At 43.8% G+C, this 72,089-nt stretch overlaps 1 long non-coding RNA gene across 1 annotated transcript; it reads right to left on the reverse strand.

The window, feature by feature from the left end:
- Window positions 1-10,228: 10,228 nt before the first annotated feature.
- LOC122481694 lies at window positions 10,229-52,753 on the reverse strand. Its single transcript, XR_006296911.1, has 4 exons — window positions 49,969-52,753; window positions 13,563-13,647; window positions 12,905-13,014; window positions 10,229-11,080 (listed from the first exon to the last, which is right to left on the reverse strand). It is a non-coding gene; the product is annotated as an uncharacterized LOC122481694 (long non-coding RNA).
- Between the last annotated feature and the right edge of the window lie 19,336 nt (window positions 52,754-72,089).

A 72,089-nucleotide genomic window follows, 5' to 3' on the forward strand; every position in this document is an offset into this window, starting at 1 on the left:
TGCTCGTGAGATGCATTGGAAAAGAAAAACTTTTGAGGTGGAGATACCTACAAGGTGACTCTTCCCTGTAATTTGCCAAGAGCGATTGCAGAGAAAACTTTGGGAGAAATTGACAACAAAAAAGATGCAAGGCATAAAGGACAAAGAGAGTTTGAAATCACCTCAAGTTAAGCAGGAGGATTGGAACAAGGGAAAATACAGTGGGGGGGGGGTGGGGGGGTGGGCGGGGTGCTTTTAACTGACCAACTTATTTCATTAGCCAATGGTGTTACTCCCTCGGTAAAATGTGCTGAGTGATGGCCCAGCACTCTGCGTGCTAGCACTAGATGGACGCTCCAGAAGGGCAAATATTTTTGCCAGTTTTGTTCATTCCTATATTCCCAGGTGCCTGACGTAATAGTCAGTGTCTGGCCTAGAGATGTCACTAAACAAATATTGAATGAATGAGTGAATGAATGAATGAAATTGTTAGTAGATTCCTCTCTAAGACACTCTACTATAAATTAAACTCCTTTTTTTTTTTTAATTTTAGAGAGAGAAAGAGATTGCAAGTTGGGGAAAGGGACAGAGAGAGAGAGAGAGAGAGGAAGAGAGAGAGAATCTTAAGCAGACTGATGCGGGGCTCAATCCCATGACCTTGGGATCATGACCCGAGCCAAAACCAAGAGTCAGATCCTCAACTGACTGAGCCACCCAAGCACCCCTCAACTGAACTCCTTTATCCCAAAACTGTTAATGCCATTTGTATTTGTTGTTGCAATCGTGTGATTTAATCAATTATGGAAAGCAATGAAGTGTGTGTGTGAAGAGAGTTGTGTTTACAAAAACAAAGTTTTCGAATCATTAGAAAGGCTTGGTGAAGGCTGGCTATCGGAGGAAATTGTATCAATTAGTTGCGGGAAACACAGCCACGCAAGAACAGGGGGAAATAAATAAAATTCTAGAATTCTGGACTCAGGTTGCTTTGCAAGTGGCTCTACATTCTCACTCCACTTTAAACAGATAAAAACTGGAAACTATGGCCTATTAGAGATGCGTTTAATGCAAGAAAGACCATGCAGATGTCATGCAGCAGACTCGTGCTCAAAGAAGAGGCCTCAGCCCTACATCAGAATAGAGGTGAGACTGTGCTGTGTATGCCATGTGTTCATATGATGCATTTATCATTTTTTTTGTAATTTCTAGTTTAACTGAGTTTCTTTGTTTGTTAGTTACTGTTACCATTTATTGAGTGCATACTATGTGCTGGGCAGAGTAATACCTGCTCTGCTCACATTATCATTGATTTGGAGGCCGACCCTGCCAGGTGGTATCTATCCTTGATCCCATTTTCTAGACAATGAATCTTACGCTCAGTGGCTTAGTTAAGTTTTTACTTGCCTCAAGGCTACACAGAAAGTGACAGAGCTGGAGATAAACCCAGGATCCTCTGGCTCCAGATCCCGGCATCTTTCTCCCATATCACAATTAAGTGATTTGCTCAGAATAACTGAGGTCTTCCTACTATAAACCGAATTTACTTTCCATTACATCAAGTTAACTGAATATTTTGATGAGCTGACCAACCACTGGGTCTGATTGCATCAGATAAGAATAAACAAAAGTAAAATTGAATAAATAAATGAATACGTAAGCAAACTGACTTAAGGGAAATAAACCAAAATGTCAGCATAGTATGCCAATGGCCTAATTATAGATTATAATTATGTGTTATATAATTATCATTATAGATAATAGATTTATATTTATAATTTAATTTCTTTATTATTTTACATTTCTATTTAACATATATTTTAATTTCTACTGACCCAATTATTTGCATTCCCTATCCTGGGAAGTCTCTTCTTGACATCAAGTTACCTAGGAGGTGAATTTTCAGCAGAATGCTGATTGGTAAGCACAGAGTAAAAATTGCTTTGGGAGGATATTTTATGCAAACTCTAGAAAACCCTGATGAAATATCCTTACTCCATAACCAAATACACTGCTCTGATGACCAGATAATGACAATCCCAAATTCAGTACACTTTTACATCAAGAGTATGAGTTCCTTTGGCCGGGAAAAAGTGATAAGGAACCAAATTGATAAGCTAGATGTGGCCCCCAAAGGGAGAATGGCCCCCAGCGATGTCCCAGCACTGCTCTCTGGAGCCTGTCGAGGGTGTTTCCTAACATGGCAAAAGGGACTTCACAGAGGTAATTAAGGTCATGGACAGGGACTATACAGGTGAGCCCAATCTAATCGTATAAACCCTTAGAAGCAGGGAATTGTATTTTTCTGTCACTCCTGGTTTTATTTTCTACATCTTCATTGCACACTTATTTCTCATATAATTAGGTAAAATGTGAATCCAGATGAGAAGAGAAAAGGGGAGATAGAAAACATCTCACCAAACTAAAGGACCTGAGGATGAGCAGGCTGATTGGAGGGAGGCACAGGAGATATCAGAACTTTCACTTGCCAGCACTGTGTAAGGCTGCAAGTGACAGAAATCAGCTTGGGTCACGTGCCCATCCCTGGACCCAGGACAGTTTCTAGAGAGTGGTGCGCCAATTTCGGGTAGAGGAGCCACCAAATTCATTTGGAGTGTGGGAGAAACAAATACCCAAAGAAGAGAAGGGCCGTTCACAGAAGAAAGAATCAAGAAGCGCTTACTATCCAACCATGTCCCCAACCCTAACAGAAAAAGAGGTAAGGTCAGGTGCATGGGGGGAGGATCACAATGAATGGTAGGAAGAAGAGTAAAGGTCATGATTAGTTCAGGGGCACCTGGGTGGCTCAGTTAGTTAAGCGTCCGACTGCAGCTCGGGTCATGATCTCACGGTTCATGAGTTCAAGCCCCACCTCGGGCTCTGTGCTGACAGCTCAGAGCCTGGAGCCTGCTTCAGATTCTGTGTCCCCGTCTCTCTCTGCCCCTCCCCTGCTCACGCTCTGTCTCTCTCTATCTCTCTCAAAAATAAATAAACATTTTTTTTTTAAAAAAAGGGTCATGTTCAGTTCAAACACATTCAAGTCTGCGTGTCAGAAATTGTCTCCAGCGTGGATGCTCTAAAGGCAAATCAAGAAGTAATGAGATTTGCAAGGCGTCTGCTCTGACACGGTAAAACGAGACAGTTTTGTTACGACCCTTTCTATACCGAGGGACAAAAATCCACCTCCGATTACTTTAAGCCAAGTGACTGAGAAAGTTGGCACAGTGCAGAGATTGCACTGGACCTAGTGGTGTGTGCCTTGTTCCATCATCTCTGTCCTACTCGGTCTGCGCTGACTTCACTCCCAGATACTCCTTCCTCACATGGGGGACCAGAGGAAACCAGCAATCTGAGAATCCATCCCACCAGGTTAGCGACACCAGCACAGAGCAGCGCCTTCCCCTCAGTCCCAGAGAAGGTCCTGGTGCTCTCTGGGCTACCTTTTGGTCACATCTGGAGCCACTCTCTATGGCAAGATAGGAAGCAATCCGTGGATGGGTCAGCCCTGTTTCAGATGTCCAAGCCTGGAGCCAACAGGAAGGGCCAGCAGAAGTCTGTCAACTGAAAGTGACAGATGCGCACGAAAAGTGTGCCCCCAGAAAAGTCCTCTCTCCCCTCTTTCTTTTGACTTCACCCTGGTTTCCACCCAGTATGTGGACTGAGGTGACCTATACCTTCTTTTTTCTTAAATTTATTTATTTATTTTGAGGGGGAGGGGCAGAGAGAGAGAGAGAGAGGGAATCCCAAGCAGACTCCATACTCAGTGCAGAGCCTAATACAGGGCTCGACCTCACAACCGTGAGATCATGACCTGATCCGAAGTCAAGAGTCAGACACTCAACTGACTGAGCCACCCAGACTCCCTGAGGTGGCCTGTATCTTCTGCTGGGCACTCCGTGACTGCTCACTTACTTGCCCAAATTAGATTTGTACATTCACCTCCTTGTCATTATCACACAGGGAGAGGTTCCTCATCCTGGATCCCAGGTTGACATTAGTTCTTCCCTGATGAAAATCTTAATGCAGCTGGTTTTCCTCCAAACGTGTGCAAAACATATTATGTTCCTTTGATCAAAATTATGCAAAGAACCAGATGTTTGCTTTTCATTATCTTACAAATAACAGTTGGTATTTGAATGACCTTACCTGGTCTTTTACTGTCCTTGTCCTTCCAATTCCGTCGGGGGGGGGGGGGGGGGGGGGGGATTCACACACACAACTGTGTTGTTTTTCTCAGATTATTTTCTTAGACTGAACTTGAACATACTAACACAGTGTTTTGGTTTTCTCTTGCTACAGTAACAAATTGCCACACATCTCCAGGCTTAAAATAACATTCATTTATTATTTTGTAACTTCTCGTGGGTCAGAAGTGCGGGCACGGCAGGGCTCAAGGGTTTTCTCTGCTCCAGGTCTCACAAGGCAGAATCAAGAGCTGCCTTCTTTTCTGGAGGCTCTGGGGAAGAATCTACTTCCAAGCTTTTTCAGTTGTCAGAATTTCATTCCTTGCGGTTGTAGGATTGAAGTCCCTGTTTGCTCGCCTGCTGTCAGCCAGGAGCTGCCGTCAACTCCTAGAGACCTCTCTTCGCCCCGGCAGGTGGCTCCTTATGCTCAGGGCCGGTAACAGCACTTTGATGCCCTTCTCACACTTGGAGCCTCTCTCTTGGATTCCCTCTCCTGCCTCCTATTTCACTGTATATCTTTGACTCCAACCAGAGACCGTTCTCTGCTTCGAAGGGGCCACCTGGATTATCCACATCCATAACCATAATTGCAGATGCAAAGCCCCTTTTATCATGCAAGGAAACACATTCCAGGGAGCAGGGCTTGGACACCTTTGGAGGCCATTCTGCCCATCACATATAGCTCATCAGATTCATTCCTCATCACTTTCTCTACTCCAAAGGAACTCATACTTTTGATGGAAAAGGTACTGAATTTGGGGATTCCATTTTGTGGTGTCACAGCGATGTATTCAGTTTGAAGTAGAGATATTTCATCTGGCTTTTCAGAGTTTACGTAAAATACCTTCCCAAGGCAAATTTTACTCTGTGCTCACCAATCAGCATTCCGAATAAAATTCAACCTCCCAGGCAACTAGATATCATGAAGGAACTCCTTAGGATAGGGAATGCAAAAAATTAAGTCAATAGAAGTTAAAGTAAATAAAAATACATAAAAAAAATAATGTATAAATGTCAATTTGAAATACATATTAAAATAGAATGATGGCATTCTGACATCAACTGTAATTGGTAATATCAGTCAATAACCAAAAGAATAATCATGTGTAAAAAAAAAAAAAGAATGATCATATCTAGGAGGACTTAAAACTTCTAGTCTCCTCACTCTGATCGAGTGACTTAACTGAGGCGATCCCGTGAGAGATTGTGTCACCAGGGCCAGATAACAGCCTCATCATCTCTCTCTTCACAAAATCACACCTCTGAAGAGAGATATAGGAAGATAATTTTTACACAGATGCTGACTGATAGAAGCATAGAAGCTTCTTCAAGAGTGTCTATCAAGACAGAAAATTCAGGGGCGCCTGGGTGGCGCAGTCGGTTAAGCGTCCGACTTCAGCCAGGTCACGATCTCGCGGTCGGTGAGTTCGAGCCCCGCGTCGGGCTCTGGGCTGATGGCTCAGAGCCTGGAGCCTGTTTCCGATTCTGTGTCTCCCTCTCTCTCTGCCCTTCCCCCGTTCATGCTCTGTCTCTCTCTGTCCCAAAAATAAATGTTGAAAAAAAAAATTTAAAAAAAAAAAAAAAGACAGAAAATTCAGTAGCCCAGGACCTTGTGAGAAGACACTGGCTATTACTAGGTAGGGGTGGAGAGAGGGGTAATGGAAGTCCCAACCTGGGAGGAATGAGCCATTCTGGAAGAGGTGCTACTTTTCTAGCCTTCCTCTCTCAGTATCTTGACTGTAATCGTTAAGGAGGCCCACTTGGCATCTCAAGCAATTCCTGGGGATGTTCTTTATCAATGGGTTTTCACATATAACCAAAGAATTCCACCCTGCAGAATGGAAACCAAGCCCACATGTATCGTACACGCATATACATTATATGCATACACATACTTATGTGCGTGTGTATATAGATGCATATATATTTAAATAGGATATAGGATTCTATGTGGGATTGTTGTTCATTTACAATCCTTCAGATCTCTGTTGCATCTCTGTGGGGCCAATGGGTCTGCATCAGAGTCTTAAACCCCGCCCCTTTTGTGTCCATATTATTTTGGTTTTCAAGCAGCCATACCTTTATATTATCATTTGACAGTATAGTCTAGGTTCCTTGGCTGGTCTAAATAATTAAGTCAACATAAGACAAGTTAACAACAACAACAACAACCAAAAAAACTAAATGTAATTCTGTAGAAACAAAACCTTCCAAAGATATGAGACTCAGTGGCAGTCAGAGAATTGAGGCTTATGTGCCATCCTGAGCTAAGGAATGTGATAGGGGTCTGGGGCTTCCAAGTGTGTATGTAGGGGGGCAACTCACAGGAAGATAACAAGAGCCCATGTTCAGTAATCAGATGTTTTCCCTGCCATGCAGGTAGGTCTTTCAAGAAAAAATGCTATCTCTGGTAATAGCTCTCTTTCTGAGCCCGGACACCTATCTAAATTCTTTAAGGCCAAGTAGTATTCCATCGTGTATATATATATATACACCGTATCTTCTTTATACTCAACAATGAAAAAGAATGAAATCTTGCCACTTGCCACAACACGGATGAAACTAGAGGGTACTATGCGAAGCAAAAGGAGTCAGAGAAAGACAGATATCACATGATCTCACTCATAAGCGGAATTTGGGAAACACAGCAGACGAACATAGGGGAAAGGAAGGCAAAATAAGATAAAACCAGAGAGGGAGGCAAACCATAAGAGGCTCTTGAATACAGAGAACAAACTGAGGGTTGGTGGGGCTGGGGGGGGTGGGGGGGTGGGGGGGGAGATGGGTTCAATGAATGATGGGCATCGAGGAGGGCACTTTTCAGAATGAGCACTAGGTGTGATATGTAAGCGATGAATCACTGGGTTCTACTCCTGAAGCCAAGACCATACTGTATGTTAACGAACTTGAATAAAAATAAACATAAACATTAATTAATTAATTAAGGCTGGTAAGGAATAGGTAGAAGTTTTTCCTGAGTCTACTGTCTCTTGACTGCCTTCAGTTCAAAGTAATCCACATGCTAAAGGGGTCCATTCTGGGGCGCCTGGGTGGCTCGGTCGGTTAAGCATCTGACTTTGGCTCAGGTCATAATCTCACAGTTTGTGAGTTCAAGCCCTGCACTGGGCTCTCTGCTGACAGCTCAGAGCCTGGAGCCTGCTTCGGATTCTGTGTCTCCCTCTCTCTCTGCCCTGCCCCTGCTCATGCTCTGTCTCTCCCTGTCTCAAAAAATAAACGTTAAAAGAAAAAACTTAAAGGGGTCCATTCTGAGGTGGTATACTCCACTCCCCTTCAATACCAAATAGTACTTTTCCTTATTAATCACAACTAAACCTACAGAACGAGGGTTCCCCGTCCACTGCTTTTCACCTCATATCAGAATTCTTGCAACAGTACTGCTTTTTTTTTTCAAGTTTATTTATTTTCAGAGAGAGAGAGAGCCAGAGAGCACGCGTGAGCAGGGGAGGGGCAGAGAGAGAGGGAGAGAGAGAGTCCCAAGCAGGCTCCGTGCTCCGCATGGACTCAGACACAGGGCTCGATCTCACTACCCCTGAGACCATGACCCGAGCCAAAATCTAGAGTCCAATACTCAACCGACTGAGCCTCCCCGGCGCCCCACAGGAGTGCTACTTTTATTCCTATAGTGCTCTCTTCCGTATTTTTTTTTTTTTTTTTTTTACTTTCTCGGTGCATGTTTGTTTCTTGTTATTTAGTATTGCATTACTTTCACCACTCGGCAAGAATTTGTGTACTCTCTGTAGACCCTTAAATCACCAGTTTAGGAAGAGGACCAGCAGGTCAAAGAGGAAAGAAGAGACACTCGCCAAACTCCAAATGCAGTCAGACACCATGAATATATCACAAAACAGGTCGACTTTCACAAAGCTTGGTTTTCATTAGATTCCCCTCCAACTTTTTCATAATCTAGGCTTCCTGCCCTGTGTTAATTATATTTCTGACCCAAAACCAACAAACTAAGAGGCTGCATGTTGTGATGGAGAGTGTGCTGGACCAGGAGCCAAAAACTGTGAGGTTTTGGGCCAATTCTGGAGCTAACCAGCTGTGTGACCTTGAACAAGTCACTTCATCTCTCCGAACTGTTGTCCCCTCACTTCTTCAATGAACAGTCAATAAAACTATGTCTATGATTTCTTCCCAACGTTATGTCATTCTTTGATTCTGGTTCCCTTTATTCTTACTATTAATATACCGTGTAGAACAACATAGTTTACAATTCTTATACCCCATCCTAGGTCCTTATTACTATTTTTTTTACCAAACATAAATTATTACTCATGAGCTATACAACACTAAAAATGAGCACTACCGTTTTTGCAATTGCAAAAACAATTTTGTTGAATTTATTCGAGGTATGATTCAGCAAATGAGGTATTTAACGTGCCACAGTGAAAGTAAACCTTGCTTTTAAACCCCAGCAAATAAAAATGGGATCTGAAAGGCTGGAGCTAAGACTGGCTGGGGTCCATCATCTTTATGAGAATAGAGGGACTGAGAACATAGCATTTGCCTAAGAACTGGGCAGATAATCTGGAGCAAGAGGGCAGGGGGTGGTAAATTGGTGGGAAAATTAAAGATGCATTTTTCCCCAGCTGTTTGATTTTTCACGCTGTTGAGTTCTGAGGTTACGGTATGTAACTCGAATATGAAACATCACTGGGAGGAAGGGAACTCATTTAATATTATGTTAGTTGTAGAATTATAACTAGGTGTAAAGCAAAGAAAGTAGTTATCTATTATTCATTCCTTCTGAATAGACATTTCCTGTCTGTGAATACAAAGCATGACTAGAATTCACTTGCCGAAACTCAGGGATGCTGCGAGAGAACATTTCATTTTCATTTGATCTGACCTTGTGTATGATAATGGAGCTTCTTTAAAACACTGGCGCTTGTCTGTTCTCCTTCTATTGCACCCCTGAGAATTATTCCTACCCCTGGCCTCACAGGACAGAAAATTAACCTTAGAAGTTTTCGGTGACTTGCTCAAGTCATGGCAGTGCTGTCTCTTTAGGCAATCCTGAAGAGATCTGGCCACAAAAACCAGTCAAGTTACTTATCTGTGTAGCTATATGGGACAGCTTATATGACATGAAACATTTCTCTCACTGACATCTGAACCCACTAACTGGCATGTGAGATTGACCAGAAATTAACATACCTCATTGCCTAATCCAAGCATCTCTAAACCCGAGAAAGTGGCTTCTCTTTAGAGTGGTGGTAGGGAAGAGTCCCAGTGAGAGACATCATACAGGACATAGGTGCATGGGACAGAAACATATCGGACATAGGTGGGCTGGCCACAGATGGATCAGACCCACAGTGTCTCAGGCTCAACTGCTCAATCGACTGCTCTGTCTCCGCACCAAGGCCGCCTTGATCTGAATCAAAGCATAAAACCCCAAGCTGCAAAGAACTTCAGTGAACAGAGATAAGACTCCTGTAGGTTTCCTTCTTTTGTTTTTGTTTTCTCCAATTAAGTTATGCAATAAATCAACTTAAAAATTCAGTTTTGACCTAGAATCTAATCTACTCATTTGCTAAAAATTATTAAATCAGAACATAATCTCATTGAATTGATGTGTCATCCAGTTCAAGCCCTCCATAAGTTGATGGCTAGTTGGATGGCTACGTGGGTGGATAGATGGGTGGGTGGTGGAAAGATAGATGGATGGATGGATGGATGGATGGATGATAGATGGGTATGAAATGGATGAATTCCCTTTCCTGGACTATAGTTACGGGCTCCAACTTCTAAAAATACATAATGTATATCTTCGTGTAGATACCCCCTTGCTAAAATCTTGCACTGATTAAAAAGTGAATCTAAATTTTCTCTGATGAGCTTTTTATCATGTTCACAAGAAGGAGAAGTCTGATATAAAGTAGTAAAACAAAAATAAACAAACCTATAATTTGGAGTAGCAGCTCTGGGGACAATAACAAGGTTTTCCAATCTCCCAGATCATAATTAACAGTGTAAAGAATTAAAGGGAAGTTCAGGAAGGAGTGCTTAAACCTTTTTGTAAATTTAAAAACAAGTAATGATCTCCATTGCTGTTCTCCAGGTTTATTCAAATTTGGACAATTAGGACAATTAAACATAAAACAGAGACAGTTCTAAAGAGGGAGCTGCAACAAAGCAGAATAATTGCTGGTACGGGCTATCAAATTTACATAAAAAAAGATTAAAAAGCTGATTTACATTTAAAAAACAAGATCAGGCAACATCTAAAATAGATAACACAACCCGCTGAGAAGAGTTCTTTTCATCAATAAAGGAGAAGCAAAGGTGATTATACATAACAAAACTAATCTTCTATATTGCTTTAATCACCTAAAACCACTTTAACTGTTTATTTGGGAACTGTTATGTGAAAAAAAAATATTGCATGTAAAAGTGTCTAATTTCCAGGTTGCATTAAAACATAGACACCATCAGGATTCTGTTTATCACCTGCTCTCTTCTCTAGATCCTGTCTTCTCTTGGTTATCAAAGTTTTCACCAATTGCAAACCTACCCATTCTAGAACTTGAAAATTTGCCATGTAATTGGCTTAACAGATGCTTCCAGAAGAGCAATTCTGTTTATTGTCACAGCATCCCATGAACAATGTAAATTGTAAAGCCTTTTCCTTCCTGGACTGAGCATCTATGCGGCATTTTGAACTTTTTTTCAAAATAAAGAACATAATTACCTGAAGTTCAATGTGTGCCATAACCAGATCCTTTGTTAATATTTACTCTGATGTGGGGTTTTCTTCCAAGAACAGTTATTTATTTGTTAGTTCAGTACCTTCATTATGTGAGCTTAAAGAATCAAAAACACTTAAACAGATCTCAATACTGGGAGCCCATTTGCCATTAATATATATTGTTGTTCTTAAAGCTTCTTGTTAAATCACCCTAGAAGTTAAGAAGAAAATTACAATTATCCCAGGCATGATTTTAGGCTGATTAAAAAAAACAGACAGAAGCTAGAAATTGGGATAAATTCCCATTTCAGTCCATTTGTCAACAAGTAATGAAATACTGATGATATCAAGAGATTTTTAATGCACCAAATGATGGGGTTCAGGACATACTGCCCCCAAATACGGCACCTCAGCATGTTGAATATCTTAAGCTAAAGGAATCTGAGAAACACCGAGTGTAGGAAGGATTCACTAACTTCCCCCTTCTCCCCTAAAGCAGGTGATAAGACCCTAGGTTGGGGTACCTGCATGGCTCAGTCGGTTGAGCATCCAACTCTTGATTTCGGCTCAGGTTATGAACCCAGAGTCGTGGGACTGAGCCCCACATCAGGCTCCATGCTGAGCATGGAGCTTGCCTAAGATTCCACCGGCCCCCTCTCTCTCTCTCTTAAATACAGAGAACAAACTAAGGGTGGCTGGAGGGGTGGGGGAAGGGAGGGACTAAATGGGTGATGGGCACTAAGGAGACCATTTTTGGGGACGAGCACTGGGTAGATATGTAAGTGATAAATCACTAAAGTCTACTCCTGAAATCATTATTACATCTTATGTTAACTAACTTGGATTTAAATAAAATTTTAAAATAAAAAAAAAAGATGCTCTTGCCCTCTGCCCCTCCCCCATCTGAAAAAAATGAACAAAAATTTAAAAAATGACGATTCTCAGTTGAGAGGCACCCTCCCTATCCCCGGAAGAAATGAACAACCTTGTCTTCCAAGACCAGGAATCTTAACAAACAGGCCTTGCTAAGTTTCCCTCCGTTTACTACCTTTAGCTCGTACCCCTTTGTCCTATCACATTTCCCCATAACTTTCAATTCTTTACCAAACCTATAGCATAAAAACACTGAGGGCCAGCCCTTTCTTTAGGTCTTCATCTCCTTACGAAGGCTCCCGTGTCACATGAAACTTACAGTAAAATATTAAACAAATATTCGTCTCTCCGTTGTTACGGGGGCCCCAGCTGAAAACCCAGAAAGGTAGAAGGAAAAAGTGTTTTTCCTCCCTCCACAACAGACCACAGATCAAACGACATGAATGAAAATGAAATTGAAATTTAAGACAAAAAAGGGGAAGATAGATTTGACTTTAGTCTTACAAGTTCTCTGAAAACTCTCAAATTTCCGTAGCTCCCGTAGCTGGCCAGTGCCCACTGGATGTTATCTACTATTGCGTGTGTTTGTGGATCAAATAGCAATAAAGGACTTCAAATATCTAGCCAAGAGGGGCATCACTCTTCTTCTTATCGAATGAATCCTATTCCCCACTCATTTCTATTATAAAGAGGACATGCGATCCACAGGAAACAAAGAAAGATTGTGGCCAAAAAAGATGTGGCAAGAAGCTGGTCAGCACTCTGGCCTCTCTTGAACTGTGGTCCCCAGTGTACTGAATTCCCCAGAAACAGAAAACATCAGGTACCTTTACCATGGAGAGGCATCAGTTAACCCCTCCCCTTATCAGGTCGGTAAATCTGTAACTTCCTACATCTGATTTATTTTAAAGTAACGCCTTTAAAGAGTATCACAAAAGCTAGAGGACAAAATAAGTTTAAAGACAAGCCGGTAACCCCCCCGCCCCACACACACACACATAGAATGAAGCAGTGACATAACTCCTATAATGACAGGATTCCAAAACGTTAAACCTCTACTAATATTTGTGGTTGTACTAATGCATCTCTTTCCTTGGGAACAGGGATGAGAGAAACATGGGATTGAATCCAAGAGAGAGAATGAGCTAAAACTAGGTTAGACCTTCAGTTTTGCCACTAAGGTTCGCCAGGACTCGGGGTCGGGGCTTCACCTCAGCACATCTTAGCCTCCCCGCTTCAGCAGAATGACCTCGGTGGCTTTCCTGCCAAGCTCTATGAGAAAATGAAAAGATGAACTTAGAAACTGCAAGTCACTATAGACGCCTTGGATACAGGTCCTATAAATATTTATTACTGTTGTTACTTCCCAGTAAAACATGCTGCAGCCCCAGACATAACCATTTCAACTACACATACAACAGGAAGAGAAGACACAACTACTTCAACTACACATACAACAGGAAGAGAAGACAAAAGCTTGCTTTCACTAAGTACCCTATGAACAGGAATCAGTCAGCATTCACCCAGGGAATATTTGTAAACGTCCACGATATGCTCATATAGGAAATACATAAAAGATACAGCCTATACTTCAAGCAGTATGCAAGATAAAAGGGGAAACAGGGCAAAAACATACAGAATATTAAAACATGCAACAAGAAAAGCTGTAAACAAAAGAACAAACAGTAGGTGGCTCTCATAGGCATAACAATGAGTGAAGGAGGCCAGACACAAAGGAATACATACTGCATGATTCCATTCTATATGAAGTCCAAGAATGCCGCACCTAGTCTGTAATTAGAAGTCAGAAGAGTGCTTACCTCTTATGGGCGGGTGGATGATAATAGACTGAGAAGGAGCATGGCGCGCTGGAAACGTTCTAGACCTTGATCCAGGTGGCAGTTTCTGGGGAAAATACACATGTAAAAATTCAGCCACCTGCATGCTTGAGACGTGTGTCTTTTATGTACGTTATACCACACAATTTTTTTAATTTTTTTTTAAAAGAAGGGTACAGGTGCCTTCAATTTGAGTACAGCTCTGTGGAATTCGGCTTCATGAACGTCAGCGGGATACAGTAGTGCCCAGCGTGGCCAGAGAGACAGGGTCCCTCAGAGATTGATTTAGGCTTCTGTGTGATGAGGGGCTCGATTTGGCAAAAAGGAAGGGCGAGGGCACTTTCCAAAAAGGAAGAGCAAGGAGTTCCCAGATAGTCTAAGGCCATGTTGGCAAATCATCAAAAATACCAGGGACCTAGGACCACAACCAAAGGCTCATGGACAAAAGATCTGGCCAAATGCTCTCAGCAGAGCAAGTGGCAACCAGTGTCTCTGACTCAAGAATTTTGGTGACATAAGCTATCCAGAGACAGTTGAGGGTCAGGATGTTTAAAGTCTTCTCACTCCCGGTGAAAGTCAGAGCTCAAACAACTGTTTGGTCCACTGACATGTCATATGCGGTCATCAAAATGGCGTCTATTTATCCCAAGAGCATCTGAGAAGCAGCGGCTGCCAAATCCACTGCGTGCACCACAGAGGAAGAGCACCTTTCTCTCTCCACCTCTCACACTTACCATTTCTCCAGCCATAAGATCAGGAGAAGGGCCAGGCTTCCTGAAGCAGAGCCTGAGATGGGAATTCAAGGGGGTGCATGATTTACTGAGGATGTACTCAAAAGAGAAAACTGTCAGAAGGTGAAAGGGACAGAGTGGGGAAGAGCGAAGGAAGGGAGGCCTCGGCCGAGGTGCAGCCCTTTAGGCAAGGAGTTTTGCCTTCTGTGCCATCATGTCAATCATTTGCCACAGGATGGCTGGAGAGGACAGTAGCCTCCTGTCCGGCGGCTCCTGTTGGCCCCGGGCAATTCCTTGGAGAAAGGGAAGCTGGAGATAATGTGCCAGCCTTGTAGAAGGATGCAGGCTGGGCAGTGGCCACTACAGAAGCTACCAGAGCCCTCCGCTCATCCTTAAATTAGTTCACGTTGGTTGGGGCGCCTGGGTGGCTCAGTCAGTTGAGCATCCGACTTCAGCTCAGGTCACGATCTCACTGGTTCATGGGTGCGGGCCCCGCGTCGGGCTCTGTGCGGACAGCTCAGACTCTGTGTCTCCCTCTCTCTCTGCCCATCCCTTGTTTGCACTGTGTGTGTGTGTGTGTGTGTGTGTGTCTCAAAATAAACATTTAAAAAAATAAAAATCTTTAAAAAAAAATTAGTTCATGTCGGCAACCAGACCAGCCATTACACTGTCCTCATGATTTGCACAGTCAACTTCTCAAAAAACTTGTTTGTTTGCCCTACAAAAGAAATTTCATCTCCATAGCAGAGACGCAGATTGGTTTTGGTGACACTTCACATCTCCTGTGTTAACAGCAATAGTAAACCAAAATGACAATCATTAGCAGTAGGCTGTGGTAATAGGCTCGTTTGCCTTCAGAAATGAATTCCCTTCAGATCCCGGGAAATTTGGGAATAAGAAACAGAATGAAAGTTCGGGAGGGGGACAGAGAGTGTCTTCTCCCAAGCTATAAATCATAGAAATTGAATTAGATCATCTCAAATTGAGGGACAAAAAGCCAGTTATAGATCCATTTCACGACACTGGCTGACACGGATTCCATTTGTGACTCACTGAGGAGCATTACTTATTCTGAGTGCTCCTTATTGTCAGAATAAGACAATGCAAGCACTTAACATGAAGACATGTGTAACGTTACTGGAGGACAGAGGGAAGAGGGAGATCCCACGGTTTGCCTAGAAAGCAAACAGCGTCAGGCGTATGCATTTCTGAAGACTGCTCTCAGCATCTCTGTGAAATTCTGCTTTTTGCATAGCTCAAAATTTATAAGATCCTATTCTCTTTCCAGACACAGTCAGCACAATCAAATCACTTTAATCGCAACCTTAGGGCTTGACTAGACCAAAACCAGAAACTAACTATGTGTATCAGTCAGCGATCCAGCTAGGGTAACTTAAGGAAGAGTTAGTTAATGAAGAGTTTATTTGTGAGTGTGGGTAGGGTTAAGAGAAACCCACAAGGACGGTGAAGCACCTTGGGGCTAGCATTTCAGAACTGTCACCTGCCCTAGGTGAGAGGGGGAGGGAGCCGCCCAACGGGGCTGGGACCTGAGAGTTGTGGCCTCGGGGAGAAGGCTGCACCTTCTGGGAAAGCGAGCTGGGCAGATGAACACCCCACTCTCTTCTCCTGCCTGCCTGTCAATGCCACCCTCGTCTGAATCCATCCAGAATCTGGGGAACTCGGGTCTGCCCAATGCAGTCCACACAGGATACAGAGCAGGTTGGAAAAAAGTAGAGGGCGGATCTGGGGCAGCAAGCGGATAATATCCGACTATCCTGAGCACGGAGCTGATATCTTTTCCAAATGTTGGAAGTTACAGTTTTAAGCGGGGGGTGAAAAAAAGTAGTTCCCTTCAATGTATTCCTTCTGGGAAGTGCTTCACGTATTATCGATAATCACAACTGCCATCCGCCAGGCACTGTACCAGATGCTTTACTGGTAGTTATTTTATGTTATTTAACACTCATCATAAGTCTGTGTGATGAATAAAATTAGCTTCATTTTGCAAATGATCAACTTGAGGCATATAGGGGGCCAAGTACCTGGCTTCACAGGGAGGAAGCACAGGAATCCAGGCAAGACCCGGGACACTCTGACGTCAAAGCCCGCGTGCCGTCTGTTCCATTTCCCTATAGCAAAGATGCTGCCGGTGCTGAAAACACTTTAGAAGTCCTCCCCTGAGTTGCTTCTAGCGTGTTTTTAAAAGCCTCACCCGCGACCCCAAAATCAGTCGCATTACTTTATAGCCACACATTCTTAACAACAAAAGAAGATGGTGATGATTCATCCTCGCCACGTTCACCAGATGTAAGGCCAGATGATGCTTGACTATTTCTAAAAGTCAAATTAGATTCACCCTCAAAGGACTGAGGATATTAAAAGGAAGCTTTGAAACATAACCCCAAGAAAGAAGTCTCAAAAAACAACATCTGTAAGGCTGGACATCCCAATTCAGAAAGGGATGACTTTAAAACCCATATCGGTTTTCCCACAGAAGACTCCAAGACCCCCAAAAGGGGTCCATCGTTATTTAGGGGAGCAAGAAAATTGGAAACAACCTAAATCTCCCAAAATAGTAATTAAACGTGTTTGCGCACCACCTGTGTCTACACCGCTTCCCACCTCCTCCCCCACCCCCCTTCATCAGATGGAAACCAGCAAGGGGCAGGGACTGGCTACCTTGTTCAACTGCTCTACCCAGCTCTGTGTACCAAGCCGGGCACATGGTAGACCCTCAGTAGATATCTACTGAATGAATGAATGAATGAATGAATGAATGATATTCCTCTTCCTTCCTAGAGCACAACCTTTGCGTAAATATCCCATAGCTTGGTGTCATTCTGCATGAAGAAGAACCAGTTATGATGAACACAAAGTGTTTTGTTCCGTTACATAGGAGACCAGCAAATCATCTATGGACTCATCTATGGGAAAGTAAGAAATAAATAACCCCCTCCTCGTCTCATCCTCTACGCTACACTCCCACACCAGCTTCCCTCTCTCCCTCACACCCTCAAGTGTCAAAACAATCACCAGTTCTGTTTGGCAGGCACCAAGCATCCTTTTCTTGCGAGGCCATCCAAAAAACTAATGAGTATTATTCCATCTCTTCCACAGCCATATAATCGGCTAATACTAAAAGCGCTAAGAGAGATGGTGTTTTGCTGGTTCACATCTAAAATTTAGACAATCAACCATGAATGCCTCAGGCTGATCACATGCTGGGAGAAGCAATAATAGAACGTCTGGCCAGATTTCCCTGCCAACTGGAAGGCCCAGGTTGGGGAGCAGATGTGCTGGAGAGGTGATACATTTGGTTTTCAGTGGGGAGGGTCTGTGGGTCTCATCTGTCTTCCGCACCCCTACTGGTCAGCTCAGAGCTCAGCGCTAGTGACAGCTGCTTAAGGACCTGCCCTTGTGTGTGCTCTCCGGTCGCGGGGGAGGAAGGTGGCCCACGGAGGACACAGCCCCACAGTGTTCTGTGACCCGCTGGCACTGCAAGGTTTTGCTCACGGGCTCCTTTTTGGTGTAGAGTCACCCCTTCCTTTCCCCACAGCCAGAGTTTGGTGGCATTCTCTTAGGTGATCTCGCCCCCCGCCCGCCCCCCACCCCGCCACGCTAGGGAAGTCTAGCTCCTGCGTGTGGAAGCAGCCTGCAGATTCCGTGTCAGCTGGAAGCCACGGATGACCAACTGCAGAATCAATAGGCCTCTGTCACTGTCACGTGAGGGAGACCCCGAGCTTATCAGCAGCATCATAATAAGTACCTATTTGCCTGACATCTCTTCAATCAATAACTTTGTTATTGTTTGCATTATCTGACTATAAGTTTGGTCAATATACCCAGCTAATGGGTAACACGAGCCAGGATTGCATTTCAATTCCCCCCCCCCCCTTAAGTTTAACTCTCTGTGTGCCAGGTAGGAGTCGCTAAGGGAACCTCTCCAGCTTTACTTTGCCTTTTAGGAGTTTTATAGAACCTCTGCAAGATATGAGTTGTCTTGAGACAAGGAAATCAATGTTGCTCACGTCTAACCCAAATTAAATAAACCCTGCCTTTCTTTGCTATTATTTTTATTAGCTTTTCACAACGATGGGCAGATGGGTGTGTGTGTGTGTGTGTGTGTGTGTGTGTGTATGTGTGTGTGTGTGTGTGTGTATTTCCTTTACATAATGCATTGGAGAGAAGAGAATACACTTGCTAGCAGGTGGATCAAAATGCACAAAGCAAATGGTATCAGCTGGGTGGAAAGGGTGTATGGGTCTAAAGAGGTTTTGAACCCCTCCCCATGATCAGCCCAAGATATATATGGTAACACCACAATAAAAACAAATATCCTTGAATTGTGTCACAAATCTGCAACATACTGGAGGGACCTGGCCACTGTCACGTGAATTACTGGCAGATGGCCCAGCACGTGGCGGTGGCTTTAGCTGGCCTCTGACCCTTCTCAGGATTGCATGTGGCTCTTGGTTGAGATCAGGCCCCAAAAGGTTATGGCTAATGATAAAAAAAGAAATAAAACTTGGAGCAACAAAGTGTGCCTTGCACAGAATGCTCTGATATTCTTGTCACATTAAAAATATTTACTGGCTTCTCCAGACCAGATTTAGTGGCAACCCCAAGTACCAAAGGAATAAACAAATTACTCACTTACCAGAATGAGTCTGGTAGTATCATCTCCTGTTTCATTTTTCTGCCTTTTGGTGCTTTTTTTTTTTCTTTTTTACATTGGTTCAAATAAGTCACTCATATACAACTGCACTGATAATGGAGTAGAAATATACAGATCACAGGCAGCTTTCTTTTTAATAAATTAATTTTAAAAGTGTGCTACAGGAGTTTCCCGTTGCAAACCACGGCTTCCCGGGTCGTACCTGGGCAGACCTAGAGCCCATCGAGGCTGGCCCCTGAGTTTACAGCTGAGGCCAGAGAGAGGGGGCAGCTGCTCAAGGCAAACCCAGTGTCATCCCTGCTCTAGATCTTAAATCCCTGCCTTCAGCTCCCCTGCTCTCCAGGCCTCCCACACACCTTTGGACTTCTCCGTCCTTATTTCTCCACTTCTCATCCTTCATCTGTTCATTTCTTGGCTGTTCATTAGTGAGGACATGGAGAGAAGGGGTAGCTGCTTAGCATGAGGCAAACATTTGCCCTCTCTCACCCCGGCTGTGTCATTCAGACCCCCTTTGCCTCCTGTAAGGAACAGGAAAACAGGAGGAGGGGCATGGGAAACAAAGACAGTGCCAGAGAGTGAAGAATGACATAGGAAAGGTGAGGGGGGTGGCGTGCCCATCTAGTCAGCCACAGGAGGTGTGAATAAACTCCTGCCCCAATGCTCTCCTTCCGTCCTGCTCTGACTATTAACCTAAAGTCCTAACAAGAATTGATCCAGCTAACAAATAGATCCAAAGGGGCTAACGGGATGGATATGGATGTATCATGGGAAATAATGAGTCATGGAAAATTATGAATGGAAAACAAGTGTGATCAATACATGGCTATAGATGTGAGGGAGCGGGTAATGATTCCGAGGACTGACTGCTTTGTTTCGCATCATGACTGATGGCGTTCTGGATGTGCTACCCTAAAATACGCACCTTGGTCTGTTCGATATATTTAAGCTATAGGAGTTCAAGATACAGCAGGTGTAGGAGGGACTCTCTAACTTCCTCGTCCCCCCTGAAAGAGGTCACACATAAGAGTGTCACGTGAGAGGTGCCCTCCCTATAAGTGGAGGAAAGGAGTGTCCTCGTCTCCCAAGATGGAGGGACACTGAAAAGAACCCAAACCAACAGACCTTGCCAAGTTTCCCACAGTTTACGCCATTGAGCTCCTACCCTTTGCCTTATCATATCTTTCCATGACTCTTCATTCTTCATCCAACCTACCATAGAAACACTCAATTTTAACCATTTCTGAAGGCCTTCATTTCCTTATGAAGGCTCTTGTGTCGCATAAAATTGATGTTAACTAAATATGTTTGCTTTTCTCCCATTTATCTGTCTTTGTCACTTTAATTTTCAGACCCAACCAGGGATCCTAAGAGAGTAGAGGAAAACTTTTTTCCTTCCCCACATGACATTTATCACTGGAACACGTGTGCTCCAGATTGAGCCATACAACCACGACCAAGGTTCTAGCATCCTGTGCTGATGGACTTGACTGAACCCAGCATACTTTTTTTTTTTTGATGTTTATGTTTATTTATTTGTGAGAGACAGAGAGAGAGCAAGCAGGGGACGGTCAGAGAGAGGGAGACACAGAATCCAAAGCAGACTCCAGGCTCTGAGCCGTCAGCCCAGAGCCCGACACGGGGCTCGAATCCATGAGTTGTGAGATCGTGACAAGAGCCCAAGTCAGATGCTTAACTGACTGAGCCACCCAGGCATCTGAACCCAAGTTACTGCTTTAGCTTTCTTATCTTCTGGCTAAAACCAAATGCCGAGACTCCACATTTAGGTCCTGCTGTTTTTCCTTCAGTCACATGATCCTATCTTTCAAGTAGAGGTGACATGCAGAGAGAAGGTTATTGACAGGTGCCACATGATCTCGTGTGCCCGTGAACCTCAGAGAGAGCTCAAGGAGAAAGGAGGGACCAGCTGGGTCGCGTGGACTATTCCTGCACCGGGCATGCTGAGTCGGTGACATAGTCAGTACTCCAGCCTGAATGCATGCAGCCTGTTCCTTTCCCCTTCTGTGCAGGCGTGTTTTCCTTTGTTGCCCACTCCACAGCCTACAATCCTAAATTCTAACCAGGTGTCCCCAGTCGTGAACTGGTAGGTTTTAGTTAATGATCTGCCCTTTCCAACACAGAATTCTGATATAGGACTGACTCAAGGTTTCCCAATTCCTGGCCAGCAAATAACAGGATGCTGTAGAAATTAAGTTCGTTTAAGAAAGCCGGTCCTTTGGGGCGCTTGGGTGGCTCAGTCGGTTGGGCGTCCGACTTCGGCTCAGGTCATGATCTCACAGTCGGTGGGTGCAGGCCCGGCATCCGGCCCTTGCTGACAGCTCGGGGCCTGGAGCCTGCTTCAGATTCTGTGTCTCCCTCTCTCTCTGCCCCTCCCCCACTCACACTCTGTCTCTCTCTCAAAAATAAAATTAAAAAAACATAAAAAAAAGAGAAAGCCTGTCTTTTGTGCTGTAAACTGAAACACAGCCATTCAGCCTCTCCAGTCATTGTCAGACCCGTGTTTCTTGCACACAGAATGAAGTTGGAAGGTCAAAGCCCGAGTCGTCCGTCGCTGCATCCTATGCTCTTGCTTTGTTAGGCTGGCAAGGAAGTGCCTGATTCTGGTATATTTGCATTAGTCCTACTAACACATTTCCAAGTTCTCTCTCACTGCCACATTCCTTGAACCAGGTCAACTCTGGGAGGAGAGGTTTGCTTTTCCTTCCTGTAACCTCCGAACTGATTTAATTAAGCATCTCCTCCAGCCCCGATTTATAGGCTGGAAAGTGTTCTCGCAGCAGCCCCTCGATGTGCTGTGTTTTTCAATGAGCAGAAAGGCAGGAAGTTCAACGGAAACACCATTCTGAGTGTCTGCCGCCACCTTGAGAGCAGGTGCCAACGAGCACACTCTTCTCTGAACATTTCATGGCAAAGGGTGAGATAAATGAGCAGTTTTCCTTCGGTAACTTAGCGCAGTTCTAGAAGTGTTGATGAGAGGATCACTAAATCCTTCCCCACCCCGGGCTCCTGGGGAGGGCAAAGCTTTCTCCCCAGCCTCCTGCTGTGAGGAAATAACCTTTATATCTTTATTTTAGAAATCACACAGTTTTGGGGCACCTGGGTGGCTCCGTCGGTTAAGCGGCCGACTTCGGCTCAGGTCATGATCTCGCACTCCATGAGTTCGAGCCCCGCGTGGGGCTCTGCGCTGACAGCTCAGAGCCTGGAGCCTGTTTCAGATTCTGTGTCTCCCTCTCTGTGACCCTCCCCCATTCATGCTCTGTCTCTCTCTGTCTCAAAAATAAATAAACATTAAAAAAAATTTTTTTAAATTTTAAAAAATCGCACACTTTTTTTTTTCAAGGTTAAAACTAACACTAAGAAAACCTGAACACACAAGGGTAGGAGGGCTGAAGAAAGCAAATGGGCAAAAAGAAGAAAGGATGTCTCTGCTGAGTCTGCCCCTAGTGACATTTGGCTCTACGGTCAGACCCCAGATGTCCTCTCCCCGTTTGACAATCCTGACCTTGCAACCTGCCACCCGGGAAGGAAGGAAACCAAACTTCGCATAGGAAATGCCCTCTCCTGGTCTTTCAAAAGCTTCAACCTCAGAATGAAATCTGACAAAAGAAACAAATTAGATAAATTGCCGCGCTAAGGGTTTTGGATTGCTCAGATTAAAGAATCTGCAGCGTTGTTGGGCCAGGGCGCAATCATCTTCTGCAGTCTGGGGCAAAAATAAAGTTTTCCTCCCTTCAGCTGTCCTCGCTGGCCAGGGTGCATTTTCTGAAGATAATGAATGGACCCAGGGACCTACAGAAACCTGAGCATCCGTGAAAGCCAGGCAAGTAACATGCGTGAACGAGACTGGATTGGTAAGAAATTGTATGCAATCTTTCCAGATTTTTAAATGTTAACCCATTCAATTAAAAGAAAACACACTGTTCCTTTGATGTTTATTGAGCACTTTCTATGTTCCAGGCATTTATAAATCCATTAGAAAGTACATCCTCACGAGAGCTGTGCGAGGCAGACACCGATCACGGATGGGGAAAGGTGGGTCTAAGACGCAAGACCAACGTCTGCCCACAGCAGACTCCGCGTGTTATCCGCCACCCCAGACTGCCCGGGAGTTTCACAGACAGAGAAGCTGAGGCTCCCTGGGGTTAAACAATGTGGCCAGGATCTTAAAAGAGCAGGGTGATTTTTAAAAAGAAGTCATCAAACCACAGAAACAGAACAGAATGTGAAAGAGACCCGCTGGAAAAGAAAAAAGAAACATGAGAAAAAAGAGAAATGCCATTGTTAGATCAGGACAGCCTTGACCTAATGGCTGCCCAGGCCGTAAGATAAAGATGTTTTATTGAAAAAAATTGTGACATTTCCAGCATAAAGGATGTTGCTTCTATTATTATGGCTTGTGTTTGAAACCAAATGGTGGATGTTTGAAACTCAAAACAGTATCTGTGAGGTTCAAATTTAGTAACCATCCTGTGATTTGTGTGGGCAATGCTGCCCTCTCATGGCCAACTTCTTCATAACATGATTCTGTGAAAAAAACCCGGACGTTTTCGTGTTCTTTATTCTCCCAAAGTACTTTGAAGAATTTTGCATCCATTTACCGTCATATAGGTGCATATAATACATTAACTTACATAACAAAATACCCTCTGCACATTTTTATATCTATATCTGGAACTGGTTTATGCCATTTTTGCATGTGTTTTATAGGGCATTGGAGGGAATGGAAAATAAATCATGGTGCTGCTGGGCTCCTGAATTCAGTTCTTCAGGGAGAAATGTTTTTCTCATAACAGAAAACTTAGAAGAACTCCAGAGCAGGAAATTTTTTTTTGAATGTCTCTAATCTGAACACAATCTGACGGAAATGACTGTCCCCTTCTATTCCGGGGAGAAGGTTTTGTTATATTTGAAGGAAACAAATCAGTTCATGAATATATTTTTAGGCAAAAACAACTGTTCATGGTTGTGAATGGAAAATCACCTTCTAGTTTCCTGCAGGGACAGATCACCTGAAAATTCAGAGAAATTGCAGACCAGGAGGAGACTGTCAGATAAGATTTATCAAACCAAGGGTAGACACTGCAAGGCAATTTTCTTAGACTGAGTGACAGGTCTCAGAACTACTTACTAACCAGAAGCCTGCTGCCTCCAAGCCTGTGCCATCAGCCCCTGTCCCATGACAGGGCACACCTATGCGGGAGCCGTGATGCGGACAGTGGGTAGACAGCAGCCCTAGGAGAGGAGATGTCTTGAATGGAGACAAAATCGGGGAGCATTTTGTAAAGAAGAAGAAGAAATTGAGCCACCCTCAGGTTCCCTCTTGAGGAACATTTCCAAGTTGAAAGGAAGATTTTCACCCACCAGATCCATTGTTGTTCCTGATGGAACTTTAAAAATATTTGAGCGTGCCAAGAATACACCTAGGCCTGCAAGGCAACCTTGACTTGCTAATCTACTGGTGTGGATGGCAGTGTTTGTTGGGTTTTTTTTTTTAATTTTTTTTCAACGTTTATTTATTTTTGGGGGGACAGAGAGAGACAGAGCATGAACGGGGGAGGGGCAGAGAGAGAGGGAGACACAGAATCGGAAACAGGCTCCAGGCTCCGAGCCATCAGCCCGGAGCCCGACGCGGGGCTCGAACTCACGGACCGCGAGATCGTGACCTGGCTGAAGTCGGACGCTTAACCGACTGCGCCACCCAGGCACCCCATGTTTGTTTTTAATCAAGATGTTTTCCATTAAAATCCTAGTTTTGATTTTTCCGTAAAATCAGGAGGCCTCACAGCACTGGGTGCATGTTCCCACTAGAGCTGAGGAGTGGCTGTCCCCTTTGGAGGGAACATGCACACCGCCATTTGTCACAGTCACCACCTCTCCCTAACGCATACCCAGCCCATTTTACGGATTTATAATATGTGTCTGTGCCTTACAGGCCTTGTGGTTATATGTACCATTTTGCTCTAGTTCAGAGAATTGCGATGCACACACTTATTCTCTAGCAGCCACAAGGCTCAGCACATTTAAATGGCAATCCGGTTTGAGGGAGGGGAGGGCCAAGTTTATGAGCACTAATTCTGATATATCTCTTTCCGTCTCATGTACACTTTTCCTCCACCGGCTCCCTTTATCATTACAACTTCCCGTAAGGGGTTCGGGCATTGTCTGGGTTAAAAATTATCCCTAAAGCACCTGAAGTTTTGGTAAAGACAGTTTTTATATAAATCTATACTTAAAATAATTAAAACAGACTAATGGAAAGCACATTGAATTAGGAAGCAGAAAACCTGGAATCTTATTCAAACTTCTTCCCCTGATAACTCTGTGGCATTAAGTAATCCACTTAAACCCTCTTTACCTTTTAATACTTCATAAATAAGAGATAATAATACTTGTTCCTTCTACCTCGCTGGGATTTTGCAACAATAACCATAAATCAGAAGACATCTGAGTCTACAGAAGAAATGTATCCTATAAAGACCAAGATAGCATTACCATGATGCAGCAATAGACATCAAGTAAATATTAAAGTGTTATTCAGGGTGGGCTTTATGAAAAAGGAAGCTATACAATCATATCTTTGGAGAATATACACCAAGAGGTTAATACTAGTTCTCTCTAAGTGTGGGATTTGGGATGGTTTTTACCCCTTTGACTCGTATCTACCTTTAACTGTTTTTATAATGAACGTGCGTTAGCTGTGTTATATATATATATATATATATATATATATATACACACACACACACACACACACACACACACACATATAACAAACAATAACAAAATAACAAAAAAGACAAAGGTTGGGAGCAAGGACATAAAACTTCTTACATTTTTAATTTTAATGGACGTGAACAGTCATTGATTTCTACTAAAACCATTTGTAAATTTCTTTTTTTATCATTCATGTATATGTAATGTTAGAACCCTAAACATTGAAAACTCCTGGGAAGTATCTTTAACATAGTGCCAGCTGGCAAGCAGGTTGGACTAACCAGAGGGACAACTAGCTGTTTTCTGCCTTCCCCATCCTAGTATTCGTCTGATCAGAAGCAATCAGGCAGACTGATCCAAGCACTGCGGAAGTTTAATCTCCAATTCCCCCTTTCATCCCCAAGAGCACATAAACTTCTGTGCCTGGGCTTCCATATCAACAATGTGGGGTTTCTGATTCTCAGCATGCTCTAATAATTTTGCCCTTTGTAGAGAAACTGTCATTACACTCCCAGATTGAAGATCACTGTAAACCAGCCCTTCTCAACTCACGGAGATATGGCACCCCCCTCGCTCCAACAGGGGACATCTGGCCATATCTGGACATGTTTTTGATGTCACACTGGGGGAGGGACACTACTGGCATCTAGTGGGTAGAGACCAGGGATGCTCCTACATATCCTGTAGGTCACAAGACAAACCCCCACAGCGAAGAATGAATGTGATGACCCCCGCAGCAAAGGGGTTGAGAAGCCTTGCTTAAATGAAAAATGCTCTTATTAAGTTCACATAGAAGTGTCTTTCTGGAGTTACAAGGATGAAGGTTATCAACTTTGTGCCTAATAATTAAGAGAGGAGAGTCCTTGCATATCCAGCAAATTTAAATTACCTGATAAGTTGGTATTTCATAAAATATTTGCTACTCCTTTTCATAATATCAATTGCTCCCTATCGAATGAAATTATTTCTTCTTAATACCCAATGTATTTGAACTCTGTGGACGGTGACACCACAGAAGAAAAATCCAGGAAAGAATCATGAAGAGCTCGATTTGTCACTGTTTACATTTCTCTTTGCTCAGGAAGATGAGAGAGAGAATGAGCTAAATGCTTTGCTGGAATAAAATAAAACCCACACCCACATCAGATAATGCTGTGACAAGACATCACTCCCTTGAAACTCAGAAACACTCTCACCAAGAAACGTGGAAGCTCAGGGTTGCATAAATAAAAAGGAATTAAAAAAAAAAACTTATTCCAAAAAACAGTGTCCTTAACAAAGCAACATCAGCTCTACATGAGAATTTTTAAAACACTCAGGTTGGAGTAGAACAGAAGCAGGAAGATATATTTAGACACAAATGCCATAACTGTTTTCCTTTGAAAATCACTCTCCCGAAAGTTCTCTAATTAGGCAAATTAAAGGGATTTTAAATGCCTTCTCATATTTGTTTATTAGTGTAGATTATTGTTTCTTTTTTGTTTGCAAATAGCAGAAGACAAAACGGGTTTCATCAGTCAAGGATATTATTCAGGATAAAAACTAGCAGTTATTTGGGGGGGATGAAAATTTATACTTGCTTTTAAAACCCCTATCACCACCTACAGATGAGTTACGGAATAAGAACGGGAAAAGAGAGAGAGAGAAAAAAGACTCATGGAGACTTTGCCTTTAACATCTTTGAGCTGAATCCTTGATATTCATTATTAATGCGTTATGTTCGTAATGGTCATTACAATCAAAATTTATTTGCCCGATTATTCCCTTTTTGACCCATGGGTCACAGAGCATCTTATTTACAATTCCGGTTCAAAAGGAAATTGAAGAAGGGGAAGCACACAAAAATAGCCTCGTTGCTGTGTTGATGAACAAGCTGAGTTGGGCCTCCAAACCCCTGACCTCACTTTTGGGATTTGGTGCGAGAGAAATGCGTGTTCAAGGGAGGGCTGGGCAGAATGCCGGCCGAGTACGCAGCACTGGCTCTCATGTAGCCGCTTAGACGCCAGATAACGAGAAAAAAAGACAGACGTGAGGGTTAATGAAAGCCTAATAAAATCTACTTCAAACCACGGCAGGGTAGGGTCAAGAGACCTCGGGAGAATCCCAAAGCGGACATGAGTGACAGCTGAAGTCAGCATCTTTCCCGGAAGGTCCCATTGCCTTACTTTGGTTGGCACCCAGCTCAAGAGCCCATCACACTGGCTCAGGGTCACTCAGCTTGCAGAGCTGATTCTCCAGCCTTCAAAGCCATCTTAGCTGCTCCCGATGTCCCCCTTGGACCCAGTCAAAGATGTCAAAGCAGACACAGGCTGAACATGCACGGAGGAGGGGGGGAGGAGAGGGAGGAGGAAGAGGAGGGAGAGGAAATAACCAGGAAGCACCCATGAAAACGTGCATAGGAGAAAAGCAAGCCCATACTTCCAGATGGAGTCTATTTTACTTTTAGATAAATAATTGGAAATATTATATAATACAGGCGACTGGGTGGCTCACTCAGTCAGCTGGGCATCTGACTCTCGATTTCGGCTCAGATCATGATCTCATGGTTTGTGAGTTCGAACCCCGCGTCAGGCTCCATGCTGACAGTGCAGACCCTGCTTGGCATTCTCTCTCTGCCCCTCCCTTGCTCGCATGCCCGTTCTCTCTCTAAATAAATAAGTAAACTTAAAAAAAAAAAAAGAAAAATTATATAATCATACCTACCTTTTATTGTTTACTACATGCCAAGTTCTTTCTAAATACTCAGCATATATTAACTCACTTAATCTCCACATCAGCTCTCTGTAGTTTGGACCACCATCACCCACTTTATGGATAGGGAAACTGAGGCATATATCCCTGGTTACAAGCTAGTAAATGACAGACATGGAAAAAGATTCTGGATAGTCTGATTTATGAGCCCGTGCACGTCCTCCACTGTCTTACGTCGGCACTCACTTACCCAATACCTATACCGGATAGCTATTACCGCATTCTATATTTTATACAGAGACTGAGAAGTAGAAAGGCTGTGTGACCATCCCACAAGTGATGATGCAGTGAGAATCCAAGTGTCTAAGGCTGCTATTATGTTTTTCGGCAGGACTGATCATATTTAAGCAAACAATTTAACGAAAACACCCCTGGAACCAAGTCCTATTCAACAGATACATTAACATTATAAGTAAATAAACACGCGTGCACACACACACACACACACACAAATGAAGATAATATACCCTTTGTACCAGCGAGATTGTTCTCTAATTACTTTATGTACATGAATGCCTGAAATTGCACCGATAAGCCCCTTGAGTGCAGGAACATATATTTTGTTTGTAAATATCCTAGTATACTGACATGAAGTATGCCTGGCAATTACTAGTATAATGAGTCAATCAATCTATCAATCAACCCACATTTATTTGTTGAATGTCTACTATCAGAGGCATCAGAAGATGAAAGGTCATAAGAGAAATAGATTAACTTCCATTTAATGGCAAATGGGGTAAAGTAAATACTTTAAAAATCAGGAATAGAAGCATACCCCACTTCTTCATTATCAAAAGAACTCAATTTTATTGGGGGTGGCAAAGTACCCCTCCCCTCTCCCAGATTCCCTTATGGATAGAGGTGACCATGGAAATCAGTGCTGGCTGATTGCTAATGAAAGCAAGAATCACAGGGCGGGGCTTCCAGGGGACCCTCTGGGGCAGGGGCGAGGGCCTCTGCCTTTCACTCTGCACTTCCTCCTTGTTTAACTTGCTAGAGCATAAACACAATGCCTGGTGGTGAAGCCACGGTGACTGGAAGGAGCCCAGGTCCTCAGTGACTTCCTCAGGCACCAGCACCTGCTTTGGACGGCCCGCCCAGATTCTTTGTCCTGTGAGGACAACGCCAGTGTTCTTTGTGTAAGCTGAAAAAAAACAGGTCTCTCTTCCGTGCAGGTGAACTAAATCCTAACTGACGGAGACGGCTTACTGGGTCTGAACTTTCTCTCCTTTTCCTGGTTTTGAGGAGTACGTGTCTTCTGATTCCGCCTACATGATCACAGGTAGACATATGAGAAAAAGGGAAAGAAAAACCAAAAGGGGTACAACGAAGCATTACTAATCGTGCATTATGTAACTTTTACAGGTTTAGCTATTTGGGGAAAGTATCTGGAAAGAAAAACAGATTTGTTATAATTTTTTTTCCTGCCATGTCCCCCCATCTGTTTATTTTTTACACCTCATTTTGATGAAATCACTGCTCATGCTATTTTCCTCCTAAGGTCTCTTCAATATGAGGTTTTGAATGATTTCCTACTTGGCTTCTCCAGTTGATTTTAATTTCCATTTTTTGCTCCAAAATAAACTCCTAGCGTGACATACAGGATCTTCTAGACCATAGTGGGTTTGCAACGTTACGTAGTGTATTCTTAGCGTTGATATCTTTATCACTCCTAAATGGTAGCTGTTCCACTAAAGTCTTCATAGAACTTCTAAGGAGGCCATTAAAAGACTGTTCAAAAGTATTGCTAAAGGAATCAGCATGCTCTTTCCGATGTTTAAATAGTCTTCTGCTCACCGCCCAGCCCTAATAACCTCAAATAGCAAAGGAAAAAATATTTAAGTCAAGCTCAGTACTTGTTAAAATATTATATATATTTTCAACTTCACAGAAGTTAAAAAATTAGAAACGTAAAGGTAACGTTAAAAAAACTTCACGAAGTTAATGTCAATATATCCCCAGGTAAACTCTATATCTCAGGTAAAAACACCATCTCACTGTACTTAAGTGCCTCGTTGTTGAGAGAAAACTTGGCTTGAGATTAGGAATTTATCAGAATGGCTGCTCTATTTACCGCCAACGTGAGTCCTCCCCAGCTTTCAATTAGTCCGTCAACCTAACTTTGAACTTGGTCATAGGAAAAAATAGTCCAACATAAAGGTAGTAAATGAAGAAGCCAACTCAGAAAAACTTGCCTGGTCTTTATTCAAGTTCCATAAACTCATGAATAACTAGGAGACGAAGTGTGGGGTGGACGAATTGCTCTGTGGTATGGGAAATTTATTCTCTCCGGCAGTCTCTGGCTACTCTTTGCACAGCCCCTAAGTACAGAGGACTACGCCACCCAGTTTTCTCCAAAACTCCCCTTGCCTCTACCTGTGTTCTTAGGCACTTCTTCCTCCTGGCTCTCCTCTCCCTTCTCCTCCCTGACTATAACCCGTGTGCTATTGCAGGACAATTCTGTGGGGGCAGTCGAGGAGAAACAAGGAGAATGTGGGGAAGGACAAAGGGGTAAACCTTCATTCTTCACTCCTTCTGTCCCTTATAGTTTCTTCCATGGCCTGCTGGGGGAGGGAAGAGAAGCCTCCTACCACACACAGCGCACAAGTCCTTCGTGGTCTGGTTCCTGCATTTTCAAATGTAGCGTGATTGCCTAAATGGGCCAATTCCTCGAGGAACGGTACCCAGCTCAGCTGGAGCATCAGCCGGTGTGGGCTAGGCAGCCCCCTGACCTCTTAAGCTGTGCCTTCTTCTCCTGCCCTCTTTCCGCATTTCACACCTTTCTACACAGGGAGCAGCTTGAGAGCAAAAAACATCTTTCATCTATATTTCCAGGGCCTAGCAGCCTTGCTCAGTGACTGGCTCAAAAAAACGGTTGTTTAAAAAATATTTGTTGTAGCATGAACGCATAGCCCCAAGATTTTTCCAACTGCCTCCTCCCAGAGCCCCTGCTCTGGTCTCCACCCAGGTTTCCCCTCACCAAAGTAACTCTTACGTGGTGAAGAGGGAAGGTGAAGTGAACTGAGGTGTTTTCTTGAAATGGAAATGAAGCTACTTAGGTCCTTTTGCTAGGCTGAGATCCAGAATTATCACCCGTGTGAACCTTGGTCTCTAAATGTGGGGGGTGGGGGGGAGACGTAGTAGGGTGTCCCTGGAGAGCCTGACTTCCCTTAAATGGGTGGGGCTTTTTAAAAGAACAAAGGTGAAGATATGGTTATAGATAAAAACAGCCAACATGCCGTTAGCCTTTATTCTTTTAAGATGCTATTGTAAATATGTTACATCTATTGCCTCCTTTACTCCTTTAGTTAATTCTATGAGGTCTTAATGTTCTCCCTGAGTTAGAACTCAGGTACCTTTTCTTCAATCCATTAATATCTACTCAACGAAGTATTGCTAGGCATTGAGAAAAAAAAAGTGTGTGTCTGTGGAATCTTAACAACAACAACAAAAAAGAAACAACTTAGAGAGAACAACAGATTGGTGGTTACCAGAGTCGTGGAGTGAGGGGTGGGGCGAATGGATGAAGGCAGTCAAAGGTACAAACATCCACTTATAAGATATGTACATCCTGGGGACGTAATGTACAGCATGGGGACTACTGTATTGTATATTTGAAAGTTTCTAAGAGAGTAGATCTTAAAAGTCCTCATCACAAGAAAAAAATATTGATGTTAACCAAACATATTGCAGTGATCATTTCCCAATATATATATGTACGTCAAGTCATCGTGTTGACCCCTAAAACTTACACAATGTTATGTGTCAATTATATCTTAGTAAAGCTGGTGGGGGTGGGGGGGAACGGAACAGCTTCCAAAAGAAAAACACAGTAAGACCTTGGTTTGCAAGAATAATTCGTTCCAGAAACATGCTTGTAATCCAAAGCCCTTGTATATCAAAGCAAATTTCCCCATAAGAAATAATGGAAACTCAGATGATTTGTCCCATACCCCAAAAATAGTCGTATAAAAATGGTGATAATGCTGTAATATAATACAAAATAATGAAGAAAATACAAAATTTAAAGAAAAATAAATTAATCTGAACTTACTTTTGAAAACCTTCGTGGCTGGTGGGAGGGAGACAAGAGAGAGGAGAGTTATTGTGTAGGACAACTTTCACTATCACTAACGGAATCACTGCTATCTGTTGGCTGAATGGAATCTTTTTTGTAGCACAGTATTAATAAACTTGTCATATACTATATTGAATGTAACTGGCAATAAGGAGCAGAAGAAAGGGTCTGTATCTGCAGGCAGCCTGACCTAGAATGAAGCAAGGCATTCCTAAGCTTACTCTTGTATGGACAAGCAAAGGACTGTATGTAGGTGCTTTGAAGTGACCAAAACTACCCTAGTGCTGGTTGTGGGCACCTCCCAGCGTTCTGAAAAATCACTGGTTTCAGCCAAACACTGTGGCCTGAGACCAAGCATCTGAGCATGGGAGACGATCACCCACAATCCTATAGACAGAGAGAGGCAGAGAGAAAGGGAGAGAGAACCATGGCCCAGTTGTGATCATGTGACATTTGACATCACGTACTACTTGTATTGCAAATCATCGCTCGTTTATCAAGTTAAAATTTATGAGAGATGTTTGCTCCTTTTGCGGAACACTCACAGAACAAGAGACTCACAATCCAAGGTTTTACTGTAAGTAAGTAAATGTGACAGGTACATAGGAGCATAGAGAAGCGTGTATTCATTAGTAAGAATGCTAAGATAAAAAGTCTGTGCCCCTATAATCTACAGCCATACAAACATGTAGTAAGGACTGAAAGGGAATGTCGAAAAATGAGAGCACTTAGGTTGGAATGATGGATAGTATCTTCTTTTTTTATATGTTATTGCTATTGATAAAAGCTTGTAATATAGAAATGTACTTCCAATGAACTAGACATATGTTTCAATGAATATCACGGCCAACACATATGGGACTCTATTAGAGAAATTTTTCTTTTTAATTTAAGTAGGCTTTTTTTTTTAAGTAGGTTCCCAACATGGGGCTCAAATGCATAATCTTGAGATCAAGAGTTGTGACTCAGCCTGACTGACTGAGCCAGCCAGGCGCTCCTCTTAGAGAATTCTTTACTTTCCCGTCATCTTTTATTTTTAGTCTCTCCCTTTTCCCCCAAACCCCCAAGCAGAGTTCTCGCTTTAGACACTGAAAAGAGGGAAGAGAATTGACTTTCATTGAGTTGGTTAAGAAGACTGGGGCTTGGGGCGGTATCTTGGCCTCAGCCTTCGTCTCTCCATTAGCCCCCACCCTATTGACTAGGGACAACTGGTGTTGCCTCCATCTTGTCTAAAATGGTACATAGGGGCGCCTGGGCGGCTCAGTTGGTTAAGCGTCCGACTTCGGCTCAGGTCATGATCTCACCATCTGTGAGTTTGAGCCCCACGTCAGGCTCTATGCTGACAGCTCAGAGCCTGGAGCCTGCTTCGGATTCTGTGTCTCCCTCTCTCTGACCCTCCTCCATTCATGCTCTGTCTCTCTCTGTCTTAAAAATAAATAAACATTTAAAAAAATAATAAAAATAAAATGGTGGATGAATACAACTTCAAACCCTTCCTTCCAACCAAACCAGCACCCCTCAGCCCTCCTATAAGGAAATTCTGGAGTCACCAGCAGCAGAATGTCGACTGTATAGCAGGCCCCAGGAGGCTTTTTCCTCCATGGAACAGAGGAGAGAATCTTGGGTCTGAAACAACCAGGGTGGCAGTGAAAGAGGAAATAAAAAAGGTCTTGGCAGAAAGTCAGTGAGAGATGACTCTAAAGCTGATGAGGATAAAGAGTGGTCTCAACTCAAAGGTTTGCGCTGGTAGGTTGGCCTTCCCATATCTCCTGGCCCCAAGGCCATCCACCCCCAGAAACACATACTCCAGATTGTCCTGACAAATAGGGATCCTACCTCGCCAACCTTGACTGGCTCAGAAGTGTGAGAATCCCTGACCCCCAAACTGGGCTGGAAGGGAGGTCCAGGGAGGGTCAGGCCAAGGCTGCCGGGGAGGATCAGTTCCCAGCTCTCCAAGCCAGAGGAAACTTTCTGAGGGAACTCCTTCTCAGCCCTGCTCATCTCCTTCCGTGGGTTAGGCAGTTTGCAAAGTTCATGGGTTTCTGTGGGCTGGGCAGACCAGCCTTGTCTAGGCCTTTAGGCAACTTGCTCAACTGTTTCTATGGGAAAATCCATGCTAAATGTCAAAGAACCAACTATAAATGAGCCTTTGGAACTCAGTTGCCCCTAACTGGACCCTGTCCACACAGTCAACGTGAGTGAGGAATTTGTTGGTCATTGCCCACAGGCTTTTGCCAGATGGTTAATTTTTATTGCCATGGCTCGTTTTCTCGCCATACTCTTTCCCAGCAAATAATTGCTTAAACAGAAATTTATTTTTTTAATTCAGATTTTAAAAATAGATAAATAAGACACTACAGATACAGTTAAATCCTCCCAAAACTCCTCCTCAATTTTGTTGCCTATCCTTATTCTTCAGGTGGGACCATTTCCCTGAATTTGGTCTTTCTCATTCTATGCATGATTCGATAGCTTCACTACATATGTACGTACCCATCAGTAACATATAGGTTTGTTTGCATATTTTCAAACTGGATGCAAATGGCGCTCTGGACTTGCATCTCTGTTACTTAGTTTTTGCTCAACATTGTTTTTGAGATTTATTCATATTAACATGGCCCTAGTGAATTTATTTTTTTATTTATTATTGTTTTTTTAATTTACATCCAAGTTAGTTAGCATATAGTCCAATAACAATGTCAGGAGTGGAATCCAGTGATTCGTCCCCTAGGTATATAACACACTGTGCTCATGCCAACAAGTGTCTTCCCCTTACCCGTTTAGCCTATACCCCCACCCACAACCCCTCCAGCAACCCTCAGTTTGTTTTCTATATTGAAGAGTCTCTTGTGTTTTGTCCCCATCCATGTTTTTATATTATTTTTTCTTCCTTTTCCTTCTGTTCATCTGTTTTGTATCTTAAATTCCACATGTGAGTGAAGTCATAGGATATTTGTCTTTGACTGACTAACTTCGCTTAGCATAATACACTCTAGTTCTATCCACATTTAATACTCCATTGTGTGTGTGTGTGTGTGTGTGTGTGTGTGTGTGCCACATCTTCTTTCTCCATTCATCTGTCAATGGACATTTGGGCTCTTTCCATACTTTAGCTATTGTCAATAGTGCTGCTATAAACACTGGGGTGCATGAATTTTTTTTAAGAGTGGGGGGGAGCATGATCAGGGGAGGGGCAGAGAGAAAGAGAGAGAGAGAGGATCCCAGGCAGGCTCCACACTGTCAGCACAGAGCCTGACACAGAGCTTGAATTCACAAACCATGAGGTCTTGACCTGAGACAAAATCAAGAGTAAGACACAACCAACCGAGCTACCCAGGCACCCCAATCTAGTGGATTTATCTTCAATTGTAGCATTCTATTATGTAAATATATCACATTACTATTATTAGAGTAGAGTTGACCCTTGAACAACCATGGGGGTGTGGATGCCCCGCACTGTTGAAAATCTGTGGATACATTTGACTCCCCCAGAATGTAACTGCTAATAGCCTGCCATGGACCGAAAGACTTACCTAACACAAACAGTAGATTAACACATATTTTGTATGTTACATGCATTATATACTGCATTCTTGCAATAAAGTAAGCTAGAGAAAAAAATGTTACCAAGAAAACCATAAGGAAGAGAAAATGCAGTTACAGTACTGTACCGTATTTATTGAAACAAATCTGCACATAAGTGGATCTGCACAGTCCAAAACCACACCAAAGGGTCAACCGTGTTCCATGTTCTATGCCCGTTCCTTTCATTGTGGTATTTAAGTGTAGTATTCTATTACATAAAGATACCATAGTCTGTCCCTCAGTTCTCAGAAGTGGAACAGCTGAGTGGTACAGCACGAACAGAGCAGATGATAACGTCCAATAGCGGTTGAGCAAGGAGCATCCCAGCAGTGGCTGGGACTTCCTGATGTTTCACAACCTCAGACACACCTGGTATTGCCAGACTCCTTTGTTTTTTGCCCACGTGATGGACGTGACGTGTAATCTCATTTTGGGCACGATCTTTTTTCACAAATTGAAAAAGGATTTTTTTCAAAATTCTCTTTTAGGTCAGCGGTTCTCAAAGTGTGTTCCGGGAACCCTGAAAGGCACCTGAGACCCCTTCAGCCAGTCGTTGGGGCCACAACTATTTCCTGAGAGCACCAAGACGTTATGTGCCTCGTTCACTCGCAGTCTCTCACAAGTGCACATGGAATTCTCCAGAGGCACCATGACAGGCACAGGTGCAGCAGACTGTGTGATCACCCAGCTGTCCTCTCTGAAGCCAGACATTAAGGAGGTTGGCAACAGTCTAAAGCAACATCACTTTTCTAAGGACTTTTACCTTGGCAAAGATGATGATTTCTCATTTTTAAAAAATACGGTACCATAATGGGTTTGTTATCGTTCTTACATGAATTAATAAATATTTTAACTATTTTGGTATTAATTTCTAATGTAAACAAATATCACAAGATATACATATAAACAAAAGCTCTCTGAAGTCCTCAGTAATATTTAAGAGTGTCAAGGAGCCCTCCTGAGACCCAAAAATTGAGAAGTCGCTTGGATAGAGTACACACTTTTGTTCTCACTGCCCACTTAATGCCAGCTGACTTTTAGAGGGTGCTTCCTGCCCTGGGCCGTCATGCTAAGTGCCTGAGGGCCACTTTTTCTTTGATCTCCTTGATACTCCTGTAAAGCAGCTACTGTCATTGGCCCCAGCGAGGGAGAGAGCGGGCTGAGGCTGTGGGTGATTGGGTGGTGTGCCTGAGGTCAGGCACGGGGTTGAAGCCCAGCCCCGTGGCCGGCCGGCAGAGGCCCCCCACCCTTCACCAGCCCAGACTCTGTCCTCCTTCTGTACCCCTCCGGCTTTCTCCTCTTAATCATTCTCTGAGTCAACCATCTTGAAACTACTCATCTTTGAATCATCCTCCCCTTTTCCCTTGAAATGAGGTGAATTCCCTTCCCAGGGCAGCAGAGGGGCGGGGGCTCCGAGGCCAGCTTCCTACAGCTGGAGCTGCATGCGGTGAGCATGGCCAGGCCCCAAGCTTCCGGGCAGGGGAGCCAGGAGACCAGGGAGATGCACAGGATGCAGGGCTGGAAACAGAACCCCCCCCCACCTCCCAAGAGGGCGCTGCTAAAAAGGACAGCATTTGCAGGACGAGATCTGGAAGGCCAGATTGCCAAGGCCTCGGAATAGAAAGGTAGATCCTCTTCCTCTGGATTTCTTTGCTTCGGGCCCATAGGTGGAGAGGAAGTGTTAAAGCCAGACATCTGCCTCTTACTCATATCCATCTCTTAATCTCTCTTCCCACTCACTGACTTTGTTCATTCAGCAAATACAATGGTGTGATAAGTGGGTTGTGGCGGGGTAATAATAACAGCTGACATTTACTGGTGCGAAAGGACGCAGGTGCCTGGAAATGGGGCTGGAGAAGAAAATGAGAGCCAGCTCCTGAAGGAAAGAGATTTTACAAGGAAAGTTTAATCAAAGGAGCAATCTGTTCGGATTCGCTCTTTACAAAGATCCTCTGGCTGCAGAGTGGAGAATGCATTGCAGAAGAGCGAAGCGGAGGCAGAAAATAACGGTGCCTGGAATCGGCATGGGACTAGTAGGGACGGATGAAGTCAAGTAATGGAGGGGCGGCCAGAAGCAAAGATGTGAATGGCTTCTGGTATGCCTCAGATGATTGCCATAGCCTCCTAACTGGATTGCTCACCACCGGGAGTCTTTTCCTTCCAATTAACCCTGGATATCACCACCAGATTAACCTTCCTTATATACGACTTATCACTATAGGAGTCCTAAACACACTACTGATTAAATGCATTTGCTCTAGAGCCAAGTAGCCTGGGTTCAAATCCTATGTCAAGCACTTTCCTGTGCCCAAGTTTCCTCACTTAAAAAATGAGACACAGGGGCGCCTGGGTGGCGCAGTCGGTTAAGCGTCCGACTTCAGCCAGGTCACGATCTCGCGGTCTGTGAGTTCGAGCCCTGCGTCAGGCTCTGGGCTGATGGCTCGGAGCCTGGAGCCTGTTTCCGATTCTGTGTCTCCCTCTCTCTCTGCCCCTCACCCGTTCATGCTCTGTCTCTCTCTGTCCCAAAAATAAATAAAAAACATTGAAAAAAAATTAAAAAAAAAAAAATGAGACACAGGGTTGCTATGGGTCAATGTATACAAGAGCACTTATACCATTATCTATATACAAGAATCTTCAATTAAAACATTTAAACTATTATAGCATTTGTGTACTCAGAAACCATCAATAGAAAACCTTCTATTTCCATTTTAAAATTCTGCGGCCTCCCTCTCCAGAGCCTTCATAATCCAGGCTCACCACGTTACCCAGCCGCATCAGATTCTGTTCCCCAAATGCGTCCATAAATACACCAGACACAGCACCTTTGTGCCTTGGTCACGCTGTTTCCCTCATTTCAAATGCCTTTCCTTTCCCCATCTCCCCTCCCCAATTCTTCTGTCCCTTTAAATGCTCATCACCACTTGTAGAACAATGACTCCAAGTGCAATGACTGGTGACCATACCTGTGTAATCATTTTGCTCCAAGCAGGACAGCATGTCGTTCCTCCCAGGAGGCTATCACCCCAAATAACTCACAAAGCCACTCACGCTCATACTTGTCACTGCTTTCTAAATGCCAAGTACTCACAGAAGGCCCAGAGCATAAACTTGTCTTTCTCATGCTTCGTGGAGCACCATGGATGCCCTCAGAAGCCCATAAATAAAAAATAACTTTGGTATGAGTTAAGTTTTCATCAGGACCATCAGCTATGAAATATTTAAAGGCCCTCTTGGGTTATTAAACCAAACCAATGTTGTGTGTTAAACAGAGACAGGACCAAAAATATATGAATTAATTGACCAAAATATATTTTAAGGGAAGCAAAGACTTAGCCTAAACAGGACTTCATAATGCATATGTGCCCTTCTACACTTCATGTCTTTTTATTTTTATGGCTTTATTGAGAAATGATTGACAAACAAGAGACTGCCCAATATTAAAGTGCGCAGTTTGATAAATCTCATGTTTTCTTAACCACAAAGCTTTGTAACAATCAGCATTTGTATCAGACTACTTGAAACTCCCTTCTATTTTCAAACATGATCCTGAAATGATAGAACCCAAGTTTGCCTACAATGGAGGCTCTCTGCACCTGTTAGTTACTAGAAATTCCTCTTGGTTGGGAAAATATGTTCCAGAATGTGAAACTCAGAAACCGAAAGGATTTCTTTTTCATCGACAAATTAGAGCTTTGCATTTTCAACCCAGGACATTGGAGGCACTTGATTTGTTCTTGGCTTGGAATTGGGGCCCTCCTTAACTATAATCTCTCTATAGATTGCACTCAGTTCAATAGAAGGAGCTTGTTGAGAGACAGAGGAGAACTTCTCTGAGTGTTTTCAGAGAGGTTCACACTGAGAGAATGCCGACCGGTGGATCCTGGCAAATGTTTACTTTTTATTGATTCGCTTATTCAACCAACATTTACTGAGCCCCTGCTTTCTGCTGCTGGGTAGCCCTGCCCCATCAGCGGTTTAGAAACTACTGTGAGACATAAGACACAAATTTCCAGTCCTCACAGTGATCCAGCAGGCAACTGTATCCACCTTCCCAGATTCTTAACTTCTCAATATTTTTTCCATGGAATATTCTGTCTGGAACTGAAGTCTTTCCCCGAGTTCTAGCCAGCTTAGGGTAAGCCCCAACTGTCAATGACTTTCTCAAAAAAAAAAAAAAAAGGCTCCTATTTCCCAAGCCCACAGCTGCCGGCTAATGTCCGGTTGTGAATGGACTCATCACCCAAAGTGGCCCAACCACTGGGTCACCTTGGGCACCTGTCAAAATTACAGATTCTTCGGCCCCAACCCAACCCGATTTGAATCAGCAGTTCTGGGGGAAGGGAGGATTTCCAGGTGAGGAAACTGAGGCTCAAAGAGACTAAATCATAGACTGACATCCATACGTGTGAGTACAGAGCCAAGAAAGGACCCCAGATTTGTTCAGTCCTTGATGCTATAATTAGACACAGGAGGGGGTGTGGAGCCATGTTTGCTGCAGCCCCACCCCCCATCTTGAGTCACAGCCTCTTTATTCCATTTCCCGGAGTCATACATTTCCTCAGCCTCTTCAGAACGTAATCCCGGGTCATGAACTCAAAAGCCCACAATAGACAGGAGGGCACAGGGAAGGACTAGAACAGATTGTGGTGGGGTGAGTGCAGCATCGGAGGAAGGCAAGGAGTCTGGGAAACCAAAGAGTCCTTCCATGTCCAAGCGGGCACCTGCTACTCACCAACCAGCTGTCTCCCAGTGAGAACGTGGGCCCAACAAGATCCAGATTTTCAGGTGAAATCTCAAAATGCCACTCCCATGGTGGCCTTACGCTGTATAACACTCTGTCTCAGAGATTCGAGAGAGAAAATCTGTGGTTGGTCTTGAAGAAGCAAGTCGCTATGCTGTGAACTGCCTGTGGAGGGGGCCACAGGGCAGGGAACTACAGGCAGTCTCTAGGAAGTGAGGGTCTCAGGCCTAGGTCCAAGGAACCGAATTCTGCCAACAAACCCTGTAAGCTTGGACAAAGATCCAAAATTCCAGAAAAGAATGCAGCGCAGCCAGCATTTTGCTTAGACTTTTGTGAGACCTTAGGCAGAGGACCCAGCTAAGCCATGCCCTGACTCTTAACTTACAGAAGCTGCAAGATGATAAATGTGTGTTATTTTAAGCTACCAAGTTGTGGTCATTCTTACAGAGCAATAGAAAACCAATACACTCTCTGAGCTCTGCTCTTCTCAGACAGGGCTTCAAACTCCAGAGGTTCCTTCTCCCCATCTGCCATCGACATTTCCATCCTTAACCACCCGAGTCTCAGCTGGCTGCCAAGAGAGAAATTAATTGGACAAACTGATTTGCCATTTATGACTTATCTCCCCCTGCTAGGGAGTCTTTGCATTTTGAAAGAGAGGGCTTGGAGAGACACTGGCTCAATCAAAGGTACGATTGACTCAAAATGATAGAATTTCAGAAAATCACTACAGAAAAGTAGAAGTAATTTGGTGCCTGGAGATTGTCCCAATGGACCTCAAGCCACACCACTGTCTTTACCTAGCAATAAAGTCAGCCCAGCCAAAAACACTCTAAACTTGGAACGGGAGCCAGGAGCCACCTAATTAGGAAGACTTATTAGGGAAAGTCTCCATTTTCCTCTTTGTTACATAGGAGCCAAGACTGCCCCTGCCTGCCTCAAAAGGTTGTTGTTGCACTGTTGGTGGGAATGCAAACTGGTGCAGCCGCTCTGGAAAACAGTGTGGAGGTTCCTCAAAAAATTAAAAATAGATCTCCCCTATGACCCAGCAATAGCGCTGCTAGGAATTTGCCCAAGGGATACAGAAGTGCTGATGCATAGGGGCGCTTGTACCCCCAATGTTTATAGCAGCACTTTCCACAATAGCCAAATTATGGAAAGAGCCTAAATGTCCATCAACTGATGAATGGATAAAGAAATTGTGGTTTATATACACAATGGACTACTACGTGGCAGTGAGAAAGAATGAAATATGGCCCTTTGTAGCAACGTGGATGGAACTGGAGAGCGTTAAGCTAAGTCAAATAAGTCATACAGAGAAAGACAGATACCATATGTTTTCACTCTCATGTGGATCCTGAGAAACTTGACAGGAACCCATGGGGGAGGGGAAAGGAAAAAAAAAAAAGTTAGGGAGGGAGCCAAACCATAAGAGACTCTTAAAAACTGAGAATACACTGAGGGTTGATGGGGGTGGGAGGGATGGGAAAGTGGGTGACGGGCATTGAGGAGGGCACCTTTTGGGATGAGCACTGGGTGTTGTATGGAAACCAATTTGACAATAAATTTGATATTAAAATAAATAAATAAATAAATAAATAAATAAATAAGGTCATTGTGACGATCATACCAGTTGATGTGTGCATGTAAGGTAATGGAAAATACATATTGGTCTCTGCCCCCCCATTACTGGCACAGAGGTCCTTTGTAACTTCCTAGGTGATAGGGATGTCTTGTGTTCTAATAAGGTGAATCCGGGTGGGCTCCTGGTTGTCTCCTGGATGAAAGGTAGTCACGGGAGAGACTAGGCCATGATTAGAAGCTTGGAATTTTCAGCTCCACACCCCCCCCCTCCATTCTCTTGAGGAGGGAGAAGGGCTAGAAATGTAGCTAATCACTGATCGTGTCTCATGAAATCATCATGAAATCCCCATGTAATGGGGTTCAGGCAGCTTCAAGGCTAGTGAATACATCCATGTACTGGAGGGTGACACACCCCAACTCCATGGGGACAGAATCTTGGGACCCTCCCAGACCTTACCTTATGTATCTCTTCACCCGGCTCTTCACCTGTTTCCTTCATCAGATCCTTCAATAAACTGTTAAGCATAAGTGTTTCCCTGAGTTCTGTGAACCGCTCTAGTAAAACTAATCAAACCTGAGGAAGAGGCCATAAGAACTTCAATGGTCAATTGGATAGAAGTTGTGGGTAGCCTGGGGACCTACAATCTGCGTTTCCTGACCGAACTGTTGACCTGTGGGATCTGACCCTAATTCCATGTAAGTAATGTCAGAATTAAGTCGAACTGTAGAACACCCACTGGTGTCAGAGAATTGCTTGGTGGGGGTCACATATCTGGTGATCGATGTGTCAGAGGCATTGCAAATGTGATAGGCACGTAACAGTAAAGGAAAACACAGGGAGGAAAAGACTGAATTTTTCTACTCAATGTGAAATCACTCTGTAAGTAAAGAAATATATTCATAAAAACAAAATGAAGTGATATGGCAACCACAGGTCACTTAAGCCAAAAAGATCCCGGTGCACACATTATGATTTCAGCCTTGCAGCTTCACTACTGACCTTGCCCCGTCTATTGTCAGACCTTTGTTTCCTGGCCACCTCTCAGTTTCAGCCAGAGGCTCCCAGCATCCATGCAGCTGACAAAGGCCAGGGAGGACTGAGATGACACTCACCTTACACCCCAGCACGTGCTAATCAGGGAGGAAGAGGCCTTTGGGAAGGTCATGCAGATGTCTGCAGAGTCCCCTGACACCAGACCAAAAATAGCCCATCAGAGTCCCCAGGCTCCGAAAATGAAATCACCCCTAGAGGTAGCGAGAGCCCAAGTCCTTCAGACCCAAACAGTCAGGGCCCTGAGACCTCTAGAACTCTCTCTCATCAGCAGGGATTCACTGTAGCCAAATCCCCATTTCAAATGGCAGGAGCAAGCGACCACATTTCTCTGATGTCTATGTGGCTTAGCGCAAAACCCACATTAGGCAAGGTATTTTATTGTATTCAAATGGATAAGAAAAAGAGTGGGAAGGAAGGACAGATGATGATTTATCCTCTTTGTAGTCAAACAGACAGAAAAAAACAAAAACAAAACACATGAGCAGAAATAAGCCATTCCTGTTTTAAAGCCAGGGGTGGAAGTCAAGGATCACACGACTGATTGGAAGAGGCAAAAACCCCTCATCTCTCACCTAAATTATTAAATTGTAGAATTTAGTAAGGATAGTAACATAATAGTAATTCTAAAACCAGCCATGACAATACTAAACATTTACTGAGCTCAACATGTGCCTGGCCCGGTGTTGAATGGTTTCCATGCATGCTCTCTCTCAATCCTCACCACAGCCCTGAAGGAAAGCCACCATTATTGCTTTTATTTAACTGATGAAGAGGGGCGCTTGGGTGGTTCAGTCGGTTAAGTGTCTGACTCTTGTTTTCAGCTCAGGTCATGATCTCATGGTTTGTGAGTTCGAGGTTCAAGCCCCATGTCAAGCTCTGTACTGGCAGTGAGGAGCCTGCTTGGGATTCTCTCTCTCTCTCTCTCTCTCTCTCTCTCTCTCTCTCTCTCTCCCCCTCCCCTGCTTTCTCTCCGTGTCAAAATAAATAAAAATAAAACTTTTTAAAAAATAAATCATTAAAAAAAATAAATAATTGATGAAGAAACCAAAGCTTGGCGAAGTTAGACAATTATACAAGGTCATATACAACTAACAAACAGTAAAGCTGGCTCTTGAAGCAGGCTAGGTCTGCCTCCAGAGCCTGGGCTCTTCTCCATTATGCCATCTTGCCCCCCCAAAATGGATGGGCACAACTCTGCCCCCTTGACCACAAATCTGCTCCTGCTTCTCCCACCCTTGTTCTCCCAAGAGCCTTGTCAGATGTGCCTGGAGAAAGGATTCCCTGCACAGTTCCCCGAACCTCAAGATGACCTTCCCTTCTTCAGAGAAAAGGCAATAAGCCCCACACAATACCTGTTAATATTAACAGTAGCATCAACACCATTGGTACTTGCTCCTCTCCAGAAATGAAACATACTGTTTTCAGGAAGTGAGAATCTTCTTTATTGGAGGCAATCTAGATAACTCAGCTTCACCCACAACTTGGTGCCAATAAACAAATGGATATAGTCTTGGCAACTGAGGAAGAAATTTGTTGGCTTTGCCTGGAACACTTTCCCTGCGTGGCCAGGACTTGACCCAAAAGTAATAATACCTTTTTATATTGTTGAGGTACTTTGCAAAACTAGATTTGGTTGTGTCATCTTCTTTAAAGACTTAAAATTAGTAAGCAAGAGACAATTGAAGGCTAATAGGTTTATAGTAACATCGAAGAAAGAAGCATAGGTTAAAAAAGTATCCAACGTTCGCAACCTGAAATTAATAGTGCATTGGAAGAATGTCAAGTTTAGGCAGAAATGAGAGCAAAAACCATAGGCGCCATAGTAGCCTCTGTATGGCAGAGTAGATGATCATTAAATGGACATATGGTACCCAAAAAGATCAGCGTTCACTTGAGGTTGCTTTCTCGGTGTTGCTGTTCCACAGAACAGATCTAGTCCTTCGTGTTACAGGGAGTTTCCAGGATTATAGTGGGGACGTGTCTCTAATTATAAAGAAGAAAGGGAAGAAGTCAAGGGTGAAAGATTAGAAGGAAGACTGAGGGAAAAGGAAGGAAGGAGAAAAAAGAGGAAAAGCAAAAAACGTGGACTGCAAGTGAAGCCCAGTGGGGACAAGTCAAGTCTGTATCACGACAATAAAAAGATTTTCAAATTTCCAAGTATGAAACTTCATGAAACGTAGGTATTAAAAAAAATATAAAAACAAAAAAAATCAGATAGCATATTGGAACTCTTGGTATCAGAATCTAACCTGTAATTCAGAAAATAATAATCGCGATGTTTAATGCCACAGGAAGGAGTGGAAGGTCATGGTAAGAGGGAATATTAGTTTGAATGATATCTGTACTATATAGGTAAACTAAATAGCAGTTTTCCAATTTTCGGTTTTCATAATAATAGCTATCATTTCTTAAGTGCCTTGTGTACCCATCTCTTTGCTAAACACTATTTTTAATACTCTATTTGATTTCATCTTCCCAACAGGTGTACCAGATAACTATAATCATCCTCATTCATGTGTGAGAAAATGGAAAATGAGAGAGGGTACGTTCCTCAAAGATGCCCAGGCAGTAAGAGGCAGAGCTGCTCCTGAGGGCCAGCCCCGTGTGACCGGACTACTCTCAAACCTGCCCGGTCATAAGCGTCACCACCCCACCACCAGCATCCACAACAACACCTACTGAGCAGTTTACGTGGAGGGTCACCTCTAACCCCCACCATAACTCCTTGAGGTGGTAGCTATTGTCGCTCCCGCTTTACAGAATGGGAAACTGAGTCTCAGTTTAATAATGATTTAATAATGCCCATGTTCACCCAGCTAGTAAGGTGCTAGGGTTAGGATATGAACTCAGACAAGCTGACTTCATATGCCAAACCGCTGCATGCTTCAATATTCCATACATTTCAGAAATATGAGACTTTCAAACGTACTTACACAAATAATACGGAACTAGCGTCTCAATGAATGTGAATGAGTGGCTTGCCCTTTTGCACTCTGAACATGAGAATTAGCATTGAAATCAGATCAAATTCAGTTACAAGTCACCTAATGCAGGGACCCGTCAGTTGTGTTTTATTTCCAGTTTCTCATTTTGGTGGAAAATGCTGTAACGAGTTCATTGCGATAAATCACATTAATAGCCTATCGGAATTAGACATTCAAAAAAGGAGCTGATGGCGAGTCTTACTATCTTTCTAAAGCAACAGTACATGAACAAACTCAAAGCAATATTCTAAACAGAAGACAGTGAAGAAATCTGGAAACCCTTCCCTGCTACAGGCTTTGAGGTGTATGTATGTTTGTGGACACAAACAACCTGGGCCAGTAGGTCTCGGTAAATGATTGGGACTTCAGCCATATTTGTCTGGCAATGAGCAGGAAAATTAACAAACTCTGAAGAGTTCAGCTTCTTCCTTTTCCACTCTTCCTGCAGCTACACTTTCACAATACATTGACCAAGTTGTAGGTGTTTATCTATCTAATGACCGAGAGGTACTCTAGAACGCACACATTCTATGAAACGTGGCTCAGTCAGGAGGAGACAGGCTATGCTGCATTAAAACGTGAGCCAGTGACTTCGCCCAGGAAAGTTACATTTCTTGCTCCCACAGAGTGCTATGTCAACTGAACAACTCCCCAGAGTACCCGTCCTTCTTTGGGGACACAGTCATCCAGGCTGCTTCACTATCTCGGCACCTGGCCTGCAAGCTCACAGCAGCACTGGGAGCGGAAAAAACAGAGCGACAGGATCCCACACAGGCTCTGACCAGCACATCTGCTACTCTGCTGACAGTTCAAGGGCCAGCATTTGACTCACGGATGAGAGGGCCCAGAAACGTAAGGAAGCACACGCATGCCTAGCGGGGAATAAATGTCTGACACCGAGCATCATATACACGTTTCTGAATTATTACTACCACTGTCGCTGCTGTCACTACGAATACCATTTATTTATTAAAACCGAAGTTTGTTTCATTCTTTTTTTTTTTTAAAGAACAAATTTGGGGTCTTCTTAATTCCACTAAGATCATTTTGCTTCATTAATTTTGCTTCTGTATTTAAACGTCTGCAAACTCGTCCGTTCTTTGGGATTTTGTTGTTGTTTCTTTTGTATCTTTTTAAGCTGGGTACTTGATGTTCAATCTTTCTTATTTTCTAATAACCTTCGGGCGAGAAATTTCTCTCTGAATGCCACATGGGCTGCTTTCTACAGTTTTGATACCTGCTACTTTCCTTGCGGTTTCATTCTGAATATTTTGCGATTTTACCCCGACTCCCTCTTTTTTTTTTTAATTTTTTTTAACGTTTATTTATTTTTGAGACAGAGAGAGACAGAGCGTGAATAGGGGAGGGGCAGAGGGAGAGGGAGACACAGAATCCAAAACAGGCTCCAGGCTCTGAGCTGTCAGCACAGAGCCAGACACGGGGCTCGAACTCACGGACCGCGAGATCATGACCAGAGCCGAAGCCGGACGCTTAACCGACTGAGCCACCCAGGCGCCCCCTGACTCCCTCTTTTATCCAAAAAGTGAATTACTTAGGAATGTGTTTTAATTCCCAAATGTATAGATTTTGAGTGACTCTCTTGTTGTTAATTTATAATCATATTACATTGTAATTAAATAACATGATACCACCTATATGATAATAAAAGACAAGGGGTGCCGGGTGGCTCAGTCGGTTAAGCACCCGACTTTGGCTCACGATTCATGAGTTCAGGCCCCATGTCAGGCTTTCTGCTGTCGGTGCAGAGCCTGCTTTGGATCCTCTGTCTCCCTCTCTCTCTGTCCCTCTCCTGCTCTCTCTGTTTCTCTCTCAAAAATAAATAAACATTTAAAAAAATATTTAACATGTAATTTCTTTTGTAGCCCATTAGTGCTCTATTTATCTCACTCTCTAAAACAAGGTAAATAATTACATTGGGAGCTTTTACCAAAAAACCTATAGCCCAATGCTTCTTCAGACTACTGGGTCCAAATCTCCAGGGGCAGGGCTAGGCATTGTATTTTCACCTGCCCCTTCACGTCCACCACAGCAATCACATACACCACTGGTTGAAAACCTCTGCTCCAATGATTTTGTAGATCTGGAGTTTGAGGAACTGGGAGATTAGGAAAAAGATTGCAGGAGGAGCAGACTGGGTTGTAGCAGAAATGAACAGCTCTTCCTGGTCATATTAAGTAACTGTATCTGTTCAGCACTGTATCTCCCTTATTGCATACACAGTGCCTGGCACAGAAAAGGCACCAAGAAACATGGATGATTAGATCAATCACGTTGCCTATGCAACTATGAGCATTACATAATGATAGGTAATAGTGTGTATAACAGAAATAAACTTTATTTCATCCTCTGAAATACCAATCACTTGTGAGAAGGTGTGACAACATTTCCGTTACTTTTGTATCTTCTCCCCATGCACAATGTTGAGCACACAGCAAACACTTCATAAATACGTCTTAAATGTAATTTATAAACACATGCTTTCATTTTTTTCTATTGCCGCCGGAATAAATTATCACAAACACGTTGGCTTAAGAGAACGGAAATTGATTATCTCAGAGTTCGGGAAGTCAGAAGTTCCACATGGGTCTCCCTGGACTAACCAAGGTGTCAGCAAGGCTACATTCCTTTCTGGAGACTCTAGAAAAGAATCTATTTTTCTCCCCTTTTCCACTTCCAGAGGCTGCACATGCCTTAGCTTGTGGCTCCCTTCAAAGTCATCCGTGGGAGGCCTTCCTCACAGTGCCATTTCCCTGTTTCTGAGTTTTGTTTTGTTTTGTGTGTGTTTTGTTTTGTTTTGTTTTGTTTTGTTTTGCCTCTGCCTTGCCCTGTAAAGGAATCCCATGATTACATTGGCCCACCAGATAATCCAGCATAATCTCATTATTTTAAGGCCAGCTGATGAGCAAGTTTAATTCCATCTGCAGCCTCCATTCCTCTTGCCATGTAGTGAAACATACACACCATTTCTGGGCAGGAATACCTTTGCAGGGGGCCCTTATTTGGTCTACCACAACATGTAAAACAAAACAAAACACCCAGGAAGAACAGAGGAAGAAATACTGGGCAAGAAGTGAATGGCCAAAATGGAGTGGTAACATTAATAACAATAATAAGTAACAAGATTCTGGAACAAAGCAAAAAGTTCTCTAGTCAATGCTACTAACTAAATTTCAAGGGAGCACTGGGAGCACACACATGCACACACACTCACGAAGCCACTAATATCCTGGTTAACTGATGCCACAGCTGGGATATAACCATTTCCTAATTAGACAAACTGAGCAAGAAATGAGTGACATTTTGTTATATATAGAACTTTCGCAGAAAAAGTTCCCAAATTCCTTTCTTACTGGAGACAGATTATTTTCTTGCCCCCTCCATTCCAGCTCACCTCTAACATTTCTGGAAATTTTCTAGGAGGATGGATAAAAGTCTCAATACTTGCTTACCTGACTTAACGCATCACTGTGCAAGGATGGCCGGTGACTGTCCCCGCGTACTCACGAAATGGAGCATCACCGCCCTGGTTTACAGGCGAAGTCTGGTCAGCATCACCCCCTGGTGCAGAGAGGCAGAGAAATCATTCTCTGTGGTTACCCAACCAATTTGCTGGATGAAACTTCTCGGCTAAAACTCCATGGAAACCAGTTGTTTGGACAGTGATGTTCCCCAGAGATTTTAGAATCAACGTTTTCATCATTTGAAACCTACATATTGGGAAATCTCTCCAAAATATTGCGCAACAAGAACAATGGTACTGAATCAATACTGCGTGAAAAGATACAACAGTAAAAAACAAATCCTTCATTTCCACGCCTTGGAAAGAGCACTCCGAACGTGATTGCGACAATTCTTTCTGGCTGTGAACCTCCGTTCTTTTCCTGTTCCACAGAGTCGGTAAAATACCAGTATTCTTTTGCATGTTTGGGACATTTAAAAAAAAAAAGGTTTTGGGTTGTTGTTTCTGCTGTGTTGTTTTTGTTGCCGTCTGTGGTCCCCTTCTGGTTTGAGCTGGCAGTGTGGCTTCCTTGAGTGGCTTCCTTCCCCTTGTCATTTGTGGAAATAGTGACTAGGATACCAAGCTAGTTAGAACTGTAAGCAAAGTGAGATTGGACAGGCTAACAAAGCTGTCTCTTACAAGTACGTGAGATTTCAGCCCAAGCCGGAGTGACATTGCACACACGACTGCCCATTCCAGCTGGAATTTGTGACTCTTTGACACCTATTTGGCTATTTTTACCTCTTTTCTATTTTTGCTCTGAATAGGTTAGTGCGAATTAGTTATGTTTTGGCAAGATGAAATATTGCTATATTTTTTCAATGTGCCAAAGTCCTGAAATGGGATGAAAGTTCCTTGGTTCTGGGACCAGAGCGGGGCGGGGGGAGCCCCTTTCAATGTTTATGACAACTTGATATAAAACCAGTGTAAATATCCATTAATAGAATACGTAAGTGTGGTTCATCTGTATGATGATGTGGCTATGGGCTGTGTATACCACATACACATACGCTGACTGGAAAATATGTTTATTGTCATATTGTTTTGTTAGGGGAGGAGGGAGCTTGTGGATAGAAAAATGTTTCCCTCTTTGTCCCCCAGCAGACAGTCCTGAGATGTAGTTCATAAGCCCCTCGGGAGGTGCCAGCAGGTCAGTAATGCATCCTTCTGTTGGCTGTCCCTCTTTCCCCGATTCACTCCCTCAGTCCTTACCCCTGCTCCCTGCCATCATCTCCCTGCCATCACAAAAGCCTTTGTCTCAGGTTTTGCTTTTGAGAGAAGCTGGGCTGCCTGGGTGGCTCAGTCAGTTAAGTTCAGTTAAGTTCGACTCTTGGTTTTGGCTCAGCTCATGATCCCTCGGTTTCATGAGTTCGAGCCCCCCATCAGGCTCCGTGCTAACAGCGCGGAGCCCGCTGGGGATTCGCTGTCTCTCCCTCTCTCTCCGCCCCTCTCTGACTCACACTGTCTCAGTCTCTCTCCAAATAAATAAACTTAAAAAAAAAAAAAGACACTGTCAAATGAGAACATGATGTTTAGAGCTGCTGTACCCACCTTGCAACCCCGAGGGGAAGACAAAGAGAATTGCCAAGAAACTGACCCAGATCTATGGCATCACTGGGCTACAAGAACAACCGTGTACCTCTAGACATCTTGTTCCATGAAAAGAATAAACCCCTATTAAGTCACTCGCTCTTGGGGTTTCTGTTATTTGCAGCCAAAAGTACTTTAATTTTTTTTTAACATTTATTTATTATTGAGAGACAGAGACAGAGCATGAGCATGGGAGGGGCAGAGAGAGGGGGAGACACAGAATCCGAAGCAGGCTCCAGGTTCTGAGCTGTCAGCACAGAGCCCGACGCTGGGCTCGAACTCACAAACTGAGAGATCATGACCTGAGCCAAAGTCAGATGCTTAACCCACTGAGCCACCCAGGTTCCCTCCAAAAACACCTTAAATGATACTCATGACCGATCAACATCCTTCTTGGGAATGCTTTATTTAGCTGAAGGCAAGGGATAAGCCCTCTGCACGGGAAGCTTGGAGTGGGGAGCCAGGCAGCTTCTCGTGACCAGAGTTCCAGCTTGTGGAGAATGCTGGTCTGAGAGAAGCAGAGACAAAAGGCCAAGAGACTGAGTCCTGTGGTTTAAATTCTTCTGCCAGTGAGTTCCTCTTTTTGCCCCAAATGGTCGAGGTAGAGTTTCTATCACTTGCAAACAGAAGTCCCACCTAAGTATGAGCGCATCCTTGTTAAAAAAAAAAAAAAAAAAAAAGAGGGAGTGTAGTGTGTGAGCATATGTTCCTCTAAGCATGCAAAAAAAATGCGGATAGATGTGCTGACAGTAACTAGTAAGACTGGGTCATCATTTCTCTGGGAGAGTTGGAACAGAGTAGGTTCGGGACACACGCATCATGTTTACTTTATAATCTTCTCGATGTTTAAACTTGTTCTTACCAGCTTGTGCCATTTATGTAATTTTAAGAGGCTAAAAACTTCAGAAACCCTAAGCTAATAAGTGTGTGTTGCTTTGTGCCGTTAAATTTGAGATATGCGGTAACTGGAAACTAAGAGGCGCGATTCATTACAAACTTGAGAACCCCTGCTTTACAAACGACCCAGCAAACCTCAGACAGCCAACCACAGATTCCCAGACCACATAAAACTAGCAACAACGTGCCCAGTAAGGGACTGAGGCTGGGAAGTTGTATCCAATCTGCCTCTGACTACGGCCCCCAACCACCCCCCCCCACAAACATAGTTTCCATTTCCCCAAAAGCCAACCCTAGTAAATCCACAGTGTGAGTTTTATTTTTTTTTATTTATTTATTTTTTAATGTTTATTTTTGACAGATAGAGAGAGAGAGAGAGACAGAGCATGAGCGGGGGAGGGGCAGGAAGAGAGGGAGACACAGAATCCAAAGCAGGCTCCAGGCTCCGAGCCGTGAGCACAGAGCCCGACGCGGGGCTCGAAGTCAAGGACTGCGAGATCATGACCTGAGCTGAAGTCGGACGCTTAACCGACTGAGCCACCCAGGCGCCCCACAGTGTGAGTTTTAAACAAACAAACAAAACAGCATGTTTGCTATACAAATAAAAGCAAGCTCATCCACTCACCCCTCTCCAGCCCAGTGCATTTCTAGACAGAAAAATCTAGAATGGCCACAGCCCCAAGCGTCTGCACAAGTAGCCTGCATCACTCAAGGAGGTGAGCAGTATGCCGGGCCAACCTAAGCACCCAGGCTGGTGGGATGGAACCAGGACCAGAAAGGAAGGGGTCATGGGAAACTGATACGGCTGGCTCAGCCACAAGCCACTAGGTAAATGGACCAAAGTGCGTAATTGTAAGGACATGACACTCTCAGGGCAGAGATGGCGTCACCAAGTGGAGCACAGACAGCTAAAAGAAAGGCAGGTGACAGTTCTGAGCAATGCCAGCTGGACCCCAAATGTTGGCTGGAGGAGGCCAGGAGGAGGACACAGGGAGAGCAGCAAGATCTTGTGTGAGGCCAAGGGGCTGGAGACAGCACCTGAGGATAGGTGGGACCCAGAATTCCAGGCAGGGATACCGAGGCAGAAGTTCAAGGGTCTGGACAGCAAGAGCTACAGGTGCATACTTACTGGATGGCGAGTGCTCGTATTTTGCTTCATTCTCCCAAAAACCCCGTGAGGGGGGAATTTTTATTATCTCCATTTTTCAGATGAAGAAACTAAGGTAGGCAGATGTGTGATTTGCTCAAAATCACACAGCCCAGTATATTAGTCGGCTCAGGCTGCTGCAGCACAGCACCATGGCCTGGGTGGTTTCAGAACAAAAATTCATTTCCTCGGCATTCTGGAGGCTCAAAGAGCAAGATGGCTGTGCTTGGCAGAGTTGTTCTCTGGTGAAGCCTCTCTTCCTGACTTGCGGACGGCCGCCTTCTTGTCGCCCTCGTACAGACTTTCTTTCATGTGGGGAAGAGAAAGATCACTGGCTTCTCTTTCTCTTCTTTTTTTTTTTTTTTTACTAAAAAAATTCTTTTAATGTTCATTTATTTTTGAGAGAGAGAGACACACACACACACAGAGGGCAAGCAGAGAGGTGGAGAGAGAGGGAGACACAGAATCTGAAGCAGGCTCCAAGCTGTCAACACAGAGCCTGATGCAGGGCTCAAACCCATGAACCATGAGATCATGACCTGAGCTGAAGTCAGACGCTTAACCGACTGGGCCACCCAGGCACCTCTCTCTCTCTTCTTATAAGGACACCCATCCTATCAGATTAGGGGCCCACCCTTATAAACTCATTTAACCTTAGTGACCTTCTTAAAGGCTCTATCTCCAAGTACAGTCACATTGGGAGCTAAGGCTTCAGCATATGAACTTGGGGGGTGGAAGGAGGAGGCACAATTCAGTCTGGAGCTAGCTATTTGCAAACAGACGGTGGGATTCCAGAGCCTGATGTTCTTTATGTGTGTATATTTTTATGTTTTATTGAGGTATAAATTAAATATTATAGTTCAGTGCTTTTTGAATAAATGCATACATCCATGTGACCCACATTCCTAGCAAGAACTATATACAGTAATTCTCTTGACCACTACGCTCTCCCGTACTAGCCGCTGACAGGAGTGGTAGATTTCATGGCAGCCAGGAGTCATTTCTGGTACTGCACACACAAGCTTTGCTCCCAGGAAGACTCGATTCTGAGTGGGAGCGCTCTCTTGCGTGATGTCTCCCTACCTCCCTCTCCACCCCCCCCCCCACACTTGCACACACAGCCTCCTTGCCTGGGTCAGCCCTTATCTCTGCTGCTCTGTGCTGGATCCCAGGAGACTGACCCTTGTGAGCTGTGTTTCCCGGGGTATTTTGCCCCCCCCCCTCTCTGCCGAAGGCAGTGTCTCTGGCATCTCCTCTCTGGCTCCGGCTTTCACCAGACAGACCCAAGGTGGTTTTCCATCACACGACCCTCATGCCTCCCCCGCTTTAGTAAACAAGCATCTCCCCCGTTGGCCTCCAGTTTAGAAGTAACTGTGGCTTTCAGCTGTTACTGTTCTTTGGGTTCTCAGCTCTCCCCGCCCCCCTCCTGTATAAACAGTTACGTGCATTAAATTCCCTCTCTTTCAACTGCTCAGCACGGTCTCTCTTTTCCTGGTTACACCTTTACAGAACACTGGTACACTCTCTACTCGTCAGGACCGGCTCAGAAACTGCGGTGCTTCTAGGGGTTAGATGGAGCCCACCCACAGAGGCTGAAGGCTGGAGGACTCATCAGCACAGATTTCCCCAAGCAGGATGGGGGGGGGGGGGGTGGGCAGGGACCGTATTTACATTTGTTCTGCACTGGTTGACATCTGGTTGGGCCACCTTGTTAGCAAATTAGCGCCTTCCTCCAATTCATTCCTTGCCCAAGGCTCACCTGGTCTTCAGGTGGACCTCTGCAAGCTGTCAAGACTAGAGAGGCTTTTATCACCTGGCTCTTCAGCTATTGTCATGACACTAAGCTACTAATTGGATTTGCCTGACTGCCACTTATTTTCAAAAACACATGTTCGTCTCCCTGAAGCGGTTGGGAAGAAAAGAGTGAGGAGAGCAAGACGGGACACTGCAACAAGAGAAGACTTCAACAGCCTGTGGGTATCCCCTGGGATCCCGCCAAGCAGCTTAGGGGGTCAGGGAGGAAGCCTGCAACGGAGGCTTAAAAGAGACAGAATGCCTGGCCACTCCGGTGCCAGGTCAGCAGCCTCTGGCGCACTGTAAAATCCGTATGGAGTAGATCCCCAGGACCAGAGCAGAAGGACCTCCATCTTGACTTCGGCTGCACAACATAAGCCTTGTCTTCCAAGAGCCTTTGGCTCCAGGAGGGAGAACCAGGAGGCAGACTGCACCCCAACTGGCTCACTGCCCCATATCCCGGGCCTTCTCCAGATCGGTAACGGCTGTGAGTCAAGTTTCCTTTTCTCGCCTCACCCCACCTAAGTAACGGCTGTTGGCCTGTCCCGCCTGCAGGAGCAGGAGCCCGGCTGGCAGGAGGTAAAAGGAGAGCAGACAGTCCCCACTTCTCTTTCCCCCTGCGTGATAAATCACTTCAGCCCGGAGAAATGTTGTGAAACAACCTGGCAGCTAATGGGAGAAATGTAACCCAAAAAAAGAAAGAATCCTGTTAGTCACAGAGCTTTTCATCTGAACCGCCAAGCAGGCCCTGGCTTTCTGCGGGAATAATCAAATCACCCTGGGTTAGCTCCCTGAACAAAGGCAGCTCCCTCAAATGTAACTCTTCAGGGCTTCGGAGTTGGATTAGTTTTCCCCGGGCCAAGGCACACATGAAAAGGAGAGACCAAGTGCCCTTCAGAAAATCAAAGACGGAAATAAGCTTGCTATTCAAACGAGGAAAGCACAGGCTGTGGGGCAGCTCCGCTCTGCGGTCCTTTCAACACCTGGTGAACAAGCAGCATGGTCCCCGCCCGAGCTGGAATTTTCCCACAGCGGGCCGGCAACCTGACAGGCCCAGGAGCACGCCAGCACTGTCCGCTGGCCCTTGGAAAATAGGGTGAGAAGGAAGGGCTGGAAGAGGTACTCCGTGCCAAAGGAAAATCACAAAAGCTGAAAGTTCTTGTAAGAGAAAGACCTCAAAGCAGGAGGCTGGAGTTATTTTAGAGGTGAAGAAATACTCTTTGTGGAGATGTGTGTAGAAACACACACACACACAAAGAATGTATGATATCATATGATAGGAACAAAATGTTCTCTCCACAATAAAAAGCCAGTACGGAATTGGTTATTTTAACATCACCTGAGCCTAATGCATGCCACCTAGGCAGCAGTCTGTTCGAGGCAGAGAAATTGGGGCTTGGTAACTCTATCTTAGCCATCTCCACCCTCCCACCCCATCCCGCCAAGCGCCTGCCTTCAGCAACCCCTTCTTCCAAAGGCATCCAGGACTCTCAGGATTCTCTGAGAAGACTGTTCCTCTAAATTATTCATAATCCAGTGCCACTTACGTCCACTCTTCCCTTCCCAGAAGTATTTGCTACGTAAGAATCCGGCAAAGATGAGCAGTGCCTGAACACACAGTCACTCCTGATAAAATTTCAAGCACCTGTAGAGATTTCATTAGGGGTGGGAGGAGAGGCTCTTACCCTTAGCCTGTATCATACGACAAATAAAAATATACTGTAAACTTGACCTCTTTTAGAGCATTAATTCACAGTGAATGGGTGTGAGAACATTACTTTTTATTTTTTTAAATATTTTTTTCAACGTTTATTTATTTTTGGGACAGAGAGAGACAGAGCATGAATGGGGGAGGGGCAGAGAGAGAGGGAGACACAGAATCGGAAACAGGCTCCAGGCTCTGAGCCATCAGCCCAGAGCCCGACGCGGGGCTCGAACTCACGGACCACGAGATCGTGACCTGGCTGAAGTCGGACGCCTAACCGACTGCGCCACCCAGGAGCCCCTAGAACATTACTTTTTAAATGCTGACTTTCAAAACTTGAAATCACAACTTTCAATCAAGATAGCCATGTGCCTAAAGAAGGCCAACAGGAAAATACTTATGAATTTATTTCCAAATCGCGTTCTCCTCGTGTTTGAGCTTTTATATCTATAAAGGCGTGGGAAAACTTTTTACAATAACCAACAAGACTTTCTACAATCCTGATTGTAAAAAGTAATTGCTATCCTGATTGTAATATGATACCATACATTGTGTATGTGTGTGTGTGTGTGTGTGTGTGTGTGTGTGTTTCTAAACACATCTCCACAAAGAGTATTTCTTTACCTCTTGTTGATCTTGCCACACTTCTTTTCTAGCGGTGCACCAAAAAATTTTGGAAGTGCCTGGTCCTGGTAAGGATAAAATACAATGAATGGTCTATGTTCATAGTTACAAGTGTAAGGGATTCCGATTATGAAATTGACATCCTCATTCCCGATTATGTCAGACTATTACCAGACAGTTACAATAATCCCTCTCAACCGCGTGCTCTTTTTTGAGGTGACTTTGCCACTCTTTGTTCCCAGCAGGAGTTGGAGTCTACTTCCTCTCTCCCCTTGAATCTGGGCTGGCTTTGTGACTCGCTCTGACCGACAGAATCTGGCAGGAGGGACTGACTCAGTGTGATTTCTAGGCTCAGGACTCAAGAAGCCTTAGAATCTCCATCTCATCCTCTTGGAGCCCCAAGCCTCCAGGTAAGGCCGTTCAGCCTATACTACTAGAAAGAGTCTCCTGGAGAAGCACCAAGGCGCCCAGCCCCAGCCGTGTGAGTGGAGCCGTAATGCACCCTCCAGCCCTAGTCACAACCGGCCCGCATATGGAGAAGAGAGGCAAGTCTTCTCCATGAGTCCTGTTCAAATTGCAGACCTCCAAAATCACAAGCGGATTAATTCAGTTTGTTTGGGGGTAGTTTGTTCCATAGCAGTAGACAATCAAAACACCAAGCTCTTACAAAAATGACTAAATTATGCATAGCTATCCAGACTTGACACATTAAAGACATTTGACCTCAGAAAGCATAATCTGTCTCAGTACAAACATGTGAATGATCAAAGTCCAAGTTACGCTCCAAATCAGAGACCGCTCCCCAAACACTCACGCTCTCCATCTTCTAGGGGAGTGGTTCTCAAAGGGTGGTCCTGGACCAGCATTAGCAGCAACACCTGGGAACTTGCTATAAATGCAATTTCTTGCCTCTTACTGAATGAGAAACTTGTGTTTCAACAAGCCTTGCAGGTGATTCTGATGCATTTACAACTGCTGTTCCATAGCAATAACACTTCTTTGGGTTTTTTGTTTTGTTTTGTTTTACTACTTGTTTATTTTTGAGAGAGAGAAAGCGAGAGACAAAGCATGAGTGGAGGAGGGGCAGAAAGAGAGGGAGACAGAATCTGAAGCGGGCTCCAGGCTCTGAGCTGTCAGCACAGAGGCCAATGTGGGGCTCGAACCCACAAACCCTGAAATCATGACCTGAGCTGAAGACGGATGCTTGGCTGAGCCACCCAGGCGCCCCTGTAGTAAACACACTTCTGAGTTTAACTGGTATATCTGGCCACCTGGATAAAGACTAGGTAAAATGGCCAGGTAAGGCCACAGCTAAGTTTAGGTCAGCAAGAAGTAAGCAAAAATGGGAAAATGGCCGTTCCCTTGTCTGTGTTGTTCACCTTCATGCTGCCTGGAATTCAGATGTGATGGCTGGAGCCCCAGAAACTGTCTTAGACCATGAGATGATCCTTGGGAATGAAGCCATGCACAGCAGAACAACAAGAGGGAAGGAGAGAGAGTCCTGACGCTATGGAGCTGCCACACTGGCTCTGGACCACCTCCTTGGCTTCCTGAACATGACCAAGAAATTCCCATTTTGCTTAAGCCTCCATTTTTTTATTTTCTGTTCCTCCTAGTCAGATCTGACTCTAACTAATACACCATCCTAATAAAGTAGCCTAATAAAGTCGTCCTCCTTCCTCTCCCCTACTGAGATACTCTTTAATATACAAATGTCTTATTCTCCTTGCTTGTCACAGGCTATCTTTCAGATTAGTCCTTTAGTTGCTTATTAACTATCTCCCTATTTAACCAGAAACTCCATGAGGAGAGTTTTGTTTCCCTTGTCATCTAGTCTTCAACATCTAACACACGTCTACCCTTACAATAGACTTGGTGAATATTTACTGAATCGAATGGACAGATGGAAGGGTGGATGCAGGCAAACCAGATCTGTCCAGTTTTACAGCACTGATAAAATGACCAAGCCTCAAAATAAATCTTTCTTTTAAACACTGACCGTCCACCCAAACTACCTCCCCCCCAACATCCCACCTCTGCTCCACATTTTAATCTGAATATGAAGTAATAACACTAATAGCCAACACTTTTTTAAGCCTTCAAAGGTGCCAAAGACAAATTTCACGAGAGGGGCATTTTACAGTATACCTGACCGGTATCCCTCAAAACTGCCAAGGTCATCAAAAACATGAAAGTCAGAGAAATTGTCACAGCAAAAGGAACCTAAGGAGACACAACTACTGGGTGCAATAGAGTGTCCTGGCTGGGTCCTAACACCGAAAATGATATTACCTAAAAACTAAGGAAATCCAAATAAACTAGACTTTGGTTACTAATAACGTATCAATATGGGCTCATTGATTGTTAACAAATATACCTACTACTGCAGAATGTTAATAAGGAGAAACTGAGTTTGAGGCAGGGTGAGGGGAGGATATATAGGTATATATATTCCATACTGTTTCCTTTTTTTGTGGATCTAAAACTGTTCTAAAAAATTAAATCTACTAATAAAACAAAGACTTCCATATATTAACTCCTGTTAGGCATACTAATTCTCATAAAGACTTAAATAGGTACTATGATGAGTCCTATCTTATAGACACGAGAGTACACTAAGTTTAGGGGCACCTGGGTGGCTCAGTTGGTTGAGTGTCCAACTTCGGTTCAGGTCATGATCTCGCAGTTCATGAGTTCGAGCCCTGCATTGGGCTCGCTGCTGTTAGCGGAGAGCCCGCTTCTGATTCTCCGTTCCCCCTCTCTCTCTCTGCCCCCCCCCCTCAATAAAACTTTAAAAAAGTACACTAAGTTCGGTTTCCCTGACACCTTGAGGCTTAAGCCATATTTTTCTTCTGGATCAAAATTTATTTGATGTAGTCATTTAAATAATGCACATTGATTAATGTATGTCATCCAGGGACCGAGCTTAGGTAATTCTATGAAAAGAGTCAAAACTGGGAAGCCAGAAAGGGCTTTGGATCTGCCTACTGAAATTCCAAGGGCGCAGCTAAGCATTGTAAAGAATGTACAATTCTAAAATGTGTTATATTTACATGCTGACAGCACATACACTCCTCCAACAGCTAGAAACAACTGAGCTTGATGTCTAATTATCAAGAATATTATTTAATATGAAGCCACCAGATGGCACAGATTGTCAAGAACACATAAATCATACACTGTAAGTTACAAAGCTGATTTGAGAGTGGATTTGTGTCCCAAGTACTGAATAGCTAGGACTCTATCTCTGAGGCAACCCTGGTCTGCACAGAAAGAACACCTCAAATGAGAAAAGGCTCTGTGCCATTGCATTTCTTTCTAAAGATTCATTATAAACTTCCTTAACTGCTACTTTGGCTAGCAGAACCTTATCATTTCATTACCAGCCACTCTACTGACCGAAACGAAGATTGGGGCTGGTCAGATTGAAATTCCTGGCCAATGCAGTTTGACCATGAAATGTTATCAGTGCTGACTGTGATAAAGAGGTACAGCCAGACAGACCTAAGCTTTATTGACACATTTGTTTACAAAGGGTTTTCCCAATGGGACTTGAGTTCCTTACTCAGAATGGTAATATAAGTTGAGTCCGATTTAAATTTCTACCTGAAACAACACCCAAGGGACTACTTTGCATCTGTGATCTCATTGCTTCCCATGGTTCCTTGGGTCTCCTCACTCTGTTTATCCAGAAACAAGTCCAGCTGAGACATTAGCTCCTTCACAAAGTCTTTCTTAACCTGCTCAGTGCAGGCCATTTTCCATATATTTCCACTGCACCTTGTGGTGGTCTCAGTCATCGGATTTATCAGAGTTCAGTACAATTCAACAAGTATTCAATGGATGCCTCTGAGGTGCCGTTCTGGGCACTTGGGAACCGTAGTGAACAAATCAAAGATGCCTGCCCTTGTAAGAAATCTAGCAAGCAACCAACCATAATCAATGAGTCCATTTTATAGCATGTTACACTGCTAAGTGCTGTGGAAAAAGAAAATGTGGAGTGTGTTCAAGAGGGTGGGGCAGCCCGGACTGCAGTATTAATTCACGTGGTCAAGGGAGGCTTGCTTCAGTGAGCACACGAGCAAAGACCCGAAGGAGGTGAGGGAGTTAAGTCTGCAGATCCTGGAGGCGGTTTTCTGGAAGAGGGAAGAGATAAGGCAAAGACGCTTAGGCAGGAGCATGTCTGGTGAGATTAAGAAACAGCCAGGAGGCTAGTGAGTCTGGAGGAAGTGCCCAGAAGGGAGTAGGAGGGGAAGAGAGGGGTGAAGTGGTGAGCATCCATTGTGCAGGGCCAGGGGAGGAGGGGAACACTGCAAAGACTTCGGCTTTCACTCTGAGTGAGAGCCACAGCTACTGCTGGGTTTCAGGTAGAGGAGGGACGGAGAGCTGCCTTAGCCTTGCAAGATTTGTTCAGGCCACTGCGCTGACGACAGAACTGTAGTAGGGCCAAGACAAAAGCAGAAAAACCTGTTGGGGGTGATTATAGGTGAAAGATGATGATGCCTTAGGCTAGAGAAGCAGCAGTGGAGGAAGACAGATGGGAGCCAGGTTCTGGATTTAGAGTCTTGGTGGGGTTGGAGGGGTGTAACAAACAGAGGAGAGCCAAAAGTGACTCCAGGGATTGTGTTCTGAGTGACTCTTACAATGGGGAAGACCATGGAAGCAGCAGGTTAGGATGTGACATGCAGGAATTCAGGAAAGAATGTGAATTTGGTTGTGGCCTGAGAATGCCCTCTGGACTCTTTCTGGAAAGACAAAGCAAGTGCAAGGAGGGTCCGGGCCAGTGGTTGGTGAGAAAATCTGGGATTCGGCAGATGAGACGTTTTAGGAATGCTGCATTTCTCATTTCCAACACTTGATATCACAGAAAACATTGCGAGAAAAAAAACACGGAAATCAACGTCTCTGAGTCAAAAAGTGATTTCAACGAACTAGACTCTGAACATGCGAGAGTTCCTCTTTACGTGTGGCCTGAGAATGGAACATGGTTTTTAAAATCTGTCTAAATAAGTCTAAAATCTTTCTATATGTAGAAAATAATTTTGACAGTAAGAAATTATCATGTAACAGTTTAATCAGCAGTTTTTTAATTCGAGACACAAAACTACCCTTTAACTGGATGCAATGAATATGATGGTAAGAATATCTAATACTAATCACTCCCAATGGGTCAGGGACCCAGCGCTAAGGGAGATCCGTGGATTTTCTCGTTCTTCCTCATAACGACCCAGGGATGTAGTTACCATCCTCAACCCTGCCCTTTGTAGAGAAAGTTCGAAATCGTGAAGAAAACTACTATGTTTCCTGTATGCCCCAAACAGTCTTTGTACTTTGCCATTTTTTTTCTTGGAAAAAATCCTCGGCCTCTTATTTAATAAATCCTCACCTTTAAGAATTTTAAGAACACAATCTTTAGCACAAATCTTCCATGCCTCCCTCTCTATTCCACTCAGCTCTCTGATTCTAGTCTCTTGTGTTCTGTGTTTCGGGTGTTGAGTTTGGTTCACTCTGCTCAGGTCAATAACCAGGCACAGAAGGAGGTGCTGGACGAGAGCAATGAGTAAGACTCTGTCCCCAGCCTGGCGGCACTGAGAGTCTATCTGGTTGGGCAGATTACTGCCTGAATGGGTGATACACTTCCTACCACAAGAGAGGAGCTCTGCCTGTATGTGTGCAGCAAGCTCTGACAGTGAAGCCACAACTTAGGACAAGCCCTCATGGAAAGAAAGGGAGGGTGTTTTTTAAGCTCCTTTGGCTTCATGCTGCGCTATGGGTAATTCCAGTAAACATTCCCGGGCTGCAGCAAACCGCTTAAGGAGTGTTTTGATCAGAAGTCTTTTCACACCTTGCGTCACGAAGGCCACAAGAGCAAACGCTATCTGTCTAATCTTGGACTGACAATGACAGAGTAGGTCATATAAAAGCGAAACTAATAGTATGTCAATTACAGCGCAATTAAAAACAAAACAAAAAAAAGTCCTGAAAATGATTCAGTTCTGCCTTCCTGGAAGAAGTATGAGAAACTCTGACACACAAATAGAAAAGCATTCTACTGGTTCATCTCAAAACCACAGTTACAAAAACGATTTAGCAACTGTGCCATAGAATAGAAATGAGTAACATTTCCAGGGTGTTAGAGAGTAACATATTAGATGATAACACCTGCGGATTCATTAGATGAAGCTACACAAGGTAATTGCACTGGGAGGCAGGGGGGTGTTGTCCATCCTGGAAGAAAATCAGTCTAGATAGGAAAACTCCATGAACCTAGAATGAGAAGCCATCCTGTCAAGAGCCAGGGCTGTGAGCACACCAAATTCTAGCAAGTTCAATTCCATTTCACTGATGTTTATAACCCTCATTTGAAGTTTGAGAATAGATTACTAAGGGACTTCTCATTTTATTATTATTTTTAAATTTATTTTTGAGAGAGAGAGCATGCACAGGGGAGGAGCAGGGGGGGACGGAGGGTCCAAAGTAGGCTCACGCTGTCAGCACAGAGCCCGACTTGGGGCTCAAACCCATAAACTGTGAGATCATGGCCTGAGCAGAAATCAGATGCTTAACCAACTGAGTCACTCAGGCGCCCCTAAGGGACCTCCTAGTTTAAGAGGATCTCAGAACTGTGAAGATATTCATTCCAACCGACGGATTAGGATGAAACAAAGTTGTTTTTCTGATCTGCAAATGCACAACCCTAATGATATAAAATCTGCTTGTGCACGTTGTCCTCCTCAAAGTTCTGTTGGCAAGAAGATATTTCCTAAAAGAAGCAACACTGTGGTTGATGCAGCGTGCAGAAACATACACATACACTAAATCATCATTGACAAGTCCCTAAAAAAAAAAAAAAAAAAAAGTATGTCAAATACTGAAATATAAGAATTTAGCTGACAAGACCAGATTCCTTGCTAAGTCTACACAGAGCAGGGACACTAGCAATCATGACATTGAAATTTTTAAGGGTTCTTATTCTCATTTGCTGCCTGGAGATGTGTATGGGTTAAAAGATTTATTCCCTCCTTCTCTATCATCCTTACACACTCAAATAAAAATACTCTTTAAATTCCTTGTAAAAGGGGGGAGAGTGGGGAGGGATTTCAAACGTGGGTGGGAGGAGCTTTTGAAAATGGACAGCACCCCTTCCCCCCGGTATCATCTTTGGATGCTATTGGTAGAAATGTATTGTGTGAGAAAAAGAAACTTGAGAGCCCCTCACTAAGTACCAGACCACAAAGGTCAAATACCTCGATATGGTTAGTTTTAGGAGAACCACTGACTCCTCTCTCAGAAGCTAACCAGGTTTTGACAGCCTTTCACTGTGCAGAGATGCGATGCCCCTCAGGGCATGGTTTAAACCTCTATATCCTCTACCTGAGTGCAGGTAGTAACAATTCCTGTTTGGACATGAGTCGGCTGTGTTGTTTTCCAGTGTCACCAAGACAACATCCATGACTAACCCACAACTGACAGAGCCCAGAAGTGTTTTGTCAAGACACATGTGAACTTCAGCGTTAAAATCGACAGAATTACTGACCACTTCATCATTTTTCCTCATATATTGAAAAGAAATGTCACTATTCTGGAGAAGAGATGTGCTCTGGTATTTCTGAGGTGCATCCTATGATAAATTGTATTTTACTTAATCACAGGGAAGCATCAAGTTTTTGAAGCCCCCAAAGATAGTTAGTATGGACGTTTTCTTTGTTTCCTGTGAATAGGCACCCGTAGCGTGAGCATAAAGCCCGAAGGAAAGAAGCAAGAACTTAACGAACTAGTTAAAAAGGCAAGAGAATCCCCATCTTTTTATATTATTAGTGCTAATATCTAAGGTATTTGACTGTTAACATGAGAGCAGGGCAGACAAAAATGCAGAATTTGGATAGGACTGCATAAAGTAAGCTTGTTATCCTTAGAAAGTCAAATGTCTTCACCTCGGGCCTGCTGATGCTGTTTTCCCACGGTTTCTTGGAAAACACAATTGTTTTCTTTGGGTTCTTTCCAGGTGCTTTACTGAGGGGCCAAGATGGATGAGGAGGAGGTTGTTGCAAATAAGTTGTCACAGAAGAACAGGGAGAGCTGACCTCAATATGCTTCTGTTCTTTCTACATAAAATTCTCTGAGTATAATGTGGAGGGGGCAGGACAGTCAGAAGTATAGCATGGTCATTTGCTGATTGTCCTAGGGCAGTATTTCTAAATATTTTCATCCTAGAGCTTTACTTTTATTCCCTCAGTCAGTGTTTCTAACACTGTAGCGAAGGACCAAATTTTCTGAATTTCCAATCCAATGCAGGTGTTTGTAAAAGAGGGTAGGAATGATTTACTAGAAGAAATTAAAAAACCAAGAATATAAGACATAACCTCCACATTTTGCATTATTGATTTCAATAGACATACACTACTCTGTTGAGTTGCTGTTAAAGTATTTTTTTAAGTTTATTTATGTATTTTGAGAGAGAGAAAGAGAGGGAAAGTGGGAGGGGCAGGGAGAGAGGGAGGGAGAGATAGAATCCCAACCAGGCTCCACACTGTCGGCACAGAGCCCGTCGAGGGGCTCGAACCCACAAACTGTGAGATCACGACCTCAGCTGAAATCAAGAGTCAGTCACCCAAACTGACTGAGCCACCCAGGTGCCCTGCTATTAACGTTTATAATAGTTTACTCTTAATTTCTTTTCTGACCTTGTGGCAGACAGGTTAACAAAAATTCCCAACTACAGTTTGAGAGGAAGCGCCCAATCCCACACAACACACACACAGGATGCGTGCACATCAGAGGCACAAACACACAAGACACGGTTGAGGTAAACTATCCACTTAACAAGTAATTTAAATTTGTATTCGAAAAATTTCACACGAGAAACAGTTTTCGAAACATTACAATTTTTCGAAGAGACTGCTTACCTCCCCGCTCTGTCTTCTCGTGTCCACCCAGAGAGGCCGGCATCTAGCTGTCAAACCTGTCACAAAGCTACCAGTGCCAGTTTCCAACCCCCTCCCTCCCCCAACCTGACCTTCTGCCTGAAGCTCTCTTCCTCCTTCTCACAGATGCTGTCCTGGTATTCCCTTTGCCTCTCTCCAATGCAGGGGTTTCCTTTCGGATAGATTTTATTACCATTCAAAATATCTGCTAATCCTGCCCTGGGGTGAATTATACTTCCTTACCCCCTTGATGGCCTAGGCCATGACTTGTGACGTTCCTCTCTATGGAAGGACTGTACATCTCCGCCATGTTAAACTCAGAAGTGACCATGTGACTTACTTTGGCCCATGGCATGTGTCGCTCCAAGGTGGAAGTGTAAGATCTACAACCTCTTTCTCTCTTTTCTCTCTGCCGCAAGACTAGCCATAATGTCCCAGATAGAGGACTGCATCAGCCTCCGCCCCACTAAGGTGACAACAGAACTACCTGATGAACACATTGGGTGAGTACAAGTTCAACTTTGTTGGGGACTTTTCCTGTTGGTTGTGACTGTCTCATAACCTAAGCTGACAGATACTCACCTGTTTCCCGGATCTTCTTTATTGGTTTACATTTGGATGATGCATATTTTCTAATAGTTTCCTAAGAAAGTGTGAAAACCTGACAAGTCTAAAAACACAATACTGTATTTGAAATACTTTTCCCTCAAGATTAGGAAAGCATTGATACATTGTCTTCGAGCTTCCGATGATGCTGTTGAGAAGGCTGGTGCCATTCTCATTTCTAGTCCTCTGTAGGAACCTTCAGTCCCTCCCGGAGGCTTTTACTATCTCTTTTGTTTTTATAAACCGGCATTCTAAAATTGTATGGTTGCGGTGCCTGGGTGGCTCAGTCGGTTAGGCGTCCGACTTCGGCCCAGGTCGTGATCTCACAGTTCATGGTTTCCAGTCCTGAGTTTGAGCCCCATGACAGGCTCTGTGCTGACAGCTCGGAGCCTGGAGCCTGCTTCGGATTCTGTGTCTCCCTCTCTCTCTGCCCCTCCCCCACTCACACTCTGTCTCACTCTGTCTCTCAAAAATAAATAAAAAACTGTTAAAGCTTTTAAAAATTGTATGGTCATGTGCTCAGACTTGGCCTTTTTGCATCTCTTTCAATCTTCATGCTCATGTTTTTCAAATTCAGGAAAGCATCTTTTATAATTTTTCCCCTTAAGATCATCTTTTACTACCCCCCCCCTTTTTTTTTTTTTTTTTGAATCTAGTTTTATTGGGCGCCTGGATGGCTTAGTTGGTTAAGCATCTGACTCTTGATTTCGGCTCAGGTCATGATCTCACGGTTTGTGAGATTGAGCCCCACATCAGCTGGGCCTCGCACTGACACGCGGAGCCTACTTGGGATTTTCTTTCTCTCTGCCCCTCCCCTGCTAGCACTCTCTCTCTCTCTCAAAATAAATATACTTAAAAAAGAGAAAAAGAATCTAGCCTTATCAAAGCTATACATGTTCATAGTTTGAATAGTTCACAGCCTTCTCACTGAATATTTACCCTTCCCTAGAGATAGTCACTGTGAATTTTTTTAGCTAATTCTTTGGAATTGACCTCCATATCTCTACACACACACACACACACACACACACACACACACACACACACATTTAATTTTAGAGAGAGAGACAGAGTGCAAGCAGGGGAAAGGGGCAAAGGGAGAGAGAGAATCTTAAGCAGGTTCCACACTCAGCCTGGAGCCCAATGCAGGGCTCAAACACACAACCCTGTGATCATGACCTGAGTTGAAATCAGGAGTCAAGACACTCAACCAACTGACCCACCCCGGCGCCCCCTACACATATTTCAATTGTGGTAACTTGGTATTTCTGCTTTAGGCATTATTCACTTTGCATTATGGAAATGAGGGTTTATTTTTCTCCCTCTCTGCATGGCCACTACATACATGCTCTTTCATTATATATAACTTTAATTAGATTAATAATTAGCGGTTATATTTTTAGAGCCTTGTATTCCAGTTCTATTTGAGCTGTATAATAGGCTATAATTAATTTTCCTCCTCTTCCCAACTTTTTGTCTTTCCTGGAGTTAATAATTGCATTGTTCTTGTCACTTAGGGGTTGTCTTAAGCACATATCACTCATTCAAAACTCTCCATCACTTTAACTCTCAGCTCAATATATCAGACGTAGCAGGTTTTCTGTTTGGTTGGTTAGTTGGTTGAGTAGTTTGTTGGTTCCTCTGTTTCATGCTGAACAATTTCTTTAAATTCACTGGTGTGCCCCCAAATGGAGGTCCCTTCTCTGCATTTCTCAAGATAGGACAGAATATACTTTAGATAGTGGTTTGTTAGCTGGATTTATAACTTAAAATATTTAGCCAAATGTTCTGTAGGCCTTCCTTTGTACTCTTTTCCTGGGCTCTGTAAATGGGATGTATTAGGTATGACCTCTAATCCCTGAAACCTTCTGGATTTCTATAGGACAAATTACTTCCTTCTTATTGATATCCCCCCTGACCCCCTGTCCCCCCCCCCCCCACTGTGGGCACTCAGATGTCAGCTTCCATCTTCCATCTGTTACTTTTCTTCCATCTATCCCATCTTCTAAACATGTGTGGATTCTCTCAACTCCTATGGTTTCCTTTCCTGTTCTTTTCTGTCCTTAGGGAGCGGAATTAATTTAGTATTGCCAATATAACAAATCACCGCAAACTTAAGGCTCAAAACGCAACTGTATTATCTTACAGTTCTGAAGGTCTGAAGTCTAAAAGCAGTCTTAGTGGGCTAAAATCAAGGTGGTGGCAGGGCTCCGTTCCTTCTGAACACTATAGGGAAGGATCTGTTTCTTTGCCTTTTCTATCTCCTAGAGGTTTCTGTATTCCTTGGCTTGTGACCTCACCATCTATCTTCAAAACAGAACCTCTTTAAATTTTTTTCTCTCTCTCTGACTCAAACTCTCCCGCCTTCCTTTTGCCCTTATAAGGATCTCTGGGATTACACCCATATAATCCAAACTAATCTTCCCCTTCTCAAAATCTTTTAACTTTATTACATCTGCAAAGTCTCTCTTGCCATGTAAGCTACTATATTCACAGGTTTCAGGAAGAAAGACATGAGTGTCTGGGGGTGGGGTGGCATTATTCTGTTTATACCACAAGGGTTCATACTTTTCTTATTCTGGTCCTGTGGAGTGTCAGGGAAGAACAGAGCACAAAGCATGTGTTTAATCATCTTATTTGATCAGGAGCCCAGATAGTATGTGTCCTGGTTCAAATCTCTCAAACTTCTCTCATATCTCTGAAATAGATATAAGTAATGAGAACATACAATAGAAATAACCAAATATCACTAAAGCCGTCAACGCGTATGTAAGATTAGGATAGGCTTGAGAATGTTTTCATAAACCCCGAGTGCCACTGTCTGGGAGAGAAGCTAGCAGAGTGGAAATGGAAAGGAAATGAGTAAAATGTAAAAAACAGAACCAAGGGGAGGGGAGAAAAGGTTCGTGGAGGAGGTACGTATGATAAGATTATGGAATATGGCTGTCACTCAATAATGTGGGTGCTACCTAGGGTCTAGTAGACACAGATCAGAGACGGGAATAGGAAGACAACATTATATATGAAAAAAAGAAAGCTACAGTTATAATTGGAAGCCCTAGGGGCACCTGGGTGGCTCAGTGGTTGAGCATCCAACTTGGGCTCAGGCCCTGATCTCAGGGTTGGTGAGTTCAAGCCCTGCATCAGGTGCTGTGCTGACAGCTCAGAGCCTGAAGCCTGCTTCAGATTCTGTGTCTCCCTCTCTCTCTGCCCCTACCCTGCTAGCTCTCTCTCTTTCTCTCTCTCTCAAAAATAAACATTAAGGGGCGCCTGGGTGGCGCAGTCGGTTAAGCGTCCGACTTCAGCCAGGTCACGATCTCGCGGTCCGTGAGTTCGAGCCCCGCGTCAGGCTCTGGGCTGACGGCTCGGAGCCTGGAGCCTGTTTCTGATTCTGTGTCTCCCTCTCTCTCTGCCCCTCCCCCGTTCATGCTCTGTCTCTCTCTGTCCCAAAAATAAATAAACGTTGAAAAAAAAATTAAAAAATAAAAAAATAAATAAATAAACATTAAAAAAAATTAGAATTGGAAGCTCTAAATCCAAACTCTATCTTCAAATTTACAGTTTTATCTTGTTCAAGTAAACCAGGTATCTTGGATATATAGGTGAGGAAACTGAAACTCAGGGAAGTTATCTCAGCTTAAATTAGTACACCTATGTGAAAGACCCTAGTGAGACATCACATAGCAGTTGAATGATAGTTGAATCTGAGTCAGAAAGAAACACCAACTGGAAACTAGCATTATGGCATAGACAAAGATAGCATGAAAACCCAAAAGCTAAAAGGCAGATGAAAAGAAAATTATCTTTGCCATCTCAGGCTAGATGAACTTGCTTCGCCATAAGAAAACTCACCTTGATGCATGGATATAGTATTCTATAGAAAAACCACTTTTATTCATTCAGCACAATTTTACTGAACCCCTCCAATGTGAAAAACATCATGCTAGGCATACTGCAATGAATAAGGCAGATGTAATCTCTACCCTCATAGAGATTATAGTGCAGCAAGGAACTAGACAATTCAATCATGACAAGTAAGTGTGATAGGCACTTTGATGGAAACAAACCCAGAGGCGCCTAAACCAGACCGGGGTGTTGGTATGGTGGGGAGAACGGTTAGGACGAACTCGGAGCTAATGATATACCCTTCCCAGCTCAGCTAAAGAGTAGGAGCCAGTGAAGCAAAGAGAGAAGGGAGTGGTTTGGCAGAGTGTTTCAGGGAGCTTACTCTTTGCCTAGGAAGCATGATATCTTAGAAGCTAGTTGGGCTGATTCTTATGGCAATGGATGAAAGTGGCAATAGGCTGATGTCGGCGGCGGGGGGGGGGGGGGTGCGGGAAGTGTTTGGGTTACGACGGTACTTTCAGAATGGTAAAATTACAATGAAGAAACCATAATGACTTCACATTCCTTCCAATGCAGAGTCTCTTCCCACTGTTCCCTCTACAACCAGGCAGTGGAGCGCAGTGGTTAAGAGCAAAGCTCTAAAGCCAGACTGTCTGGGTTCGCGTTCTGACCTTGCCACTTACTAGCTCTAAGACCTCAGAGACATTTCTTCACCCTTCTGTGCTTCAGCTTGCTCATCTATAAAATGTTCGTAATGTTAATATTCTCCTCATTGGGTTATTGTGAGGATTAAATTAATTCATACAGCCAAAGTGTATAGAACAGCCCTTGGCACAAAGTAAGCACTCAATAAATCTTCACTTGTTACCACTACTGACCTCAAATGCCAACCACCGGCCCTCTGGCAATTTCTAGGAGGAGAAGAGGCCATTGACTTT

Source organism: Prionailurus bengalensis, chromosome C1, assembly GCF_016509475.1.
Source record: "Prionailurus bengalensis isolate Pbe53 chromosome C1, Fcat_Pben_1.1_paternal_pri, whole genome shotgun sequence".
NCBI lineage: Eukaryota > Metazoa > Chordata > Mammalia > Carnivora > Felidae > Prionailurus > Prionailurus bengalensis.